Below are 60,948 nucleotides of genomic sequence, written 5' to 3'. Positions count from 1 at the left end.
AATGATGGCTGCTGTAGCCGCCGCCGTTTGCGTCCCTGTATTTAACCATGATAGGCTACGTAAATATTTACATAGGCTATTACGGCAAAAAATAAAGGAACGCAAATAGCGCCCACTACACTATTTGCATTCCCCTTTCTTTTCACCGTCATACCTTATGTAAATATTTACATAAGCTAAAACTGCAAAAAAAACAAACACAAATGCGGCCGCCATAGCCGCCGCCATTTGCGTACGCGGTGGGTTTTTTGCTTACCGTGATAGTCTACGTAAATACTTACATAGCCTATCATGGCCTCCGCAGGGACGCAAAAGGCATCCCTGCATTAGCTGTGATAGGCTACATAAATATTTACGTAGCCTATCACGGCTATGATGAAGAAGCGAATGGCGGCCGCAGGGCGGCTGCCATTTGCAAATCAGCATGGAGGGCAGCAGGTAAATGCTCCATTTTGTGCACCTTTTGGGGATTGGGGGCTCTGTCCCACATGCCTTTCATAGGTTGGGGGGTGGGGGCTTCGTTCTGCCATGGATTTCGGGGGGCTGAATGCACTGGCATTCGGCCTCACCGAGATCCGTGGTGGAATTCTCTGACATCCCTAAATAGCATACATGGAGGCAACATCTCTATCGGTCCCCCTCTCTCTTTTTGCTCATTTGCTCACTCTTTGGATTTATTATACCATATTGATAATATTAGTTGCTGTTTGGATAGATGTAATGTAGAAAGGCAGCTGAAGTTGCATGATAGGTTTAGTTGCAGAAACTCCATGTGTCTCTTCCAGCAGACCAACCTGGGATTTGTCTGCTACTGACAATCATCTTTCTCCAAGGTAATGGTAAAGCAGGAACTAACCCCCAAATAGGAAAGTATACCATATGCATATTGCCCAGATAATGTGTCTGTCAATTGCGTGGCCTCTTATAGCTGCAATTTCCCAGCATTTTGGAGGTTGATTGAACATGGAAAGCCCTTAATGCAACAATTTAAACCTATTTTTTTAATTGAAGATAGATAGATAGATAGATAGATAGATAGATAGATAGCACAATGCCACCCAAGTGGAAATTTTCTTCATTTGTTTCTCTTTATTAGCTGCTCCTTTTTGTTCAGATCAGGCCTCAAGAGGATGATGTAGCATTTGGGGGAAAAGACACAACCCAGTAACCCAGCACTGGAGGACAAGATAGAGAAGACCTCCACAGCCACCATGTATTTTCCTTTGGTGCTCAGGTATGTTGGAACAAAGGACAACCAGACACTGCAAAACAGTAACATGCTGAATGTGATGGACTTGGTTTCCTGGAAATTGTCCGGCAACTTCCTCGATAGGAAAGCCACAGTGAAACTGGCAATAGCCAGGAAGCCCATAAAGCCCAAGACACAATAAAACATTGCAACTGACCCTTCATTGCATTCCACCGTGATTTCACTCATTACTGAGTGCATATCAAAATCTGGGAATGGGGGAGAGGTTGCCAGCCACATAATGCAAATAGTAGCCTGAATAAGAGAGCAGGAAAGAATAATGGAATATGCCAGCTGCTTCCCCATCCATTTCCTCATTTTGGACCCTGGTTTGGTGGCCATGAAGGCCAGAACCACAGTGATGGTTTTGGCCAGCATGCAAGAAACAGCCACTGAGAAGATGATGCCAAAAGCAGTTTGCCGAAGGAGACATGTCACCTTCTCAGGTCGGCCGATGAAGAGCAAACCACAAAGGAAGGCGAGCAGGAGGGAGATGAGGAGGATGTAGGAGATGTTACGGTTGTTGGCTTTGATGATGGGTGTGTTATGGTACTTTGCAAAGGTTCCTAGCACCAAAACTGTGATGAAAGAAAGCAAAAGAGCCAAAGTGCCTAAGGTGGTCCCCAAAGGTTCTGTATAAGATAGGTAAATTATACACTTTGGAATGCATGAATCCTGGTTCTTGTTTGGATAATAGCCCTCTTGACACTGAAAGCAGTCATCCATGTCTGGAAAAGCACATATGCATATCACTACAAGGTATACTTGGAAGTCCTCCATATAATCAAGGCTCAATAAAACATAGCTATGTATGAAGGGTGTAAGTGTTAAATCTTTCACTCTCCTTTGTACTTATACTGGAAGGACCTAGCTCTATTTCTCTTTAGGAATATTGACCATGGTCACCTAAACTGATTAGTGAAAGTTCCCTGTCTTCTGTGCTTAACCCCCCGCCCACACACACACACCTTTAAAGTAGGAAGAAGCAGTAGTTTAATGTAGAATTTCACAATTCCCTGACTTAGAACTGGACTTTTCCCTAATTATGTTCCCAAAACATTCCATGGTTGAAGAAAAATAAATCTGCTGACCTCATATTGAGAAGGAAAATAAATAAATAAATAAATCAGTCACAGTTTTTGTCAGATTTCTGCCTCAGTTCAAATTGGATAATAGTATTTTATGCATGACTTGATAGTGGGTTTTATATTAACATCTCTTCTAGTTTAAGTTTTGAACAACAATTAGTAGTCACGTGGGGGGATGGAAATCATCTCAATTTGGATTGTTAAGACTCCTTGGGTCCCTGTGAACTTCCGGTGGCACTCACATCTTAATAAATATAAGTTGTACAGCCCCAGAATTTGTCTGACCAAGCTCGGGGAAGATTTGTTACCCAGCTCTGTTAGCTACTGCCCGGGTTCGCATAATCAGGGGTGAAACAACGCACTGTTAGGGATGCGCGAACTCACCCCATCCCATGTTGCACACCACTCTCTGGACCCCCGCCAGCTAATTGACCCTGCTTGCCGCTCACAGCAGGCCGCTGGGCAGTCCGTAGGTGCCCAGCAAGTGGCACACGGCCACCCACTCCCTGGCCGACTCGCCATTTTGTGTAAAAATGGAAGCTTGGCTTCTTTCATAAATAACTATGTGAATGGAGGGCATAAGGGGGAACTTATGCAACATTATAGGTGTATATGGTCCATTTACACCTGTGATGTTGTGTAAATGGCCCTTTGACAACTGCCATGTGTGTAAGTGGTTATTGATGAAAAAGGCTGAGCCACCATTTTTACGCACAATGGAAACTTGGCAAGGGAGTGAGAGGTCATGCGCTTCCTCAACTCACTGCGCGCTGAGTTGGGCAAGCATGGGGATCCACATCTGGGAGGCCAAGCGGGCAAGAAATCAGCAAGTTTTGAGCCCCATCGTGATGCCAGTGTCATCCCTATGCACTGTAGCTTGCTTCCTGTGTCACACACATGCTGCTCATGTCCCTGCCATTTGGACACTTTAAATCCCATTACCCCACTTTGGGTGTTTGGGTCCAGCCCCTCAGTTCCTTCAAAAATAAGTAATTGACTCTTTTCAGCTCTGCATCTTATGGACAACCTTAAAAGGTGTCCATGAAGTTCCATGTAATTTGCCTAAGGTTTGACCCTTTAAATCCCACCACCCCATTAACAGCTTTCTCCCACATCCACTACTATCATCATTATCATCAATATTATCTTCATCAGCAGCAGCAGCAGTCTTAGTCTTTCCCCAGCAAATGGAGTAGCTAGGTATACTGCCTCTGACACTGAATAGGACTTGATAGTCATCCTGCACACTAGGCATTAATAGCCTTCTTCATTTACTATCATCATCATCATCATCATCATCATCGTGGGGGAATTTCACTGCAGTAGAATTGCGATAGTGTGACATGAACAGTGTGACATGAATTTCATATATAATGAAAGAAGGCTAAATTGGTGAAGGGAACAGTTACTCTCCTATGAAAAAGGTTGTTGCTGTTCAGTTGATAAGTCGTGTCTGACTCTTCGTGATCCCATGGACCATAGCACGCCAGGCCTTCCTGTCCTCCGCTCTCTCCCGGAGTGTGCTCAAGTTCATATTCATTGCATCGGTGATGCTATCTAGCCATCTCATCCTCTGCCGTCCCCTTCTCCTTCTGCCTTCAGTCTTTCCCAGCATCAGGGTCTTTTCCAGAGAATTTTCTCTTCACATTAGGTGGCCAAAATATTTGAGCTTCAGCTTCAGTATCTGTCCTTCCAATGAGCACTCAGGGTTGATTTCCTTTAGGATGGACTGATTTGACCTCCTTGCAGTTCAGGGGACTCGTGAGAGACTTCTCCAGCACCACAGTTTGAACTCATCAATTCTTCAGCACTCAGCCTTCCTTATAGTCCAGCTCTCACAGCCATACGTTGCTACTGGGAAAAACATAGCTTTGATTATAAGAACCATTGTCAGCAAGGTGATGTCTCTGCTTCTTACTATGCTGTCTAGGTTTGCCATAGCTTTTTCCCAAGGAGCAAGCGTCTTTCAATTTAATGGCTACAGTCACCATCTGCGGTGATCTTGGAGCCCAAGAAAATAAAACCTGTCACTGCTTCCATTTCTTCCTCTTCTATATGCCAGGAAGTGATGGGGCTAGATGCCATGATCTTAGTTTTTTTTAATGTTGAGTTTCAAACCAGCTTTTGCACTCTCCACTTTCACCCTCAACAAGAGGCTCTTTAGATCCTCTTCGCTTTCTGCCATCAGGGTGGTATCATCTGTGTATCTGAGGTTGTTGATAATTCTCCCGGCAATCTTAATTCCGAGCTCTGATTCATCCAACCCGGCGTTTCTCATGATGTCCTTTGCATATAAGTTAAATAAGCAGGGCAAAAATATACAGCCTTGTTGTACTCCTTTCCCAATTTTGAACCACTCGGTTGTTCCGTGTCTGGTTCTTACTGTTGCTTCTTGACCCTTCTACAGGTTTCTCAGGAGACAGGTAGGGATGGCAGAGAATTCCACCACGGATTCCAGTGAGGCCGGATTCTTCAGAACCCAGCACCCCTGAATCTGTGGCGGAAAGGCCTCCTGCCCTCCCCCCCGCGGAATTCCCCCGGGATGGCTAACCCCCCCCAAACCCCAGTGTACGCAAATGGCGGCGCCTACGGCGGCCATCATTTGCATTCTCTATTTTTCACCGATTTATTTTATGTAAATATTTACATAAGATAAGAGGGCGAAAAAAAGGGAACGCAAATAGCGTAGTGGGTTCTATTTGCGTTCCTTTATTTTTCGCTGTTCTAGCCTACGTAACTATTTAGGTAGGCGAAAAATAGAGAACGCAAATGGCGGCTGCCATAGCCACTGCCATTTGCGTACGCTGGGTTTTTTTTTGGGGGGTAGCCGTGATAGGCTATGTAAATTCTTACGTAGCCTATCACGGCTGCCTGGTTGGATGCAAATGGTGGCCGCTATGGCAGCCGCTATTTGCATCCGCAGCAGCCCGTCTGCAGCCAGAAATCCGGCTGCAGACAGCCCTGGCCAGTTGACGGAGCCGGTCGTCAAGGATTCCTGGGGGGAGGACCGGATTGCCTCCCCCCCATCAAGGATTCCGGGGGGAAAGACGGAGCACCTCCCCGCCACTGCAAAAGATTCCGTGAAAAGGTGAGTTTCGTACATCCCTAGTACAGGTAAGGTGGTCTGGTACTCCCATCTCTTTAAGAATTTGCCACAGTTTGTTGTGATCCGCACAATCAAAAGCTTTAGTGTAGTCAATGAAGCAGAAATAGACATTTTTCTATAATTCTCTTCCTTTCTCCATGATCCAGCGAATGTTGATGATTTGATCTCTAGTTCCTCTGCCTCTTTGAAACCTAGCTTGTCCTTCCAGTAGTTTTCAGTTCACATACTGCTAGGGATGGCGGAGAACTCCACCATAGATCTCAGTGAGGCCGAATCCTGTGCATTCGGCCACCTGGAATCCATAGCAGAATTAAGCCCCCACCCCCCCAACCCATAAAAGGCGCACAGAATGGAGCCCCCAACCCACAAAAGGTGCGCGGAACGTAGCACTTATCTGCTGCCATCCACGCTGACTTGCCTTTTGCATCCCTGCAGAGGCTGTGATAGGCTGCATAAGTATTTACGTAGGCTATCACGGCAAGCAAAAAACAAACAAACACGTACACAAATGTTGGCGGCTACAGTGGCCGCCATTTGTGTTCCCTATTTCGCCATTTTAGCCTACGTAAATATTTACGTAAGCTATTATGACCAAAAAAAAGGAACGCAAATAGCACCCACTACACTATTTGCGTTCCCCTTTTTTTGCCGTAAAATCCTAAAAGCTAGGCTTCAGCCATATGTAGGAATGTACGAATCCCTTACCTGGTTCCAGTCAGGGCATCCACTGGGGGGAGAGACGATCCGTTCCTCCCCCCGGAATCCTTGATGGGGGGAGGTGATCTGGTTCTCCCCCCCCCCGAATCCTCCCTGGACGGCTCCCTGGCCTACATAAATACTTACGTAGGCTAGAACAGCAAAAAATAGGGAAAGCAAATGGCGGCGGCCATAGCCGCCGCCATTTGCATACGCTGTTTTTTATTTTTGGCTTGCCATGATGGGCTACGTAAATACTTACGTAGCCTATCACGGCAGCTTCACAGGACGCAAATGGCGGCTGCTACGGTGGCTGCCATTTGCGTCCGCAGCAGCCCGTCTGCAGCCAGAACTCCGGCTGCGGATGGCCCTGGCCGGCGGATCTGCGGAGCAGCCACTGAGCGGAGCCGGCCAGAGAGAATTTTGGGGGGAGGGACGGAGCGCCTCCCCCCCCACCGCAAATGTCACCCTTCAAAAAGGTAAGTGACTTTCGTACATCCCTACGTTTTTGAGATTGTAGCCCAGTACTGCTTTTCCCACCCTTTTTTTGACTATGAGTGCTACTCCATTTCTTCTAAGGGATTCTTGCCCACAGTAGTAGATATAATGGTCACCTGAATTGAATTCGCCCATGCTTGTCCATTTTAGTTTGCTGATTCCCAAGATGTCGATGTTCAGTCTTGCCATCTCATGTTTGACCACCTCCAGCTTACCTTGATTCATTGATCTTACATTCCAGGTTCCTAAGCAATATTATTTTTTACAGCATCGGATTTTCTTTTCACCACCAGACACATCCACAGCTGAGTGTCCTTTTGGCTTTGTCCCAGCCACTTCCCTCTTTCTGGAGCTACTTGGAAATTCCCTCTGCTGCTCTTCCTCAGTAATATATTGGTCACCTTCCGACCTAAGGGGCTCATCTTCCGGCGTCATCTCTTTTAGCCTTGTGATACATTCCATGGGGTTTTCTTGGCAAGGATACTGGAGTGGGTTGCCATTTCCTTCTCCAGTGGACCACATTTTGTCAGAACTCTCTGCCATGACCTGTCCATCTTGGGTGGCCCTGCATGGCATAGCTTATGGCTTCACTGGGTTATGCAAGCCCCTTTGCCACAAGGCAGTGATCCATGAAGGGGATGCAAAAGGTGCTTTGCTTCAAATCCCCTTTTGCATGAGTCCGCAGCAACTGTTTTTCAGGGTGCCCCACATGTCTCCCCATTTTTCACTCCCTATTGCAAACCCAGGAGCCTTGTGTCTCAGATGTATCTTACCTGGTTCACACTGTGGATTATCAGCCCTGGTGGGTTTTGGCACCTGCTATTATCTATCCAAGCCCCCGCTGCCATGGCTTCTCCTATCATTTGAACCTGGTGAGGCCTGGAGGGTCATTTGTTGGGATGGTTCACAAACCATCCCACACCCCTATGACAGTACATAGGTGCTGGGTTGTTGGTTAACCACACCAACAAGCCACCCTCATGGGGTTTGGACTACATGAGAAGACACACAAGGCAAACTTCAAACTTTAGAAAAATGAGTATTTATACTCCTTGAGGTCTAAACACAACGTAGCTTACCTGTCTGGTTTGAAATCTTCCCTTCTGGACACAGAAGGCAATCATAGCAGCAAAATGGCTTCCCTTCCTTCTTTGTTCTTCTGTAACCGGAATGGCAGTTGTCATTACACACAGAAAGGGGCTGTGCCTGATCATAAATGAAAAAGTATACAGTTTTAACATTCACAAACTATTTTGGCAAAGGTCACATATCTTCTCAGATATGTCCCATTTCTGCATGTGCTTGCAGTTTGTTATTATTTATTAAAGAAATCCATACTGAAATCCACACGCATTTTCTGTAACGTATGCATGAATTCACACATTTTGTGTGCATTTTTATTTTAAGCATTCACATTTTTGATGCATGCATCATCAAATAAAGTGTGTTTGTGCACATTTTGGAAATGTAGACATTTTTCAAATTTGTGCATGTTGTCAAATGCATTTTGTTTTGCTCTGTAGGATGCATTACAATTTCATATATATATATGAATTTCCATCCAAAAATGGCATTAACATCAGAATATAACTCGAGCCATGCTGGATCATACCAAGAGTCCATCTAGTCCAGCATTCTTTTCACACAGTGGCCAATCAGCTGTCGACCAGGAACCCACAAGCAGGACACAAGTGCAACAGCACTCTCCCACCCATGTTCCCCAGCAACTGGTGTACATAGGCACACTGCCTCTGGTACTGGAGGTAGCACATAGCCATCAGGTCTAGTAGCCATTGATTTGTCTAGCCTCCTTTTAAAGCCATCCAAATTGGTAGCCATCACAAATCCCATAGTTTAACTATGCTCTGTGTGAAGAAGTACTTCGTTTATCTGTCCGGAATCTCCCACCAATCAGCTTCATGGGATGATCCCAAGTTCTAGTATTTTGAGAGAGGGAGAAAAATGTCTCCCTATCCACATTCTCCACACCATGCGTAATTTTGCATTAGGGTTAGGGAGGTGCAAATTTGGTCTAGAAGGGTCAATGCAGGAGGTGATTCTTTGCTAGGAAGTTCCCAGCAAACACAGTTTGAAATATTAGCACCCTCGGCAAGGATAGAACTGGATCCAGTCCTACTGGACCTGCAGGCTCTTGGAGACTTGAGCTGGAGGAACTGATAATGAGGTCCTTTGCTCCCAGAACACAGGACTCTTATGTGAAGATAGGGAAGCAGCTCTATAATTCCAGACCAGAAAGGGGCCTTCTTGGAACATGGTCATTCCAGTAAAACAACTGATGTTATCTTGCACCACCATGGCCTTTCTTCCCATAACTGAAAGGAGAAGTTCTTTCAGTTGGCATTTTGGACCAAGACAAAGTGGGTCATAGATAATACTTCTGATTTTAGTTTGAGGAAGATGCTTGAGGGGTGGTCTCATGTGCAATCCCACTCCCAGGCACAATCATCACCGCATTTCCCCATACATGTTGTGAGGCCTGAAAAATCCATGGGACAATTTTTGCTCTTCTGCTTGTGTGTCTTGCCTAGGGATGGCGGAGAATTTCTCCCCGAAACTTCGGGGGGCCGAGTGCCAACGTGTTCGGCCCCCCGAACAAGTTTCGGGGAGAAATTCTCCGCATCCCCCCGCCCCCTGCACCTCCCCCGGGACGGGACTTACCTTTGCCGAATGTCCCTCCCGGCAGCGTGTCCGGCCGGCAGTTCGGCGGGTCTTCGTCAGGGGCGAGGGCGGCAGCCAATCTTTCGACCGGCTGCCGCCGCCGCCATTGCAATAAAAGAAAAAAAAAACGCCCCCGTGATAGGCTACGTGACGATTAACGTAGCCTATCACGGCTAGATTTGCAAAGTCAGCCGTGATAGGCTACGTAAATCATCACTTAACCTATCACGGGTGACTTTAAAAAAAAAAAAAAAGCGCGTACGGATAATGGCGGCCCCCATAGGGAGCCGCCATTCCCGTTCCTTATTTGGTCGCTGTAGTCTACGTAAAGATTTACGTACACTACGGCGAAAATAAGGGCAACGCTATTTGCCTCCCCCCCACCGCTGGAAATCTTCGAGTACAGGTAAGTGACTTTCGTCCACCCCTAGTCTTGCCTTTTTCGTGTCACTATGCTGTCAGCATTTTTCAGGACACTGAGGATAGCCAAGGTTCTTGCAGGCTCAGAGTTTCAGGACTCATTATTGGAAAGGGAATGTTCATTTCTTCACCTATGATGGTCTAAAACCAACCAGAAATGCAAGGGTAATTATGTGACTTTTGAACCTCTCAGCAGCATTTGATACCATTGACCATGGTATCCTTCTGGATCACCTGTGGGAGTTGGAGAACCTGCTCTGCAGTGGTTCCACTCCTTTCTCTCAGGATGGTTCTAGATGGTGTTGCTCGGGGACAGTCGCTCCTCAAAAAAAAGAGCTGTTACGTGGAGTCTCTCAGGGCTCCATCCTATCCTCAACACTGTTTAGTATCTACATGAAACCTCTGGGAGAGATCATCAGAAGACTTGGGGCTAGGTGTTATTGGTATGCGGATGACACATAAAATCATAGAATATTAGGGTTGGAAGGGACCTATAAGACCATCGAGTTCAACCCCCTGCTCAATGCAGGAATCCATTTCAGAGCATCCCTGACAGATGGCTCTCCAGCCTCATCTTGAATGCCTACAGTGTGGGAGAGCTCACTACCTCCCTAGGGAATGGGTCCCATTGTCGTATTGCTCTAACAGTCAGGAAGTTTTCCTGATGTCCAGCTGGAATCTGGCTTCCTGTAACTTGAGCCCATTATTCCATGTCCTGCACTCTGGAATGATCGAGAAGAGATCCTGGCCTTCCTCTCTGTGACAACCTTTCAAGTACTTGAAGAGCGCTACCATATCTCCCCTCAGTCTTCTCTTCTCAAGGCTAAACCTGCCCAATTCTTTCAGCTTCTCCTCATAGGGCTTTGTTTCCAGTCCCCTACTCTTCTTTGTTGCCGTCCTCTGAATCCCCTCCAGTTTGTCTGCATCCTTCTTCAAGTGTGTGGCGCCCAGAACTGGACACAGTACTCCAGATGAGGCCTAACCCATGCTGAGTAGAGGGGAACTAGTACTTCCCAGGATTTGGAAGCTGTGCTTCTATTAATGCAGCCCAAAAGAGCATTTGCCTTTTTTGCAGCCACATCACATGGTTGGCTCATATTCAGCTTGTGATCGACAACAATTCCAAGATCCTTCTCGTTTGTAGTGTTGTTGAGCCACATATCCCCCATCTTGTAACTGTGCATTTGGTTTCTTTTTCCTAGGTGCAGAACTTGGCATTTTTCCCTATTAAATTTCATTCTGTTGTTTTCTGCCCAGCGCTCCAGCCTATCAAGATCATTTTGAATCTTGTTTCTGTCTTCCAAGGTATTAGCTATCCCGCCCAATTTTGTGTCATCTGCAAATTTGATCAGCATTCCCTGCACCTCCTCTTCCAAGTAATTAATAAATATGTTGAAGAGCACTGGGCCCAGGACTGAGCCCTGTGGTACCCCACTCGTTACCTCTCCCCAGTTTGAGAAGATCCCATTGATAAGCACTCTGAGTCTGAGTCTGTAGCCATGGATCCACCATGGATTCTGTGGATCCACCTGATCATCTAGCCCACTTTGAGCTAGTTTGCTCATCAGGATATCATGGGGCACTTTGTTGAAAGCTTTGCTGAAGTCGAGGTATATGATGTCTACAGCATTCCCACAGTCCACAAGGGAGGTTACCTGATCAAAACATGAGATTAGATTCATCTGGCGGGATTTGTTCTTCCATGTTGGCTTTGACTAATCACTGCATTGTTTTCAAGGTACTTACAGACTGATTGCTTTATAATCTGCTCCAGAATTTTCCTGGGGATTGATGTCAGACTGACTGGTCTGTAGTTCCCAGGTTCCTCCTTTTTACCCTTTTTTGAAGATAGGGACATTAGCCCTCCTCCAGTCATTTGGCACTTCACCCGTCCTCCATGATTTCTCAAAGATAATAAGACAGTGGTTCTGAGAGCTCTTCTGCCAGTTCCTTTGTTACTCTAGGGTGCAGTTCATCTGGCCCTGGAGATTTGAACTCATTCAAAGTAATTAGGTGTTCCTTGACCATATGCCTATCAATCTCAAGCTGCAATTCTGCCCCTTCAGCCTGTACTTCACCTTTGCCAGGGGGGTCATAGACCCTCTTTTGGGAGAAGACTGAGCCAAAGTAGGAATTGAGCACTTCTGCCTTTTCCTTGTCATCTGTTATCATTTTGCCAACCTTATTGAATAGCTGAACCACCATTTCTTTCCTCTGTCTTTTACTATGCACGTATCTGAAGAAAGCCTTTTTGTTGCTTTTAGCATCCCTCGCTAACCTCAGCTCGTTCTCCGCTTTACCCTTCCTGATGCCATCCCTGCAATTCTGTACTCTTCCTTTGTTGCTTGTCCTTCCTTCCACTTCCTATATCTCTGCTTTTTTTTGTTTTCAGGTCACCCAAATCTATTTCTCTTTAATATCTTTATCCAAGGAAGATATGACTACTCTGAATGACTGCCTGAAGTCAGTTATGGTCTGGATGAGGGAGAACAATCTGAAGCTGAATCCAAGCAACATGAAGGTGCCCATCATGAAGGGTCCTAATTCAGGTATTAAGGTATGTCAACTACTTCTGGATGGGGTTGCACTTCCCCTGAAGAAGGAAGTACATAGCTTCTGGGTCCTCCTTGACCCGTTCCTGCTCCTGGCACCCCAGGTGGAGACAACAGTGAGAAGTGCCTGTTATCAACTTCGGCTGATAGACCAGCTACGTCCATTCCTGGACTATGTGGACCTGGTAATAAAAGTGCACATTCTGGTACCTTCTAGGTTTGATTTTTCTAATGTGCTGTATTAGGGACTGCCTGTATATTTAGTTCAGAAACTTCAACTGGTACAAAATATGGCAGCCAGGTTGGGTTCTGCCACACTCCATGGAGACTATATTACACTGGTTTTAAAACCTTTACACTGGCTGCCAATTTGTTTCTGAGCCAAATATAAAATGCTTGTTCTTACCTTTAAGGCCTTAAATGGTCTAGTCCAAGGTACCTTAGGGAGCACATTCTTCCCTACATCCCAGTTCGCCACCTAACATGCTCTGAAGGCTCTCTACTGCAGCTGCCTAATGTGAGATTAGCAGCCACATGCAAGAGGACCTTTTCCTTTGCCTCCCCTCAGTTGTGGAATGAGCTGCTGGTTGAAATGCACCTCCTGACTGCTCTGAAGGTTTTAAGCAGGAATTGAAGACTATTATTCCAGCAGGCCTTCCCTTTTCAGAAATCTTGTTCCTCTTTGTTGACTCTTGTGTATTGTTTTTATGCAATGTTGTTTTTATTGTTGGATTTTTGTTAAATTGTTTTTAATTTTGTATGCCACCTAGAGTATTTGTATATAGGCAGGTTATAAATGGAATGGAATGAATGAATGAATGAATGAATAAAATGACATGGACCATACTTGGTTAAGTATGCTGGGCCATATGATGGTATCTTCAGAAATGATGAACTGTTTCTCTGGGGTTGCCTGTGGGTCTATACTTCCAACTTTGACTCTAAGGAAGGACTGGTTTGGGAAGGTGACCCAGTTGATAATATCAAATCCAGTTATCAATTCCCCATTATGGTCAAAGGAAATCTTTTCACCAGCACTGTTGTTGAATGAGACACATCTCAGAAAGTTGTGGAGCTAAATAAGAGAGGAAACAAGGCTGTAACAAAAAGATGGAAACATATGTCTTTGTATAATATCCTCTCACATGAGGTCAGTAGTTAATGGTCCTTGTGAAAGCTTTATGTAAGCAAATAATATACATGCTAATATTTCAAGAAATAAAAATACTAGGTACTTTTAGAATAAAACTAGTAGTATGTTGCTGCTGTTGCTGTTGCTCCTGCTCCTGCTCCTGCTCCTTCTTCTTCTTCTTCTTCTTCTTCTTCTTCTTCTTCTTATTTCATAACTCTACATAATGATTTACAGACTTACAAAGTTAAAAGAGACATAAGATCCCCTGCAGTGAAGGCTTGCAATCTAGTAAACATGAAACCTGAATGGGAAGCATTGGGAGGAAAAATATAGATCACAGCTTAACTCAGCTTCAGTAACTGGCTGTTAAATGGAGAGGGATCTAAGACTTAGGGATGTCAGAGAATTCCGCAACGGATCTCGGTGAGGCCGAATGCCAGTGCATTCGGCCCCCCGAAATCCATCGTGGAATGGCCTGCCACCCCCCCACCCCTGCAGATCCCCCCGGGACGAGACTTACCTGGGGCGGATGTTCCAGATGGTGGCAGCTCCAGCGTCGGCTGCAGCGGTGGCAGTGGCTGGTCTTCTGAATGGCTGCTGTCGCCACCATTTGCAGTCTGTGTCTTTTTCTTTCCCCCCCCCCCATAGACGTGATAGGCTATGTAAAGACTTACGTAGCCTATCATGTCTGGGTTTAAAAAAAAAAAAAAAAAAGCCGCCATTTGCGTTCCTTATTTTTCGCCGTCTTAGTCTACATCAATATTTATGTAGACTAAGAGGAAGAAAAGAAAGGGGAACGCAAATAGCGCCCACTATGCTATTTGCGTTCCCCTTTCTTTTCTTCATCTTAGTCTACGTAAATATTGACGTAGACTAAGATGGCGAAAAATAAGGAATGCAAATGGCGGTGGCCGTAGCCGCTGCCATTTGCATACTTTTTTTTTTTTTACCCAGAGCCCTCCGTGGCCAGAAATCCGGCTGCGGATAGCCCTGGCCTGGGCCTGGCTGGCTGCTCCGCGGACCCGCCATGGAGCACAGCTGGCCATTGAGGATTCCGTGGGGGAGGACTGGATCGCCTCCCCCCCATCAAGGATTCCGGGGGGAGGGACAGAACGCCTCCCCCGCACCATGAACAGAATCATGTACGCAAATGGTGGCTGTAGCCACCACCATTTGCATACACTGGTGTTTTTTTTGCCTTGCAATGATAGGCTACGTAAATACTTATGTAGCCTATCACGGCTATGATGAAGAAGCAAATGGCAGCCTCAGGGCGGCCGCCATTCGCAAGTTAGTGCAGACGGCAGCAGGTTAAGTGCTCCATTTCGCGTGCCTTTCGTGGGTTGGGGGGCGGGAGCTTTGTTCCGCCATGGATTTTGGGGGGCCGAATGCACTGGCATTCGGCCTCACCGAGATCCATGGCGGAATTCTCTGACATCCCTAATTTGGTTGCGTCTTTGCTTTCATTCAATATCAGCAGATTGACTGCCAGCCACTTATGCCTCCCCCCAGCCACCCACTTGGTTACACTGTTTTTACATGCCCAGAACACTATCTGGCTTGTTTCCCATGTTCCAGCATGGTTACATTTCTCCGAAGACCTTTGCTTCAAGTCATAAAGTGTTAGGAGGCTGCATACCCATAACTTCCCAAATTTAGGCAATTTCCTACTCTTTAATCTGCTTCACTTGCAACCATCTTGCCACTTCGCAAGTTCAGAATGCAACATCAGAACTTCCTGCTTTTCGCAGGTTTCCTTAACTTCCAGTAATCTGGAATGGGTTGGGGATGACTAGGGTGAGACTGTTTTAAATAGACTGCTGTACAATGTGTGTACATCCACAGTAAAATATATGTATGTATGTATGTATGTATGTGTGTGTGTGTGTGTGTATATATATATATATATATATATATATATATAGTCTTTTTGCATTACATTTGTTGAGCTCTCCTATTTGCTCATAGAGATTACCTTCCATAGCTGTTGGTTAAGATGTTTCTGTCTCCTGCCATTCACCACTGCTGTCTGCTTAGGTATGGATAAACGCATGGTATGCAAAGCATGTGCGATGGCATAGACTGCATTGTAGATGCTGTAGCTGTGGGCTGTCATGCTCATTTCAAAAACAGATGCAGGAAGCGTTTCCAGTTTCTCTTCCCCAGTGCAGATGTTCTCACCCATCATGTCTATGGTGGAAGTCGAGAACAAACAATTAAATGCCTGTTGCCAGAAGTCGACCAGAAAACCATCTTCTTTTTCTGAAGTAGGTTTCCTCATCTGAAGAAATTTCTGGAATCCCAACAGCTCTTTTGAGGTAATAGCAAACGATATAGAACCATGGATGAAATGAATATCCCAACCTCTTTGAAGCAGAAGTGATGTGAAATCCACATCTGCTGTCATAATCCAGACTTTTGCCTTTTCTGGTATATTCTCAAACTCTGCCAGTTTGAACAAAATCATCAAATTGATTGTACTCTGAAATTCACCATGAAAGATCACTGCATTGGCTGTGCTTTCCATAGCAATACTGATTTTTCTTTCAGTTCCTGCCATAGTTTCAGTGATGTCATTGGAATGTACTGTAAATAATATTTCTATGAAGTCAATACAGATGCCACTCTTGGAAAACATGGGAAGCACACTCCGTAGCAATGTCTCAGTTACCTCATTAACATGAATGTAAATCACCCCAATCCATATCCACCTGAAATGCAGCAAAAGTTGGATAATCCCCTTATATTGATGGTCACCATTGGGGAACATCCAGTGGAAAAAAACAGCTTTGGTGTTGGTATTCATCTCTGGAGCAGAGCTGTATGTAAGCTAAACAAAATGAAGTAAAGCAGGAAAGAATAAGAGACAGTTCACAAGAAAATCAAAATGGGTTGTGTGTTTGTGCAGCGTGATGCCTCTCGTGTAACACTGAGTGAGATCCAATCAAGATTTTATATCGTTGTTCTAATTTTGGGTGTGAGACAATGCCCGAATAGGAGGATTTAAAGTTGTCTACATTTCTGTGTATATAGTGGAATTATAAAGTCATAATCCATAAGTGGCACCAGATAGGATTAAGGGGATCAAGCAATTCCCACAGATAATTAGCATTGTCCATTTAATTGTATTGCAAAGAGAAAATGCTCTGGAATAGGGATGGGGGAAAATTTCTCCCCGAAACTTCGAGGGGCTGAGTGCCAACGTATTTGGCCCCCCGAAGTAGTTTCGGGGAGAAATTCTCCGCCCCCCCGCCCCCCGCCCCCCCCCCCAGGATGGGACTTACCTTTCCCGAATGTCGCTCCCGGTGGTGGGTCGCAGCGGTGGTTCGGCAGGGCTTCGACAGGGGGAGGGGCGGCAGCCGGTCTTTCGACCGGCTGCTGCCGCCGGCATTCCAAGAAAAGTAAAAAACAAACAAACGCCCCCATGATAGACTACGTGACGATTAACGTAGCCTGTCATGGCTAGATTTGCAAAGTCAGCCGTGATAGGCTACGTAAATCATCACACAGCCTATCACGGGTGACTTTGGGGAAAAAAAAGCGTGCATACGCTAATGGCGGCCCCCATAGGGAGCCGCCATTCGCGTTCCTTATTTGGTCGCTGTAGTCTACGTAAATCTTTACATAGACTACGGTGAAAATAAGGGCAACGCTTCTTGCGTTGCCCTTATTTTCTCCGTAGTCTACGTAAAGATTTACGTAGACTACAGCGACCAAATAAGGAACGCGAATGGCGGCTCCCTATGGGGGCCGCCATTTGCGTACGTGCTTTTTTTTTTTAAGTCACCCGTGATAGGCTATGTGATGATTAGCGTAGCCTATCATGGCTGACTTTGCAGATCTAGCCGTGATAGGCTACGTAAATTGTCACGTAGCCTATCACGGGGCGTTTTTTTTTTTAACTTTTTATTTCGCGGCCGGGCAAGGCGAGGCGCCTCCTCCCCGGCCTGAATTTCGGCCAGGCGAGGAGGGAAGCCTCCCCCCCCGGCCTGAACTTCGGGGGGATCAGCGAAGCGCCTCCCCCCCACCGCGAAGCAATATGCGAGACCAGGTAAGTGACTTGCGTGCACCCCTACTCTGGAAAAGACCCTGATGCTGGGAAAGACTGAAGGCAAAAGGAGAAGGAGACAGCAGAGGATGAGATGGCTAGATACCATCACTGATGCAATGAATATGGACTTGAGCACGCTCCGGGAGAGAGCCCAGGACAGGAAGACCTGATGTGCTATCGCCCATGGGGTCACCAAGAGTCGGACACAACTAAACAACAACAACAACATTTAATTGTATGCCACTTTTTCTACATGATTGTGCCTAAAGGGGCTCACAACGTATCAGATGAATGGTAGTAAACATGAAAATACATAATAAGAATAATTACAAGAAATAGCCAACCTGTCAGTAAGTAAATGCATAAAAGTATCAGTTCATCCATACAGGTAATACACAATGCAAAAGAAAAAAAAAAGGAAAAGGAAAAAAAGAAAAGAAAAGAAAAGAAAAGAAAATCCACTGAATGCAACAGTTTAAAACTAAAGTGGAGAGAGAAGAAATAACTAAAATGTACTACATACACACAAATGTCATGGCAGGGTCTTCACCATTAATCTACACAAATTATAGTAGATCCAAATTTAGTCCTACTTAGAGTAGACCCATTGAAATAAATGGGACAAGTTAGTCATGACTAACTTAATTTCCATTGATTTCATTGGGTGTAGTCTGATAATGCTTAAGTCTGGATCCAACCTGGAAAAGGAAAGAGAATAACTCCTAAACACAAGGGGGAAATACACTACACACAAGGACAAATAGACAACACCAATGTGAGTGTCTCTGGGCCGATCTACATTGCGCCCGCCATCACAATGAATTCGGTGTCCCATCGGGTTAAACACTCTCGCATTAAAACGTGATTATTCACACTCACCCATTTTCCCTTTTGCTGTGCTTCATCGAATGCGCGAGCTCGGTTCACACTTGAGCGCTGCACTGTTTTCCCCCTGTTTTCCTGTGCATGCTTGTCTGATCCTGGATGCTAAGTGGGGTCAGCCCCGGTCAGTAGTTGGATGGGCGCCCGCCTGGGAATCAGGCCTCCTGCATTGAGCAGGGGGTTGTTGTATCCCTTCAAATGAGACTAAGTTTTACCCCCTCCTATCCCCTGCTCCGGATGCTATTTTTAAAAAAATTCAGGAGTTACCCTTGCAGAATCGGGGCTTCTCCACAATTTTCTTTTTCTAATTGAGGCATGATCTTCGAAGATTCGAAGTTGTGGTGCTTCACAACTTCGAAGATCATGCCTCAATTAGGAAAAAAAAAACATCATGGAGAAGCCCTGATTCTGCAAGGATAATGCCTGAATTTAAAAAAAACACACATCCAGAGTGGGGGATAGGAGGGGGTAAAACTTAATCTCACTTGAAGGGATACAACAACCCCCTGCTCAGTGCAGGAAGCCTGATTCCCAGGCGGTCTCCCATCCAATCACTGACCAGGACCGACACTGCTTAGCTTCCAAGATCAGACAAGTGCACGCACATCCAGTCCTTTGCTTGTTGCTGAGGAAACGGGGGCTGCTGAGGAAGCTATGCGATCAGTAGCCAGAAGAAGACATGGGGCCGTTGAGAGCTATGATTGGACAGGAGGGAAATACAAACACCGTCACATATGGACAGGCGGGAGAGGGGACTACGACTGGATATGGTAGCGAAGGCGGAAAATCAGAGCACATTAAGGGGAAATACCAGGATATTAGGATATTGAAAGCGGGAGCATGGAAGTGGGAAATTCCTGTTCCAATTCGAGGTGGCTACTGCGTAGTGTGAAAGGCAGGAGGTGAAACCTCAGTGGAAGCAAAAAAAGGTGGTAAGTGTAGATCCAGCCTCCATTAACAACTGTCACCCTGTTTGGGAGCCACAGTTTTTCCCTTGTGGCAAACTTTTCTTTTACTTTTTCTTTCCAGCTGCGTTTTTTTTTTTTTTTTTTGAGGTAGGCCATGATAGGCTACATAAATTCTTATGCAGCCTATCATGGCTGCGTGCCTGGACGCAAATGGCGGCCACTACGGCGGCCACCATTTGCATCCGCTAGGGATGTCAGAGAATTTCGCCATGAATCTCGGGGAGGCTGAATGCCAGCGCATTTGGCCCCCTGAAATCAGTGGCGAAATGGTCTGCCCCCCCGCCCCCCCGGGACGGGACTTACCTTGGGCGAATCTTCCTGGCGGCGGTGGCTCCGGCAGTGGTTCAGCGGCGGTTCGGCAGCGGCTGCTGCGGCAGCCGGTCTTCCGACTGGTTGCCGCAGCCGCCATTTCCAATTAAAAAAAAAAGTGATAGGCTACATAAAGATTTACGTAGCCTATCACGGCTAGATTTTTAAAAAATACCATGATAGGCTACGTAAATGTTTACGTAGCCTATCACGGCTGATTTAAAAGAAATAAAAATGCACGTATGCAAATGGCGGAGCCCATGGGTGCCGCCATTTGTGTTCCTTATTTTGACACGTCTTAGTCTACGTAAACATTTACGTAGACTACGGCGAAAATAAGGGGAACGCAAATAGCGTAGCGTCTATGCTATTTGTGTTCCCCTTATTTTCGCCATCTTAGTCTACGTAAATGTTTACGTAGACTAAGATGTGTCAAAATAAGGAATGCAAATGGCGGCACCCATGGGCGCCGCCATTTGCATACGTGCATTTTTATTTCTTTTAAATCAGCCGTGATAGGCTACGTAAACATTTACGTAGCCTATCACGGCTGACTGCAGGGACGCAAACGGCAGCGGCTACTGCCGCCGCCATTTGCAGACCCGGCCGGCCAGGATTTGGGGGGGGAGGGACAGAGCGCCTCCCCCATGGCCAGAATTTCAGGGGGAGGGGTGAAGCGCCTCTCCCCCCACCTCAAATCAAATTTTGTTAAAGGTAAGTCACTTTTGTACATCCCTAGCGTCCGCACCAGCCCGTCCGCAGCCCAAAATCTGGCTGCAGACGGCCCTGGCTGGCTGCTCCGCAGCCTACCCACGCAGGGGAGCTGGACATCGAGGATTCCAGGAGAGAGGAGCAGCTCGCCTAGGGGTGTCAGAGAATTCCGCCACGGATCTCGGTGAGGCCGAATGCCAGTGCATTCGCCCCCCCCCCGAAATCTGTGGTGGAACAGCCTGCCATCCCCCTGCCCCCCTTCAGATCCCCCCCAGGATGAGACTTACCTGGGGCAGATGTTCCAGGCGGTGGCAGCTCCGGCAGCAGCTTCGGCTGCGGTGGCAGGACTTCCGACCGGCTGCCACTGCCACCATTTCTCTTGTGTAAAAAAAAAAAAAAATGATGTGATAGGCTACGTAAAATTTACGTAGCCTATCATGGCTTGGTTAAAAAACAAAACAAAACTGCGTACGCAAATGGCGGTGGCTATGGCCGCCGCCATTTGCGTTCCTTATTTTTGGCCATCTGAATCTACATAAATATTTACGTAGACTATGATAGCGAAAATCAAGGGGAACACAAATAGCGTAGCGGGTGCTATTTGCGTCCCTTTTTGATTTGCCGTTTTAGCCTACCTAAAGATTTACGTAGGCTAAAACAGTGAATCAGAAAGGGATGCAAATAGCGCCCGCTACACTATTTGCATTCCCCTTGATTTTCGCTGTCATAGTCTACGTAAATATTTACGTAGATTCAGACAGCCCAAAAATAAGGAACGCAAATGGCGGCGACAGTAGCCACTGCCATTTGCGTACGCAGTTTTCTTTTTCCCCCAGAGCCCTCCGCGGCCAGAAATCCGGCTGCAGACGGCTCTGGGCTGGGCTGGGCCTGGCCAGCTGCTCCGCGGAGGTGTCGTGGAGCACAGCCAGCTATCGAGGATTCCGGGGGGAGGAACGGATCGCCTCCCCCCCCGTCGAGGATTCGTGGGGGAGGGACGGAACGCCTCTCCCCCCCACCATCAACATAATCTGTGAAAGGTAAGTCACTTTTGTACATCCCTAGGCTCACCTCCCCCCCTGTCGAGGATTCCGGGGAAGGGACAGAACGCCTCTGAAAGATTTCCCCACCATGAAAGATTCCGTGAAAAGGTAAGTGAGTTTCCTACATCCCTAGCTGCACCTAATCACAAATGTTAACATTTTAGTTCTTACCTCTGCACTCTGCCGAAATCCATTCATGCAGAAAAGCTTGCCTCTCTCACAGGCTGAGTGAGTTTTTCAGTTGCCCAACCCCACAAGGAAACAGAGAGAGTAGATGTTGCCCTGAAGCAATTCCAAAAAGTGTCAATAGCCAAGCTGAACTTGGCAAAGAGTGTCAATGAAATTATGAGGGCATTATTATGCAGGTTAAAACAGAAAAAAAAGTCCTACAACTCTGAGCATTCATTCTGGCTGGAGAATGATGGGAGGTGTAGGATTTTTAATGTCTAAACATGTATGGGATTGCACCTTAAATACTTTAACTAAGCTCAGACCTTGAAGCTGAGAAAATAAATGAAGGAAGCAGACTTGATGACCAGGTCCTCTAAATTTTCTCAACCTTTCCCTTGCAAACTTATGTCACTTACTTACTTACTTACTTACTTACGCAATGTGACTATTTGGATCAGTCTTATTTCATTTCATTGATGACCAGCCTCCAATAGGAATTCTAGAAGCATCCCAGGCAGAGGTAATACACAGCATTAGGAAAGTATAATACTTAAAATGATGTGAAAACTAGGATTCAATACATCCCCCCAATATGGAAATGTCTAGAGAGGCCATTTCCTCTGGTACACCACTCAAACTTGCTTTCTGAAGTGGTACGGTCCATGAAATTCTATCTTACTTGATTTTGCTGTAGAAGCCATGAAAGCTGAACTTTTGAGAACATACAAAGATGCACCCAATTCTTATAGAAGAAACTACAGATGTTAAAATGAAATATTCATGAAGATGCTGCTAAGATTACTGTTACCAGTCTGTTATAATACTCACACCTCATTCTGTGTCCCTCCTAGGGATGGCAGAGAATTCTGTCACAGATTTCAGTGAGGCCGAATGCACTGGCATTCAGCCCCCCAAAACCCGTGGCGGAGCGGCCTCCCACCCCTGCCCCCCCGCAGAATCGCCCCTGGGACGAAGCTTACCTGGGGCGGATGTTCTGGCGGCGGCGGCTCCAGTGGCGGCTCTGGCGGTAGCAGCGGCAGCTGGCCTCTGGGCCGGCTGCTGCGGACTCAAATGGCGGCCGCCATAGCGGCTGCCATTTGCATCTGGCCAGGCTGCCATGATAGGCTATGCAAGTATTTACGTAGCCTATCACAGCAAAGACAGCCACGCAAATGGTGAATGCTCCTTCCTTGTTCTCCTCGACCTCTCAGCGGCTTTTGATACCATTGACCATGGTATCCTCCTAGACTGCCTGGAGGGGTTGGGCATTGGAGACACCGTATTGCGGTGGTTCCGGTCCTTCCTCTCCGGCAGGTACCAGAGGATAGCACTGGGAGAGGAGGTTTCAGACCCATGGCTACTCACTTGTGGGGTGCCACAGGGTTCCATCCTCTCCCCCATGCTATTTAACTTCTATGTGAAGCCACTGGGGGCTACCATCAGGAGGTTTGGGGTGCGATGTCATCAGTATGTGGATGACACACAGCTCTACCTCTTGTTCAAATCTTCAACAAGGTTGGCCATAGAATCCCTGTCCAAATTTCTGGAGATGGTGAGTGGCTGGATGGGGAGGAATAAGCTGGAGCTGAACCGTGACAAGACTGAGGTACTTTTGGTGGGAGACAAGAGGAGGCTAGGGGATGTTGACATGGTGTTGAATGGGGTACGGCTACCCTTGAAAGACCAGTTCTGCAGCCTGGGGGTCATTTTGGACTCTCAGCTGTCCATGGAGGCTCAGGTGTCAGCTGTGAGCCAGACAGCACTGTATCAACTCCATCTGATATGGTGGCTGCGCCCCTTCCTTCCCGCCATCTGCTTCCATCAGTAGTACATGCCCTGGTCACCTGTCGTTTAGACTACTGTAATGCACTCTACATGGGGTTACCCTTGAAGATGGTTCGGAAGCTGCAGCTGGTACAGAACGTGGCGGCTCGCCTGATTAAAGACAGCCTCTGGCGAGACCACATCACTCTAGTGCTGAAGGAGTTGCACTTGTTACCAGTTGTTTTCCGGGCCAAATTCAAGGTGTTGGTTTTGACCTTTACAACCCTACATGGTTCCAGCCCAGCCTATCTTAAGGAGAGCCTCCAGCAACACCAGACAGGCACCTTAAGAAGATCAGCCTCGGATGGCCTTCTCTCTGTCCCATCAGCCAAGACAGCTAGACTGGTAGGGACAAGGGAGAGGGCTTTTTCTGTGGTGGCCCCCACTCTGTGGAACTCCTTCCCTACATCATGCCCCCTCTTTAATGAGCTTCTGCCATGCATTAAAAACATGTTTGTTCAGGCAGGTATTTGGGGTGGGTTAGTGTATTTTAGAAAATGTTTTATTGTAGAATTTTATTGTTTTAAACTGTTTTATTATATGTTGTACATTGCCCAGAGTAGCTGGGTGACCAGCCAGATGGGCCATTAATAAATTTAATAAATAATTAAAATAATAATAAAGAAACTGACGGCTACCACGCCATTTGCATAGCTGCCTTTGCCGTGATAGGCTACGTAAATACTTCCGTAGCCTATCACGGCAACAACAACAACAACAACAACAACAAAAACACAGCATACGCAAATGGCGGCGGCTAGGGCGGCCACCATTTGTGTTCCCTTTTTTTTGCTGTTTTAGCCTACGTAAATATTTATGTAAGCTACTACGGTGAAAAAAAGGGGAATGCAAATAATATAGTGGGAGCCATTTGCGTTGCCCTTTTTTTCACCATAATAGCTTACGTAAATATTTACGTAGGCTAAAATGGCAGAAAAAAAGGGAACGCAAATGGAGGCCGCCCTAGCCGCCGCCATTTGCATACGCAGTTTTTTTTTTCTGGAAGGCTGCCAGTGGCCAGATGTCTGGCTGTGGGTGGCCCTGGCCGGCGGCTCTGTGGAATCTCCGTGGGGCGGAGCCGGCCGGATCAGGATTTGGGGGGGAGGTGCGGAGCACCTCCCCCTCACCACGAATCACCCCATCGAAAAGGTAAGTGACTTTCATATATCCCTAGTCCCTCCAGCAATTCTTCTAAAAGGCAAAGGATGGAGGAATGTCTTTTTAAAGGTCCCCAGTTTGATGTACATGACATACCTGTGGGCATTTGTAGATGTTCAGCACAGTTCCTGTGTCAAGACAAGCATTAGTGTTCGGTCCCCCAATGACTGCAATGAGATCATTCTCGAGATCACATTTGTAGTTAGGGATGAATCTGCCCGGAGTGGAGAGAAGTTCCATTGCGGTGATATAAGTATATTTTGGACTAAAGTAGTTATTATAGATGTTGAAACCGAGGGTGACATTGGGTAAGACCTGGGGATTTTCATTAATCTCCTTTACAGCAAAAGACAAAGCCAAGATGTGTTGGTAGCTCTGAGAAACCGACCTGAAATGAGAAGTACAAGCAGTGTGTCTGCTTCAGAAGGAGATTTTAGCTTAGGCATGGGTGAACCTGCCCGTTTGCCTTTCTCTTGTATTCATTAAATAAACAAAGAAGCAAACCTGAAGTTTTTTCTTTCCCGAATGTGAAGAAATGTTCAAATTTTGGCAAAGTCTTATCAAAGAATTGCATTAAAACCAAATTCTCAATCATCTGCACTGGCCAAATGCAATAGGTACAGCTGTTCCCAGCATGGACATATCCATGCTGTACCTGCCTGCCATATAGCTGTTAAGGATGAGGATCCTGCCCAGATGAAGTGGCAACCCTATTTCAACACTAAAATGGTTGAACAACACAGATGCAACACAGATTCCAGCACAGACTGTTAACGGGAGAATATTCAATCCTGGGGTCATGATGGAGTAATTTGACAGTATAAGTTCATCACACAATTCATGTTATTGTTGTTGTTGTTGTTTATTTATTTTAAATCTCATTTGTTTCCTCCTCAGTATGGAGAACTTGGCACATTTTGGTAAATTATCAAAGCCAAACTGCAATGGAATTCTCACCCATCCCCATGCTATCTACGTTTCAGTTCAATATATGTCTCCTGACAACATTGTACTGAGCTGTGGCCACAGTCCAGGCAGGAGTGAAGACACTCAGCCAGCCTTTGATTTCTCGAAAAACCAGCCCAACATAGCCATAGTTTTGGACAAAGAATTCACTTCATGAGACATGACGACTGTACTAAAAAGCAAACACAGCAATCCTTGGATGCAATAGCAGGACATAGACGTCTTCCACCCCACCCCATGCCAGTTAACACTGTGCAATCAACCTTTGAGGAGCAATGGATTTCTACTAGGGATATTCATTTATTCCAGCAAGATGAATTGACTACTATGATTAGGGTAATAATGCTACAATTACTACTGCTACAACTACTCCTACTGCCACTAATACTCATGTTGGGGGTATTAGGGGGGTAGGAAGCCTTCTGAAAAGGAAGAGAAAGATGCTATGTGTGGTATTGCCCACATGATGGAAGCAATCAGCTATCTAGGCAACTGGTCTGTCTGTGACTATTATCTGGACATTGGTATGGTGTGGTTAAAATATCCAGCTCCTTACAAGAATTCATCAGTCATGTCCTCAAAGGGATATTTTGTGAATGTTATCGGGTCAGAAGCAAGGAAGCTCTGAGAAATTATGCCACCAATGATGAGTTCCCCTGGTTGATAATACTTATGAAGAATGGGACTCCAGTAACTGCTTCCACATTTAATGACAGGAATCTTGCAAACATTCTTCGGGAATAGCATTGATACAACCCCCTCAAATACTACAATTATATATGAGAATCTCCCTGCAAAAAACCAGTTCACAAGTGCTGCCATCATCCTCAAAGCACCCCTGAACTACACAGCCTGGTTTGAATAGCTATTCAGATGGCAGATTCAAAGCTAGGGAAGTACAGAATAATTTTTCAGTCACTGGGCTAATGGGACCACTGTCTCTCTGTAGTCCCAGCAATAAAGGAGCGTGGGGATATTTAAAGTATCATTCAGTCTGGATTTACAGGACTGCTAATGATGACTTGAACTTTCTAGGGAGTTTGGGAAGCTGTAGAAAATAATTATGGCTAATTGGATAATTACTGGTAGATAACCACCAAGTCAAAATTCTACTTTCTCTGCAAAATTACAGAAGAGAATATGTTCATTATGTCTCTGCAGATGTATTCTCTGGTTACTTCGGTGGGGCAACAAGAGACATGAAGCTTTGTAATAACCCATCCGATAGGAAGAAAATAAATTGAACACAGAAGAGTGACTAGTTTGCAAGTTGTGTTTGTTAGGAATGTTGGAGGAATCCATTTGGGGGTGGAGCTTGGCGAATGTTTGACAGCTTGTCCCCCCGGACTCTGGCTCAATCATCAGTGAATTGCCCCAATATGGTGCGTGACAAGTCAGGTCAACTAGCATATTTTGGGGTGGGGGGGTCAATTTGCATAAAATCATGGCTGCAAATAGTCTATTTTGCGCAAATTAGACCATTTACAGCCACAATTTTGTGCAAATTGAGCTATTTACAACAGTGATTTTGCACAAATTGGCCCACGACTTTGCGCAAAAAAAGTCAGTGAAGGTCCTGGGGTTTGGGAACTATCATGTGGCTCAGCTTGCAAATGCAAGCCAAGTCATGTCAGTCATGGGGATCCGCCAGGCCCCAAAAGGCTGGACTTCCCCGCTCTGGACAACCCTAATGTTTGTCAACATGGCTCTAAATTTTTCAAAGTGTTAAGATTGACACTGTTTTTCAAAACTGGAATACGTTAAAAGCACAAAGAGAACCTTCAATTATCATGGAGTACCCACCCATGCCATTTTTTATTGCCAAGTTCAGACATTCACCATCATCTTCTGTTCAACTTCACTGAAGTAAAATGTGCTGATGCCCTTCTATTTTTTAATAAATAAATAAATGTTTGGTCCACAAAAAAAAATAAGCTCTTGAAATAATTACAAGAAAAACATATAAATAATAGAAGTGCTCATAGACAAATTTATTCAATGAAAGCACAATGTCTTTCAGACTGTAGTTACTATACTATGCTAAGGCCAACCTAAGATATTTTGCTGTGAAATGAAAACCTCACTGCTCTTTCCCTTGTGTTGATATATCAGGACATGATATATGATATCATGTCCTGAGCTGCATAAGAATAGTACATTAACCTAATGAGATTAGACTGGGATAGGGTAATTCTATTTCTGATGTTTGGGCTGTGAACAATGTTCCAAAGCAGCCCCATCCGAATACAACAGGGGAAACTGCAAGACTTACAGGTGGACATCTCCAGCCCACACATGAAAATCCGTAAGGGGGGGAGCCAGAAACAGCTCAGTAAGAATTAAGTATTCTCAGTGGCCACAGAATGTTGACTGACAGTTGAAGGGAGGGACAGATAACCTGGGTGGGAGGAACATGGAATAGGGAGGCTTGAAACCTGAACAGGGTCACCCCACACAGCAACATTTTGTTGCAGGTCCCACTAGGGTGGATGTCCCTTTTATTTTCATCAGCATCCTGGCTGACCTGGGATTCTAGCACTGCTTGGGGTTTTCTAGTTTGACTCTATTTATTATTTATTTATTATTATTTATTATTAAATTTATTAATCGCCCATCTGGCTGGTCACCCAGCCACTCTGGGCGGTGTACGATGTACAATAAAACAGTTTAAAACAATAAAATTCTACAATAAAAACATTTTCTAAAATACCCTAACCTACCCCAACTCTAACTCTATGGGTGAATTGACCCTGCATGTTCTACTATAAGAGGTAGATAAAAAATATTTTGTCCAAAAATGTGTCTTGTTTCCGTATATCACAAACAGGAAGTTATCATTCCTTCCATCTGGTTTGGTTGATCAAATGTGGACAGATACCTAAAGTTGCATGATAGCTTCAGTTGCACAGAGTCCATGTGTCTATTCCAGTGAGCAGACAAGTCTGTTACTGGCAAGCATCTAGCTTCAAGGAAGTGGTGAATCAGGAACTAAACAAAGCATAGGATAGGGATGTACGAAAGTCACTTACCTTTTTGACGGGGTGATTCATGGTGGGGGGGAGGTGCTCTGCACCTCCTCCTGAAATCCTAACCTGACCGGCTCCGCTCCACGGAGATTCCATGGAGCCACTGGCCGGGGCTGCCCGCAGCCAGACATCCAGCCACTGGGCAGCCTGCAGGGAAAAAAAAAAAACAGCATACGCAAATGGTGGCGGCTATGGCGGCCGCCATTTGTGTTCCCTTTTTTTCACTGTTTTAGCCTACGTAAATATTTACGTAAGCTATGACGGTGAAAAAAAAGGGGAATGCAAATAGCGTAGTGGGCGCCATTTGCGTTCCTTTTTTCCCCGCCATTTTAGCCTACATAGATATTTACGTAAGCTATTACGGCAAAAAGAAAAAGGAACGCAAATAGTGCCCACTATGCTATTTGCGTTCCCCCTTTTTTTTTTTGCCATAATAGCTGATGTAAATATTTACGTAGGCTAAAACAGCAAAAAAAAGGGAACACAAATGGTGGCCGCTGTAGCCGCTGCCATTTGCGTAAGCTGTTTTTTTTTTAGCTTTCTGTGATAGGCTACGTAAATACTTACGTAGCCTATCACGGCCTCTGCAGGGATGCAAATGGCATCCCTGCATTAGCCATGATAGGCTACGTAATTATTTACATAGCCTATCACAGCTATGATGAGGAAGCAAATGGCAGCTGCCGCGTGGCCGCCATTCGTAAGTCAGTGTGGACAGCAGCAGGTAAGTGCTCCATTTCGCGTGCCTTTCGTGGGGAGGCAGGTGCTTTGTTCCACCACAGATTTTGGGGGGCCAAATGCACTGGTATTCAGCCTCACCGAGATCCGTGGAGGAATTATCTGACATCCCTAGCATAGGATACTATACCATATGCATATTCCCTAAATAATGGGGCTGTTAAGGGGGTGGCCTTTTACAGCTGTAATTTCCACACATTTTGGAGGTCGACCGAATATGGAAACCCCTTAACACAACAAGTGAAACTGGTTTTTTAATGAATATAGATGTGGGGGGAGAGAGAGAGAGAGACGAGGTTGGTGTAAACAGCAGAACAACAAGGAGGCTCTTGATCCACTGTGGATACAGTCAGTCTTAAGGTAAAATATATAAGAATGAAAAGAAAAACAACAACCCAGGAAGACCTATTGTGTCATACAACAATACCGTCACTTAAATAATTTCACTATATGTTGACTCCATAATTCAACCACCAGTCCATAAAGGTCCTTTATATATTAAGGACACTACAGATTTCCTAGTGAAGATTGAAATACTATATCAAGAACAATGGTTTAACAATGATACCATCATCACAACCTTCAACATTACTTCTTTATACAACAACATGCCTCTCAAAGATGGCCTCTCTGCCTTAGCTTATTTCTTAAACAGCAGAACCTCTAATGAATCCAGTACTGGAGTCTTAACAACCCTGGGTAAATTTGTACTCATTGTAATAATTTCATGTTCAATGGAAATCACTATTCACAACTCCAAGGTACAGCAATTGTAATGTGCATGGCCTCATCATATGCCAATTTATTTATGGGACCACTCGAAGAAACTATCTGCGGAACTGCTTCCTACAAGCCTAGCATATGGTGGCATTACACAGATGCCATTTTTGTAATCTGGGATTATGGAAAGGATAGCTTGGAAATTTTCACCAAGTTTATTATTATTAAATTAATTATTAAATTTATTAATCGCCCATCTGGCTGGTCACCCAGCCACTCTGGGCGATGTACAACATACAATAAAACAGTTTAAAACAATAAAATTCTACAGTAAAAACATTTTTTAAAATATGTTTATCAACTCTATCTACCCAACAATAAAATTTACCGGTAACACTACAACTGAAAACCCCAAATTACTTTTCCTTAATGTCCATTTAACCATTGAAACCCATCAAATTGCCACAGACTTATATTGTAACCCTACAGATTCCCATCTGTACCTTAATTTACAGTCCTGTCATCCAAACCATCTAAAAAATAGGCATGTCAGAGAATTCCATGATGGATGTCGGTGAGGCCGAATGCCAGTCCATTCAGCCCCCCGAAATCCATCGCGGAACGGCCTGCCACCCCCCACCCCCCGCGGATCCCCCCCGGGACGAGACTTACCTGGGGCGGATGTTTCGGACGGCAGCGGCTCCAGCGGCAGCTTCGGTGGTGGTGGCGGCGGCGGCTGGTCTTCCGACCGGCTGCCACCACCACCATTTGCAGTCTATGTTTTTTTCTCTTTTTTTCCCCATAGATGTGATAGGCTACGTAAAGACTTACATAGCCTATCATGTCTGGTAAAAAAAAAACAACAACAACCGTACACAAATGGCGGCAGCTACAGCCGCCACCATTTGCATTCCTTATTTTTCTTCAACTTAGTCTACGTCAATATTTACGTAGACTAAGACAAAGAAAAGGGGAACGCAAATAGTGCCCACTATGCTATTTGCGTTCCCCTTTCTTTTCTTCATCTTAGTCTACGTAAATATTGATGTAGACTAAGATGAAGAAAAATAAGGAATGCAAATGGTGGCGGCCGTAGCCGCCACCATTTGCGTATGCGTTTTTGTTTTGTTTTTTAACCCAGAGCCCTCCGCGGCCGGAAATCTGGCTGCGGACGGCCCTGGCCTGGGCCTGGACAGCTGCTCTGTGGAGCCGCTGCAGAGCACAGCCGGCTGTTGACGATTCCGGGGGGGAGGACCGGATCGCCTCCCCCCCATCAAGGATTCCGGGGGGAGGGACAGAACTCCCCCCCCCATGAACAGAATCTGCGAAAAGGTAAATGACTTTCATACATCCCTACTAAAAAAGATCATTATATCTTTTTTCGTTCTTAGGATAAAACATATTTGTAATAACAAAGAAAACTTCTCAAGAAGATGTAACAAACTTTAGGAAATCTCCACTGATGTGGATACCCTAGTCACATCATTGACTACATCAATCAGGCATCAGGTATATCCAGGGGTACCCTTCTTTGTGATGCAAAGGCTTTGTCTTCAAAAGAAAATTGCATTCCTCCTGCTGCCCCTAATTAATTAAAGATTGTTACCCTATTATATCCTATTGTGCTTGTTTAACGGAAGCCATTAATTCTCCAGCATTCATCACATTCAGAAAACCACCCAACCTGCGTAGGTTTTTAGTTAAAGCTGCACTTAAACAAGATGCTTACAACTTGCGATCATACATTTGTAAATCAACGTGTTGCATTACCTGCAGTTATCTCCAAGAAACCACTTCTTTCAGGAGCACAGTTACTAACAAAACTGTTTGCATTAGGCAATCGTTAATATGCAATTCTGCTAATGGGGTTTATTTAATTGAATGGGGGGGTTGGTTTATTTTTAAAGAATGATTTATATAACATCTAGGGAAAACTACAATGGACCTAAGAACAAGATACTGTAACCATAAATCTGTGATTCTTACCAAAAAAAACTAGAGCAGCCTGTTGCAAGATATTTCATCTCAACTTCACATAGTCTCTTCGATCTATCGTTGCTTCCAACGGGGGGGGGGGGGAGAAAGAAAAAAAGACAACATGCTTGACAAAAGGGAAAATTTCTGGATCTATAGACTGAGAACTCTTAGTCCAATGGCCTAAATCTGGGGGACAATTCATCAGCATCATACTGCTCATACCTCTGAGGTTTTTTTTTTTCCTCCTAAGGAATTTTCATCTCCAGGTGTTTTTAACTGCCACTTCTGATACCCATTTAACAGCACAGCTACTGATGAGGGCGGGAGCTGAAACATTTAGTTTAAATTAGGGCTGCACATCGCTTTGGTGCCAATTCTGAATCCTGAAGTGAATCAGGGTGCTGCGGGGGTTCCTCGGTGCAATCCGAAGCAAATCAGACCAGAACTGAGGTGCTCCAAAGTGAAGCAGGTAACCAGCAAAGCAACTCGGCCCTCCTTGGAGATTCAGAGCTACTCCAATGCCTTCTGAAGCCCAGACAGTGTGTCTCCAAAATGTATCAACTTGAGAAAAATCAGGGAGGGGGAGAGGAGGAGGGGGAAGGAGGGAGTGAGCTTTGGTGAATGGCAACTCTATTTGCCAAATTATGGCTGAACATAACCCAGTAGTCTCCAATCAGTGACAGTGTGTGTGTGTGTGTGTGTGCGCGTGTGTGCGGGGGGATACTGGATATATTGGAGAAAAAAGCCTGTATTTGTTCATAGTGAAAGAGAGATCTGGTGGTGTTACTGGAAAGAGCTACAAAGTTATTGTGGTATAAGGGGAACATGCTCCTTGTTCGTTGTCTAGCCAGAAAATGGATCACACTAGCCATGGGTAAGACTTCTGGATCAAAAGTGCTTTATTGCATGGCCAGCAAGGCACTCTGTCAGCAAAGGGGCATAGAGCCCCAACTATTCAGCAGGGTAAACCCTTATACAGAGAAATACGTCACATATAAGGAAGAACTCTAGCCATGCTCCAGTAGCTGCATTACTTGGAGGCATTCACAAAGTCTGTTATCTGGAAAGGGGATGAATGTTCCTTCCCTGGACAGGATGGACGCTTGCCTGGTACTGACACTCAGTTACTGCACAAAGTACAATGTTATCAGCCCGCAGCACAGTCTCTCTCTCTCTCTCTCTCTCTCTCTATATATATATATATATATATATATATATAGAGAGAGAGAGAGAGATTACAAGTACTTTCCAGTCCTTGTTCTTGGCTCTCCACCCCTCCCCAATCCCTGTATTCCTTCCCTTCCCATTGCTGAACTCTGTATCTTTTCCCTAAAACAAAATAAAATATAAACACTTTTCTTTGCTTATAGGTAGTTCTGTATTTGCTTTTATTTTGCTTGTGTATGTGTGTGTGTGTGTGTGTGTGCGCGCGCGCGCAAATGTGCGCACACACACACTTGTGTTGTGGTCAAGGAAAGCACTACACATGTCCACATTTCAAAATACAGTGAACAAAGCACTACATCCATTATTCAAACGGATATCCACTGTGTGTCAAAGCAAGCAAGCCCAACATAAGGCATCTTTGGGGTACTGAATCTGTTGCAGATTTCTCCAACACCCCTACTGGTACAATCAAACAGTACTTGAGAGAGAGTGAGAAGGAAGTTATGTGGATTTAGAAAAGATGGAGCGAGGCTAGGGATGTACGAAACACCTACTTGGCTCTGTGCCGGGGCATCTGAGGTGTGGGGGGGGAGGCGCTCCGTCCCTCCTCCTGGAATCCTCCCTGGAGTTCTGGCCGCAGCCATGCTCTGCGGGCCGCAAATGGTGGCCATCGTAGCAGCCGCCATTTGCATCCTTGCAGGTAGCCATGGCAAAGAGCAGGGGCACAAATGGCAACCGCTATGCCATTTGCGCCCCTGCTCTTTGCCGTGATAGGCTATGTAAATACTTATGTAGCCTATCACGGCTGCCTGCAAGGATGCAAATGGCGGCTGCTACGACGGCCGTCATTTGCGGCCACAGCAGGCCAGCAGCGGCTGGCCAGGAGACCAGCCGGAGTCGCCGCCGCCGCATCTGCCCCAGATAAGCTCAGTCCCAGGGGAATTCCGTGGGGTGGAGGGGGGCGGGAGGCCGTTCCACCCTGGATTCCGGGGGACAGAATTCCCCTTGTCAGAGAATTCTGCCATGGATTCTGGGCGATGGAATTCTCCTTGTCAGAGAATTCTGCCACCGACTCCAGTGAGGCCGGATTCTTTAGAATCCGGCCTCACTGGATTCCGTGGCGGAATTCTCTGACATCCTTAAGCGAGGCACGTTAAGTTGAGAAGACTTAAGAACTCCATAATTTTTTTACCCCAGGCCAGTAATATGCATCAATCTGTCAGGGTTGGATCAGAGCCCATATAGCCCCAAAGCAGTTCTGATTCAAAGCGGAGATCAAGCTGTCTGGAGCACCCTTGCTGTCTTCTGAAATCCTCAAGCAGCCAGCATCAACATACAGATGATAGGGCTCTTTTCCAAGGCTTTATTTCCATTCAACCTAATGACGCTTACAGATGCTAATTGCATGAGCCTAATGAGGGAATCTTTAGAGAGCTGCCTACCAGTGGTTTCTAGCCTTAGAGATATCAGTTGATCTCTGTTTGGGGGACAGAGGCAGGAAACCTCTGGATTTAAAGGCTAGGAGGTGAAAGTCTGCCCCTTTCCCATGGGGCATTGGGTAGCAGCTGTTGATGTCGCACCAAGCGGGCTGAGCACCTCCTCTAGGTGCCCTCCTTCTCCCGCTTGTCCCAACGCCAATGCCTAGCATCCCGAATCTCCAATTGTCCCTCCCCCTGCCTGCCAGGGTCGCTACCACTCTCAGGAATGTGACCAGGGAGGGGCTCTCCCTCCAGCGGCACCTCTGAACAGCACGCGAGTTCCTCTTCCATGGTTTCTATCTCTTCCTCAAAATCAGAACTGCTTTGGGGTTCTATCAGCTCCGATCCAACCCTGACACAATCATCTCAAGTCCAAGATGGCAAATTGGTAGTCCACAGCCTTGATGACAACTTTATCTGGCCCCAGATTACTAAATTTAGTAGTGCTACGGGAGAGTGGATATTTGCTCTTCAAAGAAACCCACTGGCTACTGCATAGATTAGGGATAGTGACCTCTGCCTAATCACCGATTAAACTCCTCACTTCTCTGATTATCCTTTTATGATCTTTGGTTTCAGTTTCTGAGAAGAGCACATTTTATTAGGGATGGCAGACAATTCCGCCATGGATCATGGTGAGGTCGAATCCCAGTGCATTCAGCCCCCCGAACTCCATGGTGGAACAGCCTGCCCCCCCACCCCCCCTTGATCCCCCCCGGGACGAGACTCACCTGGGGCAGATCTTCCGGGTGGCGGCGGCGGCTGTGGAGGCTGGTCTTCCGACCGGCTGCCACCACTGCCATTTCCACTCTGGTAAAAAAAAAAGAAAGACAAAGAAAGACATGATAGGATACGTAAAGATTTACGTAGCCTATCATGACTAGGTTTTTTTTAAAAAAAACACGACGTGATAGGCTATGCAAATTTTTACGTAGCCTATCATGGCTGGGTGGGTGAAAAAAAAAAACCGCGTACGCAAATGGCGGTGGCTACGGCTGCCGCCATTTGCGTTCCTTATTTTTGCCCTCTTAATCTACGTAAATATTTACGTAGACTATGACGGCGAAAATCAAGGAGAACGCAAATAGCGTAGCAGGAGCTATTTGCATCCCTTTTTGATTCCCCGTTTTAGCCTACGTAAATATTTATTTCTGGCTGTGGCTCCGGCTCCGGATGGCTCTGGCCTGGCCAGGCCTGGCCGGCTGCTCCGCAGAGCTGCTGCGGAGCACAGCTGGCCGCAGAGGATTCCGGGGGGGAGGAACGGAGCGCCTCTCCCCCGGCGAGGATTCTGGGGGGAGGGACGGAACGCCTCCCCCCTCATCAACATAATCTGCGAACAGGTAAGTGACTTTCGTACATCCCTACATTTTGTCTGTACCTAGCACAAAAACTACTTGGCCAAATTGAATGAAATTTGGTAGGTGGAATCCCATCCATGTATGATGGGAGGTCTCCAAATATCATGCACTTCTGCTGGAAACACTGAAAAGTTATAGCTCTTTGCTTTGAAAATTTTAGTTGAAAAAAACAAATTTTAGCTCTGCCTAGCACAAACATTACTTGTCCAAACTGTCTGAAATTTGGCAGGTGAGATCACCTCCATAGGGGATGCCAGGTTCCCAAATTTCATGAATTTTAGGGATGGCGGAGAATTTCTCCCTGAATCTTTGGGGGCCAAGCACCAACGCATTCGGCCCCCTGAAATCGGCAGCGAAATTCTCCGCCCCCCCCGCCCCCTGGGCTATTTGCGTTGCCCTTATTTTCGCCGTAGTCTACGTAAACATTTACGTAGACTACAGCGACTAAATAAGGAACGCGAATGGCAGCTCCCTATGGGGGCCGCCATTAGCGTACGTGCTTTTTTTTTTTAAAGTCACCCGTGATAGGCTACGTGACGATTGATGTAGCCTATCACAGCTGACTTTGCAGATCTAGCCGTGATAGGCTACGTGAATCGTCACGTAGCCTATCAGGGGGTGTTTTAAAAAAAAAAAAAAAAAAACTTTCGCGTTCGCGGCCGGGCGAGGCGGGAAGCCTCCTCCCCGGCCTGAATTTCGGCCGGGGCGAGGTGGGAAGCCTCCCCCCAGCCTGAATTTCGCGGGGGGAGCAGCGAAGCACCTCCCCCCCACCGCGGACGTCCTTCGACGACAGGTAAGGGACTTTCGTCCACCCCTACTCAAGAGGATGATGTAGCATTTGGGGAAAAAAACACAACCTAGTAACCTGGCACTGGAGGTCAAGATGGAGAAGACCTCCACAGCCACCATGTATTTTCCTTTGGTGCTCAGGTATGTTGGAACAAAGGACAACCAGACACTGCAAAACAGCAACATGCTGAATGTGATGGACTTGGTTTCCTGGAAATTGTCTGGCAACTTCCTCGATAGGAAAGCCACAGTAAAACTGGCAATAGCCAGGAAGCCCATAAAGCCAAGGACACAGTAAAACATTGCAACTGACCCTTCATCGCATTCCATGGTGATTTCACTCATTACTGAGTGCATATCAAAATCTGGGAACGGGGGAGAGGTTGCCAGCCACATAATGCAAATAGTAGCCTGAATAAGAGAGCAGGAAAGAAAAATGGAATACGCCAGGTGCTTCCCCATCCATTTCCTCATTTTGGACCCTGGTTTGGTGGCCATGAAGGCTAGAACCACAGTGATGGTTTTGGCCAGCATGCAAGAAACAGCCACTGAGAAGATGATGCCAAAAGCAGTTTGCCGAAGGAGACATGTCACCTTCTCAGGTCGGCCGATGAAGAGCAAACCACAAAGGAAGGCGAGCAGGAGGGAGATGAGGAGGATGTAGGAGATGCTCTGGTTGTTGGCTTTGACAATAGGTGTGTTGTGGTACTTTGTAAAGGTTCCTAGTGTTAACACTGTGATGAAAGCAAGCAAAAAGGCCAAAGTGGCTAAGACAGTCCCCAAAGGTTCTTTATAAGATAGGTAACTTGTATATTTTGGAATGCATGAATCCTGGCTGTTCTTTGGATAGTAACCCTCTTGACACTGAAAGCAGTCATCCATGTCTGGAAAAGCACTTGTGCATATCAATACAAGATATACTTGGAAGTCCTCCATATAATCAAAGCTCAATATTACATAGCTGTTCATGAGGGGTATAAGTTTAAAATCTTTGCCTCTATCACTTCCAATTGTATTTGTGCTGATCTACCCTTCCCTTAGGAATATAGTGTCAAGATAACCTAAACCTCAAACTTAAATTTTCCTTTCTTCTTTGCTCAAAGCCTCCTCCCACCCTGCTGCCACACCAGAAGAAATAGTAGTTTTAGGCAGAATTGAGCAATTCCTCAAGAAAGGACTGGACATTTCCCTGGTGATGTTGTCAAAATTTATCTTGGCTTGGAAAAAAAAATGCTGATCTCATAGTGAGAAGCAAAACAAATTAAAAAAAAGAAGCGATTTCAATTGTTGTGAAATTTCTGCTACAGCTCAAAATGGAAAATGAGATTTACGCATGTCTTGATACTGGGTTTTAACATCTCATTTGAATTTTGGCTTGAACAAAAATTAGGGTCGACAAAGAGGTGTAGGAAGTACTCTCAATGAGGATTTTTAAGGCTCCTTGGTCACTGTACAATTCCAGTGGCACTGACATCTTCTTCCTCCAGTTGTTGTTGTTATCATTATCATTACTTTTTCCCATTTCTATACTGCCCAAAAGTTCTCTGGGTGGCTCACAAAAAATGCATATCATTATACAAGAGATTAGAAACATAATATAAACATTCTAATAGACCAAATTGAAAACACTTTAAATAGCTAAACTATTTACAATAAGATACTGGATCTGATATGAAAAACTTACACACACACACACACACACGCCTCAGCATATGCCATCAGATGCCTGGGAGTAAAGGACACTCTTAAACTGCCACTGGAGAAGATGACAACGTTGGTGCTATGCAGACCTCAGTGCAGAGAGCATTACATAATTGGGGGCACGCACTGAGACGGCCCCATCTTCTTGTTATCTTCTGAGCTTCCCTCAGAGGAAGCACTCATAGGAAGGCTTCTGATAATGATAATAGAATAGGTTCAGGTCACGAAATACACGACGGGTATCACTGTTCCAAGCTGTGACCTGCTTTATAGATTAAAACTATCACCTCGAATCTGGTTCAGAAACATACAAGCAGTGAATGCAAGTGGGCCAGAATTCATGTCGTATGGTTGGGCCTTCTGGTTCTTGGTATTAGTCTGGCTACAGCATCTTCAAAAAGCTGAAGCTTCTAGACATTCTTCAAGGCAGCCTCACATAGAGTGCATTGTTGTTGTTGTTCAGTCGTTCAGTCGTGTCCGACTCTTCGTGACCCCATGGACCATAGCACGCCAGGCCTTCCTGTCCTGCGCTCTCTCCCGGAGCGTGCTCAAGTTCATATTCATTGCATCCGTGATGCTATCTAGCCATCTCATCCTCTGCCGTCCCCTTCTCCTTTTGCCTTCAGTCTTTCCCAGCATCAGGGTCTTTTCCAGGGAGTTTTCTCTTCGCATTAGGTGGCCAAAATATTGGACCTTCAGCTTCAGTATCTGTCCTTCCAATGAGCACTCAGGGTTGATTTCCTTTAGGATGGACTGATTTGACCTCCTTGCAGTCCAGGGGACTCCAGCACCACAGTTCGAAAGCATCAATTCTTCGGCGCTCAGCCTTCCTTATAGTCCAGCTCTCACAGCCATACATTACTACTGGGAAAAACATAGCTTTGATTAGACGGACCTTTGTCGGCAAGGTGATGTCTCTGCTTCTCACTATGCTGTCTAGGTTGGCCATAGCTTTCCTCCCATGGAGCAAGCGTCTTTTAATTTCATGGCTACAGTCACCGTCTGCGGTGATCTTGGAGCCCAAGAAAGTAAAATCTGTCACTGCTTCCATTTCTTCCCCTTCTATATGCCAGGAAGTGATGGGGCCAGATGCCATGATCTTCGTTTTTTTAATGTTGAGTTTCAAACCAGCTTTTGCACTCTCCTCTTTCACCCTCAACAAGAGGCTCTTGAGTTCCTCTTCGCTTTCTGCCATTAGGGTGGTATCGTCTGCATATCGGAGGTTGTTGATAATTCTCCCAGCAATCTTAATTCCGACCTCTGATTCATCCAACCCGGCATTTCTCATGATGTACTCTGCATATAAGTTAAATAAGCAGGGTGACAATATGCAGCCTTGTCGTACTCCTTTCCCAATTTTGAACCAATCGGTTGTTCCATGTCTCGTTCTTACTGTTGCTTCTTGACCCTCGTACAGGTTTCTCAGGAGACAGGTAAGGTGGTCTGGTACTCCCATCACTTTCAGAATTTGCCACAGTTTGTTGTGATCCACACAATCAAAGGCTTTAGCGTAGTCAATGAAGCAGAAATAGACATTTTTCTGGAATTCTCTTGCTTTCTCCATGATGCAGCGAATGTTGGCGATTTGATCTCTAGTTCCTCTGCCTCTTCTAAACCCAGCTTGTACTTCCGGTAGTTCTCGGTTCGCATACTGCTGAAGCCTAGCTTGTAGGATTTTGAGCATCACCTTGCTGGCATGTGAAATGAGCGCAATTGTGCAGTAGTTTGAACACTCTTTGGCGTTGCCCTTCTTTGGAATTGGAATGTAAACTGACTAACTTGAAAGTTACTAGAACATAGACTAATGAAGCCTGGTTATCCCTGTTCAGACAGAGCATACCAGGGCTAGGGATGTACTAGAATTCCACCATGAGCTCCATTGAGGCCGGATTCTTTTCAGTCTGGCCTCCGGAGTCCATGGCGGGACGGGTCCATCTACCTCAGCCTCCCACCAGACCCGCACAGAGCTGGATCCTCGTCACTGGCCAGCTCCGTACAGCAAGTGATAAGGCCGCCATTGCTGTGCTGCATTGCTGAGCACTTGCTGCAGGAAGGGATCCAGATGCAAATGGCATCCGCTACACCATTTGTGGCCATAAAAGTCTTAGATCAATCTAAATGCAGCCATAAATGGTGGCATTTAGGTCTGTCTAACAGCTTTAAACCCGCAAATGGTGTCCACTATGCCATTTGCATCTCTTTTTTTACGAGATAGGCTATGCATTTATATTTACGTAGATATTTGCGTAGCCTATCGCATGAAGAAACAGGGATGCAAATGGCATAGTGGCCACTATGCCATTTGCATCCCTGTGTTAGCCGTGATAGGTTATGTATATATTTATGTAGCCTATCATGAAAAGAGCAGCAACGCAAATGGTGTAGCAGCCACCATTTGCGTCCCTGCTCTTTTCCGTGATGGGCTATGAAAATACTTACGTAGCCTATAACAGCTAACGCAGGGAGGCAAATGGTGGCCGCTATGGCAGCCGCCAATTGCAGCCACAGCCCGGCAGCGGATGGAGGTCCGGCTGCGGGTGGCCCTGGCCGGCAGCTCTGCAGACTCGCCGTGGAACGGAGCTGGCCGGGAAGGATTCTGGGGGGAGGGACGGATCACCTCCACCCACCGTGGAAGACCCGGACCAGAACCAGGTAAGGGATTCAAACATCCCTAAGTGAGTTTCAATTAATAGCTTCATTCAGTCCATTTTCACAGCCAGGGACTGATCTAGCACATCTACAGCCTCACCTGATGAAGATAAAAAAGAGAAGTAGATGACAGCACACTCAAAAATTCTGGATAACCCCACTGAACAGTTTCAGGACACATTAATGTTAAATAGCAGGGGCTCAAAACCAACCCTTGAGGAACCCCATGCTGGAGAATCCACAGGGCTGAGCAATATTCCCCAAGCACCACCATTTGGAGCTGGCCATCCAAATAGGAGCAGAACCATAGACTTTGGTCTCATCCAAGAGTGTCCAGAGCTGGTTGGCCACCACCTGCTCACAGACTTTGCCACTCATCTAAAGTTGTGAAGATCTTCTGGATCTTTTCATGATCCAGAACACAATGAACACACTAACGGGTGAAAGTTTTTTATTCAGCAAGAATAATCGAACACAGCACAAAAACAAAACACGATACTTTCAGCAAGAGACTTCAAAATCAGAAGATTGAAGTCTTATGTCCCTACAGCTGCTGGGAATCTCATCAAAATATGGCAATGGATGTGACTCCAATAATGGCCCGGTCTTGTGCAGTGCCTTTCCAGATCAGCCTGCATTGAAATCTGACCCTGGGAATGTCTCAGGGATTCATATATGCCCCTATGCTCATATTAAGCCCACCCCTATCCTGGACATAATCCAATTACTTTGAGAATATTTGGCAGTAAACCAGCATAGATAGGTCCTTGACTACCTAGGGATGACTGAACAGTCTGCAGGCGCCTGGCGAGAGCTCACGGTTTCTCACTTTTTTGTGAGCTGCCATTTTGTGCAAAATCATATGATACCTATTTATGTAAATCACAATTTGTGCAAAATTGCAGCTGAAAATAACATGACTTTTGCAGAATTGCAGTAGTTAGACCATTAATTAGTCCATTTATGCCTGCAATTTTGCTCAGATCACTCTATTTAAGGCTGAGAGTTGGTGCAAATCATGGTTTCCAAAAGTAACTATGTCCGCGATTTGTGCAAAATGGTGGCATGCCCCGAAGCCATAAACCGCAAGCTTGCCTAACTCAGCATGCACCACATTGGGCAAGCTCAGGGATCTGTGACCTGGAATCCAGGGGATCAAGCTGGTGAAAACTCGCTGAGGTCTACCCCGCAAATGGATTCTTCCATCATCTTACTCTAGCTTCTCTCCTAAGAAGTTGCCAACCTTGAGATCTCACCAGAGGCGTATTGAAAGGGAAATATTAGCCTCTCAAGCTCTATACTCTGAAACAGATAACTGCCACTAGGAAGAAGAAGCACAGCTAACCACTAAAAGCAACAGGCCAAACTAGAAGGCTAGAAAGAAGAAGGAGCAGATTGTTCTACACTACTAAAGTCCTCGAAATAATCCTTGTCTTCCCTATCTCCACTACAATAAGCCACCATGGTTGGGTTTGCATAACACAGGAAACTGAGCTCCTGAGAGTAGTTATGCTGATCCACCCAGCATATGATTGGCATGACTAGGGAGATTAACAAGCTTATGACTTATTACCCACACTGCAGTCTTGCAAACCAGCCCTGTCTCTAAGTTGTCTCTGACCAGGTTCACAGGATCACTGCAGCCCACTGTGGCTTATTAGCTACGATGGGTTGCACCACCCAACAGCACCAAATTGCCAATCCAAGCCCCCACCACGGTGGCTTCTCATGCCAAACCCTTGCTTTGAACCCAGTGAGGGTAGCTTGTTGGGGTGGTTAACAAACCACCTCACAACCCTGCAACAGGATAAGGGTTCTGCATGGTTTGTATAGAGATGTCAGAGAATTTCACCACGAATCTCGGGAAAGCCGAATGCCAGCGCATTCGGCCCCCCGAAATCGGTGGCAAAACAGTCTGCCCCCCGCCCCCCCTGGGATGGGACTTACCTTGGGCGAATCCTCCTGGTGGCGGTGGCTCCGGCGGCGGTTCAGCGGCAGTTCGGCGGCGGCTGCGGCGGCTGATCTTCTGACTGGCTGCCGCCACCGCCATTTCCAGTAAAAAACAAAACAAAACACGTGATAGGCTACGTAAAGATTTACATAGCCTATCACGGCTAGATTTTTAAAAAATACCATGATAGGCTATGTAAATGTTTACATAGCCTATCACGGCTGAGTAAAAAAACAAACAAACACCTGTGCGTACGCAAATGGTGGCGCCCATGGGCGCCGCCATTTGCGTTCCTTATTTTGGCACGTGTAGTCTACGTAAACATTTATGTAGACTACGGCGAAAATAAGGGGAACGCAAATAGCGTAGCGTCTACGCTATTTGCGTTCCCCTTATTTTTGCCGTAGTCTACGTAAATGTTTACTTACTTTTTGTTTACTTTTTGTTTTTTGTTTTTACTCAGCCGTGATAGGCTACGTAAACATTTACGTAGCCTATCACGGCTGACTGCAGGGACGCAAATGGCCAGCCAGAATTTCGGGGGGGGGAGGGACGGAGCACCCCCCCCGGCCAGAATTTCAGGGGCGAGGGACGGAGCGCCTCCCCCCCACCGCGAATCAATTTCATGAGAAGGTAAGTCACTTTCATACATCCCCAGGTTTGTAAAGCACCCCAACATGCCACCCTTGCTGGATTTGGATGATATGAGAAGCACGCCCAGTCAGGGTAGTTATGCAGATCAGCTGGCATGTGATCACCTTGTGATCATCCAAACTGGGCCTCTGTGTTCAACACTAATTTTGTCAAATGAATTAGGAATCTTTTTCCAGCTTAAAGAAATGGTTGTTTACATACCTTGATATCTAAATGCTGGAACACTGCAATATATCTTTCAAAAACTCTGTACACAACATCTCTTACCAATCTGGTTTGAAATCTTCCCTTCTGGACATGGAAGGCAATCATAGCAGCAAAATGGCTTCCCTTCCTTCTTTATTCTTCTGTAACCTGAATGGCAGTTAGCATTACACAGGGAAAGGTGTTGTGTCTGTCCATAAGAGAATACAGTTTTAATATTCATGAACTATTTTGGCAAAAGGCTCATATCACCTTCTCAGGTACATCCAATTTTTGCCTGAGTTAGCAATATTATATTTTTATTCTAATTAATAGTTAAAGAAATCCATACAGAAATCCCCACACATGAAATGTATGCATGAATTCCCACATTTTGTGTGCATTTTGGTGCACGGATCCACTGACTGAAATGTGTTTGTGCATATTTTTTTAAATGTGCACATTTGGGAGGCACAATACCTGACGGAGCATCTCTCCTGACATGAACCTACCCGTATACTACGCTCAATATCTAAGGCTCTCCTCTGGCTGCCTACGCTGAGGGAAGCTTGGAGGATGGCAACAAGGGAGAGGGCCTTTTCGGTGGTGGCCCCTAAATTATGGAATGATCTCCCTGACAAGGCCTGCCTGGCACCAACATTTTTGGTGCCAGATTAAGACCTTTCTCTTCTCCCAGGTGTTCGGCAGTATACGATAAGTATTCAATTGATCCTGGAATGTCTTATGGTTATGGTTTTGTTTTTGAGATTGTTTGTTTAAAGTTTTTTTAGATATATGTTTCTTTTGTGTATATTGTCTGTTCATGTGTTTTTTATGTAAATGTTTTTTAATCTCTGTATACTGTATTTTTAATGTTTTTAATCTTTGTAAACCACCCAGAGAGCTCTGGCTATTGAGCGGTATAGGAATGTAATAAATAACAACAACAAGACTCATCAACCATGCCGGTGACCTCTTGGACTTGGTGCTACCTTTCCTAATCTGTGGTATACGTTTTAGCTGGGCTTCTCTTATTGTGGTTCTGAGTAATCTCCAAGCATTTAGAAGTGATTTAATCCTCTTCTCTCCCCTTTTCAACTTCCTTTTCACCAGTAGGGGTGGACGGAAGTCCCTTACCTTTCGCCAAAGCTTGTTCGCGGTGGGGGGGAGGCACTTCGCTGCTCCCCCCGCGAAGTTCAGGCCGGGGGGGGGAGGCTTCCCGCCTCGCCCCGGCTGAAATTCAGGCCAGGGGGGAGGCTTCCCGCCTCGCCCTGGCCGAAATTCAGGCCGGGGAGGAGGCTTCCCGCCTCGCCCGGCCGCGAACTCGAAAGTTTAAAAAAAAAAAAACGCCCCCGTGATAGGCTACGTGACGATTCACGTAGCCTATCATGGCTAGATCTGCAAAGTCAGCCATGATAGGCTACGTTAATCGTCACGTAGCCTATCACGGGTGACTTTAAAAAAAAAAAGCGCGTACGCGAATGGCGGCCCCCATAGGGAGCCGCCATTCGCGTTCCTTATTTGGTCGCTGTAGTCTACGTAAATCTTTACGTAGACTACAGCGACCAAATAAGGAACGGGAATGGCGGCTTCCTATGGGGGCCGCCATTATCCGTACACTCTTTTTTTTTTAAGTCACCCGTGATAGGCTACGTGACGATTGACGTAGCCTATCACGGCTGACTTTGCAAATCTAGCCGTGATAGGCCACGTTAATCGCCACGTAGCCTGTCAGGGGGTGTTTTTCTTTTCTTTTCTTGGAATGGTGGTGGCAGCAGCCGGTCGAAAGACCGGCTGCCGCTCCTGCCCCGCACGAACAGCTGCCGAACCGCCGGCCGGACCCGCCGCCGGGAGGGACATTCGGCGAAGGTAAGTCCCGTCCCGGGGGGGGGTGCAGGGGGCAGGGGGGTGCGGAGGATTTCTCCCTGAAACTTGTTCGGGGGGCAGAACACGTTGGCGCTCGGCCCCCCGAAGTTTCAGGGAGAAATTCTCCGCCATCCGTATCACCAGTTCCCTCATTTTAGAGAAGTTTCCTCTTTTGAAGTCAAATGTGATTATCTTGGACTGGGCAATTTTACACTTAAATATATATTAAAGCACTGTGGTCACTGTTTCCTGTTGGTTCAACAACATTTACATCTTGTACTAGGTTCTGGGCAACACCATTTAGGATTAAATCCAAGGTCACCTCCCCCCTGATCAGTTCCATGACCAACTGTTCTAGGGCACAATCTTTTAGGGCATCACGAAATTTAACCTCTTTGTCATGGCTGGAACATGCATTTATCCAGTCAATGTGGGGGTAACTGAAGTCCCCCATTATAATAACACTGCCCTGCTTGGAGGCCTCTCTGATTTCATTTTCCATCTCAAGGTCATTCTGGGCATTCTGGTCTTGGGGATGATAGCACATTCCTAGCACTAAATTAGTTTTGGAGCCTGGTATTGTCACCCACAGAGCTTCTGTGGAATACTCTACTCCTTTTAGGTGTTCTAGTCCACTCAACACTATGCCCTCTTTGACGTACAGGGCAACACCTCCCCCAGTATGCCCTTCCCTGTCATTCCTGTAGAGCTGATATTCAGAGATGACCATATCCCACTGGTTCTCTCTGTTCCACCAGGTTTCTGTAATGCCCACTATATCCAGGGGCCCCTTTAAACCCAAGCACACCAACTCTCCCATTTTGGCTTGGAGGTTTCTAGCATTTGCATAGGAACACCTATACATGGTGTCCCTCCCCAGATGTCTCTGGCGTGTGCATCTTACCTATGGGACTTTGGCCCCTTTGATTGGCTATTATGTTCTACCATGTACTCCTGGCTTATTTCCTCCACTTCTACATTTGGCCAATCAAAAACATTCTCATTTTCATCCCTTTGGGATGATTTAACCCAAACTGGATGCTTCCCAGCTCTGTTGGCTTTCCCCCAGGGTTTAAAAGCTGCTCTGCCACCCTTTTTATGTTTAGCGCCAGCAGTCTGGCTCCATTTTAGTTCAAGTGGAGCCTAGGGATGGGTGGATTCCCTACCTGCTTCTCCACTGGGGAATCCGCCCTTGGGGGGAGGTGATCCGTCCCTCCCCCTGGAATCCTCGCCTGCCGACTCCACTCTGCCAGCCAGCTTGACAGCACCAGCGATACAGCCGCCATTGCCATGCTGTATCACTGGCTGAGGCTGACTCCGGATGCAAATGGCATCCACTACGCGATTTGTGGCCGTAAAACTCTTAGATTAAGCTAAATGCAGCCATTTATGTAGGGATGTCAGAGAATTTCACCACGAATCTTGGGGAGGCCGAATGCCAGCGCATTCGGCCCCCCAAAATCGGTGGCGAAACGGTCTGCCCCCCCACCCCCCCCCGGACAGGACTTACCTTCGGCGAATCTTCCTGACGGCGGCGGCTCCGGTGGCAGTGCGGTGGCGGCGGCTGCGGCAGCCGGTCTTCCTACCGGCTGCTGCCGCCGCCGCCATTTCCAAGTTAAAACAAAAACAAAAACGTGATAGGCTACGTAAAGATTTACATAGCCTATCATGGATAAATTTTAAAAAACACCGTGATAGGCTACGTAAATGTTTATGTAGCCTATCACGGCTGAGTAAAAACAAAAACAAAAATGCACGTACGCAAATGGCGGCACCCATGGTGTCTTAGTCTACGTAAACAATTACGTAGACTACGGTGAAAATAAGGGGAACGCAAATAGCGTAGTGTCTACGCTATTTGCGTTCCCCTTATTTTCACTGTCTTAGTCTACGTAAATGTTTACGTAGACTAAGGCATGTCAAAATAAGGAATGCAGATTTGCATATGCGCGTTGTTGTTGCTTTTCTTTTAAATCAGCTGTGATAGGCTACATAAACATTTACGTAGCTTATCACGGCTGACTGCAGGGACGCAGGCTACAGCCGCCGCCATTTGCGGACCCGGCCGGCCAAGATTCGGGGGGGAGGGACGGAGCGCCTCCCCCCCCAGCCAGAATTTCAGGGGGAGGGATGGAGCGCCTCCCCCCCACCGCGAATCAATTTCGTTAAAAGGTAAGTGACTTTCATACCTCCCTACATTTATGGCTGCATTTAGCTTAATCTAAGAGCTTTATGGCCCCAAATGACATAGTGGATGCCATTTGTGTCCAGAGTCAGCCAGTGATATGGCACGGCAACAGCATGGCAATGGCAGCCGTATCGCTGGTGCTCCACACCGCCGGCGGGGAGGATCTGGCTGGGGAGGATTCCACAGGGAGGCGGAGGTAAGGGATCCTTTCCGCCATGGACTCTGGAGGCCGGATTCTATTGGGGTCCATGGCGGATTTCTCTGACATCCCTAGTGGAGCCCGGACCTTTTGTACAGGACTGGCTTGTACCAAAACATTCCCCAGTGCCTAATATATCTGAACCCCTCCTCCCTGCACCACTGTCTCATCCATGCATTAAGATTCCTCATCTTCACCTGTCTAGCTGGCCCTGCATGTGGAATGCAGGGTAACTTTTCAGAGAAAGCTATCTTGGTGGACTTGGATTTCAACCTAAATTTGGCTTCCAGGACCTCACAACTACATTTCCCCACATCGTTGGTACCAACATGGCCATAACCACTGACTCTAACCTAGCACTATCTACTAGGCTATCTAGATGGTGCACAACCTTCTCTCCAGGCAGGCAATTCACCATGCAGTCTATGCACCCATCACAACCCCAGTTGTCCATGTGTCAAATGATCAAATCTCCCACTACCACAAGCCACCCTCTACCCAAAGGCACATCCTTTGTGCAAGAGGATATTTGTTCTTCTTCCGAGGAATGGGTCCCTTCTAAGGGATCACTTCCCTCTTCCTCAGAATGACGCCCTCCTTCCCTGGGACTTGCATTCTCTGTGACAGAAAAGGAGCTGTCACCCTTGGAGTGGGACACAGCTAATAGGACCCTGAAGGTCTCATCCACCAACCTCTCTGCCTCTCTTAGCTTTTCCAGGTCAGCAGCTTTGGCCTCCAGGGAACGCACTTGTTCCCTGAGAGCCAGGAGTTCATCACATTGAGCACACACCTGCGACTTCTGTCCAAGAGGCAGACAGATGTACATGTGCCCTTGCTTTGTCATTGTTGTTGTTTTTCTTGTTTGTTTTGTGTATTTTTTTTTACATTTTGTGTGTGTGTGTGTGTATTTTCTAACAGATTGTTGGACGGTTCTATAGAATCTGAGGGTTCTCATCTGTGGCCCCAGCATGATCCTCTGGCCAAGATGCAGAGCATCAAGGGAACTTTTGGAATTCAGTTCAGGCTATTGCCAACATCAAGTGGGTGGGCAGGCATGGTATATAGTGGGAACACCTTATCTCTGCCATATTCCAGCCTGCTTTTTTGAGTTTTCCCCATGCAGCTATTACTGCTGATTTGGGGGGAGGGGGGATATTTGGGGCTTTTAAAGGGCAGCCCTTTCTCTGAATATAGGGCAGATTTTGGAAAGATTGGAGATGGGTGGCCCAAGATTCAAGCAGTCTTGTCTGATATATTTCCAAGGAGAGTGTGACATGGGGGGAGGATGACCTTAGTGGCCTAAATAAGGCTAGAAAAAATGTGAATAGAGAGGTCACATTTGCTCTGGGAGCTCAGTATTGGTCAAGATTGCCCCATCCAGAAATTAAATGTCCTCAGGTGGACAGGTATAGGGACAACAATATATTCATTCACCAGACATAGGTCTATATCTGCAGATCTTGGCAACTGGAGAAGTTGGACTGAAAAGATGCCTGGCTACCTGCCAGTTTTGTGCAAGAATTGAGGTAGGCAACAGGCTTGTTGAATGCTCAGGCTCACTTTCATGGACAGTGACTGAGGACTCCTGTGATTTGCCACTTAAAGCTGTGGGACCATAGGCTTGATAAGAATAATCTTTGAGGCTAACAGAGGACACCTTCCTGAAGCGGTGGAGCCCTGAGAGATGTCACCCCCTTTCATGTCAAGGTGAGGCTTAAATGCCAGGGAGTATATATCAGCTCTTTACTTGGCCAGGGGTTGGCTTTTCCAGACATGGGGCAGAATAGTTTCCTGCAAGATATTAAAAGCAGATACCCAAACTTTTATGTTGCACAACATGAAACATGTTGCAGAACATGTTTAAAAGACCTGTGCTGGCAGGCAGGGGGTGTTTTCCATCCTCCACAATGCCCCAGACCTAATATTGTTCCAGGGCATTATTGAAGTAGGGAAGATGGTGGCTCCCACCAAAAGGGAGAGAGAGAGAGAGAGAGAGAGAGAGAGAGAGGTGAAGAATATCAATATTCAGAAAAAAAGAAAAATCTCACAGTGTACTCAGAAAAAAAAAGTCTGTGAAACTTTGGCTTAGCTCCAGGTTTGATAGGAAACAGAAATAATGTTTTGATAGATAACCGTGCTATTGCAGTTTCTGAGCACTGAACCACTTTTAAACTTTGAAGAAATATGCCAATACATGTTAAAATGGCATGGAGCGTACCTGGTTAAGTATGCTGGGCCATATGATGGTATCTGTTTCTTTGGGGGTGCCTGTGGATCTATACTTCCAACTTTGACTCAACTCTAAGGAAGGACTGGTTTGGGATGGTGACCCAGTTGATAATATCAAATCCTGTTACTAATTCCCCATTTGGGTCAAAGGAAATCTTTTCCCCAGCACTGTTGTTAAATGAGACACTTTTAAAAAGAGGTGGAGCTAAATACAAGGGGAAAAGAGGTTGTAACAAAACAATGGAAACGTATCTAATTGTATAATATACTCTCACATGAGGTCTATAGTTATTGGTTCCTTTAAAAGCTTTATGTGAGCTAGTAATATACATGCTGTAATTCAGTTAATAAAATGGTTAATTCTTTTAGAATAGAACTAGTAGTATTTTATGCTAATAATACTAATGATAATAATAATAATAATAATAATAATACTGTTATCACTCTACATAATGTTTTCGTGAATTACAAAGGAAAAAGATACACTTCAGTGAAGGCTTGCAATCTAGTGAACATAAAGGCCAAAAGGGAAGCATTAGGAGGAAAAATTCATTCTAGTAACTGGATGTTAAGCAGAGTGTGATCTTTGAATCCCTCTCGCTTACCCTAAAAATGATGTCGGTTTTTTGAAGGCTGAATATTATAATAGATATTACTCTTAAACATGGGTAAAAAAAAGGCACATTCTTCTACAGGTGCAACATAATTATTTCATTCACAGTGAAATAATTACTTTATTTTTAGGAGTAGTGTTGTTGCATCAATAATGATGAGCTCTCCTATTTCCTTGTAGAGATTACCTTCCATAACTGTGGTTTAAGATGTTTCTGTCTCTCTCCATTCACCATGTCTCTGTGCTTAGGTATGGATGCATGCATGGCATGCAAAGCATGTACAACAGCATAGACAGCATTGTAGATGCTGTAGCTGTGGGCTGTCATGCTCATTTCAAAAATGTTTGCTGGAAGGGTCTCCATTTTCTCCTCCCCAGTGCAGATGTTCTCATCCATCATGTCTGTAGTGGAACATGATGTTCCATACTACGGAAGCTACGCTATTTGCGTTCCCCTTATTTTTGCCGTCTTAGTCTATGTAAATCTTGACGTAGACTAAGACGTGCCAAAATAAGGAACGCAAATGGCGGCGACCGTGGCCACCGCCATTTGCATACGTGCATTGTGTGTGTGTGTGTGTTTTTTAAGTCAGCCGTGATAGGCTACGGAAACATTTACGTAGCCTATCACGGTTTTTTTTTTCAACTTAGCCATAACGGGCTACGTAAATCTTTACGTAGCCTATCATGGTTTTGGGGTTTTTTAACTGGAAATGGTGGTGGTGGCAGCCGGTCGGAAGACCAGCCGCTGCAGCCGCCACTGCCGAACCACTTCCAGAGCTGCCGCCGGAGCCGCTGCCAGGAAGATCCGCCCTAGGTAAGTCTCATCCTGGGGTGGGGGGGTGGCAGACCGTTCCGCCACCGATTTTGGGGGGCTGAATACGCTGGCATTCGGCCTCCCCGAGATCCATGGTGGAATTCTCTGACATCCCTAACGATAAGTCTCTCTCACTTTGGTCCAAACTCCACAAAGCCAGGAAATTGGAAGCTAAGGCTGATGACTTATCTGACATGCTCTGTGATCAGTTTTGATGTTGTGCGATGTTACAATTTGTGCTTGCGTACAACTTACCCTCCATGCACCCACACTTTTCCTGGGTCTTTCAGTCCCAAATCCAGAGGATGGAGTGCCTGGGACCAGCAAAGATGCTCCACATTGTCCTGGTCCTGCATAGCCTTATGAAGCATCTCAGCCTCACTGGATTGCTAGAGGAATCTGATTGTAAGGTGTGTGTTTGTTGCTTACACCAGTGGCTTGCAGGATGAGTTGAATAGTGAGAGCGAGCACTCTTCTTGCACCCCGCACCATTGGTATATTCTTTTTGTGTGTCACTACAAGATCAGCATGTATTACACTGTAATTCAAGTTGTTGTTGTTGTTGTTTTTCTACTGCACCAACAGGAATGAGACACCCCCCCCCCCCAATCATTCAACACCACACTGAGATTTCCAGTAGCAGGCATGCTGCAAGATTTTTGGTGTTACTTTCTAATATGGCATGTTTGGTTGCAACAGAATAGATTTCAAGTCTGAAAGGAAAATATTCATTCTCTACCATGTTGAGATTTCCACTAGCATGCATACTGCAGGATGTACCCATGGTTGCTTTGGATCTTGAGATACTTTCTGAAGATAAAATAATGTGTTGGTATGGTGTTGTGGATTAAAACATGTGATTAATGGAAGGCTTAAACACCCCCTTCCAGCAGACTACTTATTTGTTTCAGACAGCATCTTGCCAATATCAGTTCACCCCAGAAAAAAGGTTTGTGAGTTCAATTGCCTAACTTCATATTCTATGTAAGTATCTGTGAGTACCTTTTAGTAGGGAGAAGGCACTGCTCTACAAACTTACTTCAATTTAATAAATGTAGCAACTGATTTCTGCTCAAAATCATTATGTGTCAGGGTTGGATCGGAGCCCAGAGAGCCCCAAAGCAGTTCTGATTCTGAGGAAGAGTAGAAACTGTGGGAGAGGAACCCATGCGCTGTTCAGAGGAGCAGCCAGGGGGAGACCCCCTCCCAGCATGCATTCCTGAGAGTGATAGTGACCCTGGCAAGGAGAGGGAGGTGCAACAGCAGTTTCTGGATGCTAGGCACCGGCGCAGCATCAAGTGGGAGATGGCAGGCACTGAGAGGAGGCCCTCAGCCCGCTTGGCGCGATGGCAACAGCGGTGCCCCGATGCCCCACGGGAAAAGGGTGGACTCTCTCCTCCTAGCCCATAAGTTCAGAGGTTTCCTGCCTCCCCCTCCAAATGGAGATCAACTGATTTCTAAGGTCTCACTCGTAGGATCAAGCAATTAGCATCTGTAAGCGTCATTAGGTTGAATGGAAATAAAGCCTTGCAAAAGAGCCCTATTGTCTGCGTGTTGATTCTGGCTACCTGAGGATCTCAGAAGGCAGCAGGGGTGACCTCCCAACATTATGTTCCTGATCCCCACACTACCAAGTTCCATTTTTTCTTGGCACCTCCTAATAGTCTTTGCAGCAATTTACTAGGGATGGCGGAGAATTTCTCCACGAATCTTTGGGAGGCCGAGCGCTGAGGCATTTGGCCCCCCAAAAGTGTTGGGGAAATTCTCCACCGGCCCCCCGCCCCCCCCGGTATGGGACTTACCATGGCCGAATGTCCCTCTCGGCGGCGGGTCCCGGCGGCGTTTCGGCGGTGGCGGGGGCAGCGGCTGGTCTCCCGACCAGCTGCCGCCGCTGCCATTACAAAATAAAAAAGTAAAACACACACACACACCCATGATAGGCTACGTAACGATTTACGTAGCCTATCATGGCTAGATTTCCAAAGTCAGCCGTGATAGGCTACGTAAATCGTCACGTAGCCTATCACGGCTGACTTGGGAAATTAAAAAAGAAAAGCGTGTACGCAAATGGCGGCGGCCCATGGGCGCCGCCATTTGCGTTCCTTGTTTTGGCACGTCTAGTCTACGTAAAGATTTACGTAGACTACAGCGAAGATAAGGGCAACGCAAATAGCGTTTCCTTATTTTCGCCGTAGTCTACGTAAATCTTTACATAGACTAGACATGCCAAAATAAGGAACGCAAATGGCGGTGCCCATGGGCCGCCGCCATTTGCGTACGCACTTTTTTTTCCCCCCAAAGTCACCCGTGATAGGGTATGTGATGATTAACGTAGCCTATCATGGCTGACTTTGCAGATCTAGCCGTGATAGGCTACGTTAATCGTCACGTAGCCTATCACGGGGGCGTTTTTTTTTTCTTTTATTGGAATGGCGGCGGCGGCAGCCGGTCAAAAGACTGGCTGTCGCTCCCGCCCCGGACGAAGACCCAACGAACCGCCGGCCGGACCCGCAGCTGGGAGGGACATTCGCCAAAGGTAAGTCCCGTCCCGGGCGGGTGCGGGGGGCGGGGGGGGCGGAGAATTTCTCCCCAAAACTTGTTCGGGGGGCCGAACACATTGGCGCTTGGCCCCCCTAAGTTTCGGGGAGAAATTCTCCGCCAACCCTATCTTGTATGCACCATGCAATGCGTAATGAGAAACAGCTACGCCACATGGCTTCCCCACTTCAGCTCTGTGTTCCTCCTCCCTCCCAACCCCTTTCCTTTTATGTCTCTTAGAACGTAAGCCTGGGGACAGGGGCTGTCTTATTTTCTATCTTTGTAAGTCACCTTGGGAGACTTTTGAGCTAAAATGCAGAATAAAATGCAGTAAATACATACATAAAGATGCTTGCGTACAATTTCAATCGATATCTCACACCCAAAAGTGGTTTTGAAAAGTGACTGGCAGTGTGGAAGCTTCTATGATAACAATTAATGAAAACTTCAGAGTGCATGATACAGCATACTTCTGATTCTGTTGTACAAAGAATCCTGTGCCACTGGGAAGTTTGCACTTTTCTTTTTGTTTGAATCTGGAGAAATTGCCCCAAGAAGATGTGAAAGTACTGTCCTTATTCAGTATTTGCCTGACTTGAACCAGAAAGTCATGGATGGGGGGAGGGGGATTCAGAGTATGTTGAAACATCAGTGCCTTGCAGCATTTCCCTATCCCCTCAGCTAAGTCCCACACTGGAGGCATTCAAGATGAGGCTGGACAATGATCTGTCAGGGATGCTCTGACTTGGATTCCTGCATTGAGCAGGGGGTTGGACTTGATTGTCTTGTAGGCTCCTTCCAACACAATATTCTATGATTCTATGATCCTTTTCCTAATTATGCCGTGGAATACATGGAATGTGCCCTTTTTCATAGCATCTGCACACTGGGATGACATTGTCATCAAAATGTCAATCATAAGCCCAAGATCTCTGGTTTGGCTTCATGGCTGAGTGGGGACTAGAACCCAGTTCTCCCAGGTTCCAGTCCAGTACTCTAACCACTACACTACACTGTCTTCAAGAACAAGTTGAAAAGTCCCACTACAGATCCCTGTTATCTAAAAAGCCATCTAAAAGTTCAATATGTTTGAAAATATATGTTAAAACTTAAGCAAGAAAACAGTGAATACCCTTTTAAGTTGTTAAAGAAATGAAATTATGCCACCCAAGAAATCTTAAGATATGAATGGTTTATAAAGAAAATTAAATGCAGAAGAACATAATATCCAGAAGTAAGAATGTGAAACATGCAATGATTACAAAGAAAATACATGTGTACACTATGCAAAATACACTACAGTTTAACTCTTGCTAAGGCCTATTTAAAACAAGCAAACAATGTTAGTGGGCCCAATGTTAGTAGGCACAACTAAGCCCAGCAGCAGTTTAAATTGTACCTAGCTGTACTTAAACTTCCACCACGCTGAATTAATTAAATGCAGTGTTTGAAGCTTTCAGTTATATAGCAGTATGGTCCAAATGTTTTGAGAAAAGAAAGAGGGTGTGTGTGAGTGTGGTGGGGGGGTATTAAAAGGAATGTTTAGCTACCTCAGTGGATCCCAAGCAGAGATCTGAAGCCCAGGCTTTCGTGGACCCAGAGGAAGTTGAAAGAGACCTCTCCTAGAATCCAGAGCATAGAACTCAGCAAAGTCCAGGCGCAGAAAATTAATCCAGGTAGAGAGTGACGACAATATTTTAAACTGAAAAGTGTTGCTCACCAGTGAGCAAAATAAAATAGTGTGCAAAAACTACACCAAGCTGCTCAGGCACCAGGTGCCTGGCTCAGAGAAACTAGCTTGGGGAAAGATAGCCCCAAATAGTCTCAAATCCATGGGAAAACATCTTCAAGAAGAGAAGAAAAGGACTCTTCTTCTCCCAAATGGGAGGCAAGAACCCAAAAAGCACTCAAAACCAATCAAAATCTGCTAATAAAGTTCAGAGTTAAGCAAAAGGTAAAAATCAAGCAAGCCAGGTTGGGACAAATGTGGTTCTCGTCTTTTTCACAGGGCGCTGTTGTTTGCTTTAATCCCCTACAGCCCTTACTTTTAGGTTCCTTCTCAGGCCTCTCTTCCCAGAACTTGAATCCAGAAAAGGACCTTAGTAACACAAATGATTAAGGGGAAAGGGGGAGCAGAGGCAGAACCGGGAGACAGCTGGGAGTGCAGACCAGTAAACATAAGCAGTGGGGTCTGGTCATGCTGAGGGGACTGCTTGTCTGCATACACACACACAAAGGACCCAGAAACTCAATTAGCTGCTGCTGCTTTTTCTCTACACGGAAGTTACCCCCCCCCCCCCGCAAAAAAAAATTCCAAGTGCCGGCTTATGAAATCTCATAGGGATTCATTATACCAATAAAAATTGTTTTTTTAAAAAAGTAAATTTATTTAAAAAAATCCATTCCACCAACTACATTACAAAAGGAATAGGAAAACATACATGGTTTTTATAAATAGACCCCAGCCCCATGGCAAATGATGAGCACAAAAGGTTGCCAACATGTTTTCAGTGCCAACACTGCATGACCGAGTGTTTTCTTCTTCTGTTAACTGCCCTTTCTCCCTCAGTCTTTAACCTATATTCCTGAAATTTTCAGGTTATCTAAAATAGACATTTCTCTCTGACACAGGTGATTTTCAGGAAGATTGATGAAACTCTTTTCAATTTATTAAAGTTAGAATAACCCAACCCCTGATTTCCATTTAACATGGCAGAATCCTGTTTTGATTGATCACCTCATCTATTGGAGGCACTACTGTGCCTCCAATAATTTATGACAGTTTTCAAAATATGGGATAGGAAACAAAAAATAACCATACTATCAATACATAAATGTATGATTTAAAAAAAACACACACACACGTCCATACATGGAAGATAGTAATGAACATTACAAACAAATGAATTGATTCTAACAACATAAAACTAAACAGGAGAAGAAATACAGTTTAACATGGGAGTGTGTGTGTGTGTGTGTGTGTGTGTATTAGGCTGTGCACTTCTGAAGCAGCCCTGTTTCACTTTGGACTGATTTGGACCCAATCCACTTTGCTCTGCATTCAGATCCAAAGCAATATTTGGATATCGGAATCAATCGGATTTGAATTGTTCCCATTGACTTGCATTGGAAAACAGAAATGGCCATAACATTTTCAGTTTTCATGAGAAATATGGACATTGGGGACCTGTCAGCTAGGGATGTACGAAAGTCACTTACCCGGTCTGGCAGCTTTTTTCGCGGTGGGGGGGGAGGCGTTTCGCTTCTCCCCCCGAAGTTCAGGTGAAGGGGGGGAGGCTTCCCACCTCGCCCGGCCGAAATTCAGGCCGGGAGGGAGGCTTCCCGCCTCGCCAGGCCGCGAACTACGAAAGGGGGGGGGGGAAAGACCACGTGGCCATGATAGGCTACGTAAATCGTTACATAGCCTATCATGGGTGACTTTGGGGAAAAAAAAAAAGTGCGTACACAAATGGCGGCACCCATGGGGCGCTGCCATTTGCGTTCCTTATTTGACCCCCATAGTCTCCGTAAATCTTTACGTAGACCATGGCGAAAATAAGGACAACTTTATTTGCGTTGCACTTATTTGACCCCCGTAGACTCTGTAAATCTTTACGTAGACCACGGCGAAAATAAGGACAACGCTATTTGCATTGCCCTTATTTGACCCCCGTAGTCTCCGTAAATCTTTACGTAGACCACGGCGAAAATAAGGACAACGTTATTGTAAAATATTGTAATTGTAAATATTACGTTGTGATTTCCTCCGTAGGGGGGAATCCCCCCGTTGCTTCCGCCATACTCTCGGAAGGTGGATTGCCTTGGCCAGAACTTTTCCACTATTCTCGTAATTATTTACGTATTTTTCGTTGCTGCCCGAAATATGTTTCCCACTTTCCCGCCTTCTGTGCGCTCCCCCGCTGTCTTCTTTTCTTGGACAGGGACAGGGATTTTATTAATTTCTGTGTATTTGTGCTTAATGATCCTCGCGTTTACTGGTCTTGTTGTTAACCTAACCACCTCACACAGTCACAATAAAAAAAAACCGGGGCTGCAGCTCCGCTTCCGCAAAATCTGTCGTCAACTTCCTGCTAAGTTCCTGAATGTCGTCTGCATTTGCGCTTGCGTCTGCGTGGGGATTTGTGGGTGGAGTTCTGTGGTGTGGTGGTGGTGGTGTGTTAGTGGTGGTGCTTGCTTATTATTGGATTTCCTCTGTTGTTTGTTCATTGTTGTGTTTTTGTCTGGTCTGTGTGTGTGTGTGTAGTTGTGCATTGTGGTGTTTTTGTACGGTTTGGTCTGTGTGTGTGTAGTTAAGTGGTGGTTGTGCACGTGGCTGTCTTGGTGTGTGTGTTTGTTTGTGTGCAAATTGAAAAATGGCTGCACCAGTGCGTGGCAGGAGGTGGGACCATGAGGAGACCAAGGCCCTCCTCAGCAATATTAAGCGCAGCGAGGCGGTGGCAGTGCTGTTTGGCAGCTCCTCCTGCCGCAATGAACTTTATTGGGCCCAGATAAAGAGGAGGATGGAGCGAGTGGGCCACTATCACACAGTTGGACAATTGAGGTCCAAATGGAAGGCGCTCAAGCAGTCCTTTGTCAGAGAGAGGATTGCTGCTGCCGAGCGGAGGGCACCGCTGTCCAACCCCCCCGCCTACTACTGGCACATCCGCAGAGTGTGGGTCCAAGCAGGCCGGCCCCCATTTTTGCAGAGGTATATGCCTGGTAAGTTATAGTTATCCCATCATCAAGCTCAACTAAATATGAAGACAAGGATGTGTACCGAAAATGAAGCTATCTCTTTGTGGTCTCTCATGGAGAAACAAACAAATCCTGACATTTTTAGCCTGCAATCCTATGCTTGCTGAACTTGGACAGAAAAAGGTCCCATCATCTTCCAGCCACTTTGGCTGGTTGAAGAAGGGATGCTGGGAACTGCGTTGTTTTTCCCTGTACAACCACATGCATAGGATTATGCGGGCCTGGCTACTACAACTCATATTACACAGTGACACGCTGTCCATTTCCAGGGAAATGCTGCTGCTGCCGGTCTCTGCAGTGCACACAGGGGGACTGGCACCAGCCCAGCAGCAACAGGGCCAGCCTCTCGGTGTCGTCTTCCTTCTTCATGTAGTGATTGCTGAATTTTTGCACCCCACCCACCCCACTTTCTACCAAGACATTGGCACTCCAGTCAACTCATGAGCAAGTGTTCATCTGAGAGCTTGGAGATCTGGGTATAGTCCACTCAGCCATGGAAGCTCGCTGGGTGACTTTGGCCCAGTCAGAAAGCCCCAGCCTACCTCAGTGTTGTTGTTGTGAGCATTAAATGGAGAGGAAGAGGCTAATGTGAGCCGCCTTGGGTTCCTTGAGCTAGGAAAAAGGTGGCATTTATGCAATGCATCACTAGAATGAACAGATACCATGGCATTGCAAATGTAGAAGTGGGGTGACTAGAAGTGCAATCCTGTGCATGTTTACAGAAGTCCAACAGTCCCCATCACACCAAAACTGTCAGTACTGTATAATCTGCCTCCCTAATTATCCCCTCATCATTAGACCTTGTGGTGGGAGGACAGAATCAGTGGTCCTTATGGTAGTGGGGATGGTGATAGACAGATCAGTGACTGTGGTTTTGTTCACTCACCACATATATAAAGGCATTCATTCTGTTACTGTGACATCCCACAGCTGCGCATCGTGCCTTGCTGGTGGAGGAGGCACTGAGGGCCGCAGAGAGGGAGAGGACAGAGGAGGAGGAAGAGGAGGAGAAGGAGGAAGAGGAAGAGCCAGCAGCAAGAGGAGCAGCATCTGTGGAGGAAGGCCACCCTTCTTCCACAGATGAAGCCCCTCCTCTTGTGATCCTGACGCTTCTGATAAGAGACGGCCGGATGCTCAGGAGGACCTGTAAGTAGTACTACAGAATGGCACCTGACCTGAGCTAACAACTCTGCCTGCAAGATGCATATTACCATTGTGCTTTATTCTTCTCTTTCTTTCTACACACAGGTGATGACCTTCGAAGGAGGGTGGAGGCCCTGGAGCGGGAAAGCCATCCTCCTCCTACGAGCTGAGGCCTGCAGCCGCAGCCAGCCAGCCCAACATTGTTTTTGAATTGTTGAATTGTTTCTGTGTTTTGTCTTGATCTGTTCTGTTTGTATATAAAGTTCTTTTTAAAAAATAGGTTACAATTCCTTGGTTCAAGTCCACAGATATAATTTCTTAAATCTAGATCATTGTACACAATGATCTCTGTGTTTGCTTACTGTTAACCGCAACAAGAATGCCTCCCCAGAATCCCAGCCAAACAAGAACAGCTGCTGTAAGCTTCCCTCATAGGGAGATGGACAGTCCGCATCCCTGATGTTATGAATGAGTGCATTCAAGACGAGGCTGGACAGCCATCTGCCAGGGATGCTCTGACTTGGACACCTGCATTGAGCAGGGAGTTGGACTCGATGGCTTTGTAGGCCCCTTCCAACCCCATGATTCTGTGGCTCTATGATTCTATGAAGTATGCTTTGGTTTACGTGTAGGTGCATATCACATACATGTAAACTGGACGCATACCAGAGGGATCTTTTCACATAGAGCTCTCGGTCCTTAGGAAAAC

At 46.1% G+C, this 60,948-nt stretch overlaps 1 protein-coding gene and 1 long non-coding RNA gene across 2 annotated transcripts; one reads left to right on the top strand and one right to left on the bottom strand.

Annotated features, from left to right (window-relative positions):
- Positions 1–1,075: 1,075 nt before the first annotated feature.
- On the bottom strand, positions 1,076–7,825 carry LOC146342586 (vomeronasal type-2 receptor 26-like). The gene is made up of 2 exons (XM_084807910.1): positions 7,717–7,825; positions 1,076–1,977 (listed from the first exon to the last, which is right to left on the bottom strand). The coding sequence occupies exon 2, from the start codon at positions 1,973–1,975 to the stop codon at positions 1,076–1,078; it is 900 nt and encodes a 299-aa protein (XP_084664036.1). The 5' UTR covers positions 1,976–1,977; positions 7,717–7,825.
- A 12,344-nt stretch (positions 7,826–20,169) lies between these two features.
- On the top strand, positions 20,170–27,422 carry LOC146342585 (uncharacterized). Its single transcript, XR_014783955.1, has 3 exons — positions 20,170–20,344; positions 21,404–21,489; positions 25,432–27,422. It is a non-coding gene; the product is annotated as an uncharacterized LOC146342585 (long non-coding RNA).
- Positions 27,423–60,948: the final 33,526 nt, after the last annotated feature.

The sequence above is a fragment of the Heloderma suspectum genome, chromosome 6 (genome assembly GCF_057233095.1).
Source record: "Heloderma suspectum isolate Gila_16-S chromosome 6, 16-S_ref, whole genome shotgun sequence".
In the NCBI taxonomy this organism is placed as follows: Eukaryota; Metazoa; Chordata; class Lepidosauria; order Squamata; family Helodermatidae; genus Heloderma; species Heloderma suspectum.
This window is presented reverse-complemented; position numbering and strand designations above follow the sequence as displayed.

What these genes read in the sequence shown, in the direction of transcription:
- LOC146342586 (XM_084807910.1), bottom strand. Translation starts at nt 1,975, where the DNA reads ATGGATGACTGCTTTCAGTGTCAAGAGGGCTATTATCCAAACAAGAAC.